At 38.4% G+C, this 72089-nt stretch overlaps 1 protein-coding gene across 1 annotated transcript; it reads left to right on the top strand.

Moving 5' to 3' along the window:
- Positions 1-18337: 18337 nt before the first annotated feature.
- On the top strand, positions 18338-70613 carry LOC150079177 (neuromedin-U receptor 2-like). Its single transcript, XM_090382848.1, has 4 exons — positions 18338-18964; positions 63817-64365; positions 64967-65101; positions 69942-70613. Exons 1-4 carry the CDS (start codon positions 18676-18678, stop codon positions 70586-70588), a joined length of 1620 nt encoding a protein of 539 aa, XP_090238974.1. The 5' UTR covers positions 18338-18675; the 3' UTR covers positions 70589-70613.
- The last annotated feature ends 1476 nt before the right edge of the window (positions 70614-72089 follow it).

The following is a 72089-nucleotide window of genomic DNA, read 5'->3' as shown; positions in this document are numbered from 1 at the left end:
GTGCGTTTGAGGGGGGAAAAAAGCTGCACCGGATTAACTAACTCCAGGTAGGACGCGACGAAAAAAAAAAATAAAAAATAATAAGAAAAGAGAGAAAAAAAAAGTTTTTCACTATGGACTTTCAGTTCGCTGCATGAGTATTTCTAGTGCGTCTTGCTTCAGCATGGATTTCACCTTCTACGCTCGAAGACTTGTGCAGCATAAGTCTGGTGTTCGGAGTAGGAGATCCGGTTGATGCTCAGTGATGTTTGGTACTGCCTGTGTAACAGTTCTTCTGATGTCTTCATACAGCGGACATTCAAGTAGGAGATGCTTCCAGTTCTTCTTTTCTACGCAGAAACAGCTATCTGTTGTAGACAGTCCCAGCTGAAAAAGCTTCTCGTTGAGGGAGCCATGTCCAGTGACAAAGGAGGATTCCAAGGTCAGCGTTTACTGCAACGAAAACGTAACAGTTTTCGTTGCAGTAAACGAGACCTCTGGAAGGAATTTTCTAGTGACAGCGCCTGTTACAGAGGTATCCCATCTTGTCTACCAAATGCTTATTAGTTCATTGTAGCACCTGAGTCTGTCGGCTTTGGAGTTGCTGTTTAGATCCAGTTCAATTTCAAGGATTTTAGTTGAAATTTTCTTCTTGATCCTGAAGTTTAGACCTCGATAGAAGACGTACAAATCCAGTGGTAATGTTCCAGTAATCACTTTAATGGCAGCTGTGGCACTGTCCGGCAAATTCTATGAGCAGACAAAAGCATGCTTCGCTGGATGGAGTTATGTTTGTCTCTCATTTTGACTAGCTTCACTCTATGAAACCACGCTCCAGCTGCATATGTCACAATAGGCAAAAAGACAGCTCTGTAGTATTCCTTGCAACCAGTCTACAATGGTTGGAGAACTTAGTCTGACCGTATCGTAACACCCAAGTCCTTTTCCTCTACTACCGGGTTTAGTTCAACTCCGCCAAGTGTGTAAGTTATTTTGGGATTACTGTTCCCCAGGTGCAATACCTTACACTTTGCTGGATGACCTAGATAGACTTCAGGTATGGTCAGAAAAATGGCAGCTATGCTTTAATCCAGCAAAGTGTAAGGAAATTAATGGAAATTAAAAACAACAGTAGTCCTAATACTTCCTATCAAATTGTTTTTCCATACTTTGGTGAACGCATTTGCACTCCGTGCTGGGTATTCGCTCAAATGGGTTGGAGGCTAGCTGGTCGGACGTGTTTGCCTTAGCTCTGCAGGCTGTTGATTGCTGTGCTAATTTAATGAGTTTAATCCAATCGTCATCGTTTATTTTGTGTTCAATTGTGTTTTCAAAGTTATATTAATATTTGATCAGAGTTATTTACTAATCAAATTGTTAATTCCTTAACCTGGCGAAATTGCGATCTAATTACAGTGAAAAAAGCAATAACGCAGTATTACTGACGACTGATTTGTAGGTAGTGTTTATTGCTAAAGTTGATAAGTTAATAGAATTGATCTTCTTGCCTACATTATATGCGATTACTTCGGATATTATTTTCCCCTACACTGCAGCATGGAGGGGAAATCGACGAGAAAATCATTACAATGTGGGGGGATGAGGCTTTGGAGTTCCCACGTTGAATTCAGAACAAATTAAGAACTTAGAAGGTAAATATCTCAAGGAAAAAAGTACTAAAGTTGTGAATACAGTGTCAAATTTGGATGGTTTGCAAGGAACAAGTGATGTTGCCCAGCAAAATACTGTTCAGGTAGATGTAGTTGGAGAAATTACAAGTGTGACAACTGAACAGGGGGTGCAAATAAGTGATGAACTAGATGTTGATATTCAAGGTTTGGCCGAGGTTGGGTTTGATGATTTTACAGATCTTAATGTAGATGGTGATTTTGATAGCTTATATGGAGATATTGCGAGAAGAAGTACCGGAACCAATGTTCGTGAAAGTGACATCATTGTGTCAAACATTCAAGAACAGAGGTTATGTTATGACGTGTCAACTGTGTATGAGTTAATCACTAAGTTAAAGAAGCAAGTAGTAAACTTTGTTATTTTGCTCGATTCACTACAAGTGAGTCGAGCAAAATAACAAAGACGGCATCAAACTTTATATTAGATAAGTGGGTTGACATTGAAGTTATTGCAACAGCTGTGCTGATTGATAATGAAAGACTAAAAGCAAAATTAGAAGAGATGGAAGTTAGAGTTGCTCTTTTTGATGAAATTGTGAGGGGCCAACCATTTCCTCCTGCTCAGGAAGAACAGCAAATTTGCATTGATAAGGTTAAAACATACAGTAGTGTAGTTAAGGAAAATATAAGTGATGGTAATAAGACAGTAAAATTGGTAATAGATGTGGGGGGAGGAAGTAATAAGCAGAAATAGGTGAACACTTTAATATTAAGGGCAGATGTTAATGCACAGTAATCAGGAGGTCAAAGAAGTGGTATTAAATGATTTTAAGGAAATTAAAGTGAGAAACCTGCGAACAATACGAAATAAAGGTGTTTTTATAGAAACAGACAATAAAGACGATTTGAACAAAATAATGGGTTCAGAGACTTTAGTTAGTAAGGGTATTAATTATGATAAGTTGAAAACAAATAATCCTTCCATACTGGTGTATGATATACCCAAGGATATTACGAGGGATGAAATAGTTGAGGACTTATATGTAAAGAATTTGAAGGACTATGGTTACGATCTCGAAGAGGTAAAGAATGGAGTTGTATTTAGATTTAATAGCGGAAACAAGTACTGTAGTCATAAAACTATGTCATGTGGTCATTGCGCTGAGGGGGGCCATGTTTATGCTGACTGTCAGCGCAGAGACCAACATCCAAATTGTGTTAACTATAAGCGTAGAGGTCGTGACTATGAACACTCTGTAAAAGATGTAAAATGTCCAGAATATGTGAAAGCCCTTGAATTAGCAAGTACGCGCATAAATTATGCATAATGATAATAACGATTGTATTAAACAGTTTTGGTTAGCACATAATAGTGATAATAATCAGATATTAAACATAGTTCAGTTGAATAGACAAAAAGTCTCGCATGTTAATGAATGAAATTAGAATATATGCAATGGAAAACCGATGTGACATACTTTGTTTGCAGGAGCCATATGCATTACAGCATGAGCAGAGTTATAGATTTATAGGTTTTCCTGTAACTGCTAAGTCAGTTTATGTTATTAGAGTGAGGCCAAGAGTAGCAATAGTTATTTTTAATAGGAATTTAAACATAACTGTGGTATCAGGGTTGTACAATCAAGACATTGTTTGCATTCATGTTGTTATGCCTGACTTTTCATTTCATATATGGAAGGTGCATTGGCACAAATAGGTTATGGCAATGTGCTATTGGCTTTTGACATAAATGCTAAATCCAATATGTGGTTCAGTGGTAGGACTGATAACAGGGGAATATGTATGGAGTATTTTATAATATCAAATAATTTAGCAGCACTTAATGAATCACAACAACCGTATACTTTTAGCAATGTACATTGATTTGACACCGGCTTCACCAGATTTTGTAAAGAGGGTGTGTCACTGGGTTGTTGATGAGAATGCAACAAACAGTGACCATCGGGCTATATTATTTCATGTAAATGTGGGGATATATAGTAAGACTTATTATATTAAAATCATTGAGCAGATGAGGTTTGCATATAAAAAGATAAATTCGGAAAAATTTAATGATTCCTTGCAATTGGTTTTTGGTAATGATAAATATCTGGCTCTGAACACTATGAATGCCACAGAATATGCATTTTATATTCAAAGTGTACTTTTTGAAGCTTTGAAGTATGCAGCTAGGCGTAGGAAAGCTACAGATAAGCAAGTACCATGGTGGTCTGAACAACTGAATATTTTAAGGCGAGATGTTTTTTCGGCCAGGAAGCAATTTCAAAGATATAGAAGAGGCTAACTATTATAAGCAAATATATAGGTGTAAAGGGAGGGAATATTATTGCGCTATTATCAGCATAAGTTAAGATCATGGCAGAATTTGGTAAGAACTGCAGGGAACAGTAACCCTTGGGGACTACTGCATAAGTTGACCATTACTAAAAAGATAGAGCAGGATGTATTTCACACAGTAATAGTAGATGGTAAGGAAACAGTTAGTTGGGAGACAACTATTAAAGTTGTCATAGACAATCTGTTTCCCGAGGATTGTGTAAGTAACGATACTCTTGAACAGTGTGAGATAAGAGCAGATAATACAGATTATGTCTACGATGAGAATATCTCTTTTTTTACAGCAGAGGAGTTACTTGTAGTCAGTAAACAGATAGATGTTGATAAGACTCCGGGGGTTGATTTAATTGAGAACAACAGTATCAGTAGGTTATTAGAGATATACCCTCCAGTTCTGCTTAATATGTATAACAAATGTCTATTGGAAGGCACATTTCGTGTTTTCTGGAAATGTGCCCTTCTGAAATTGTTGCAAAAATCCAGGTAAAGAAAAAACAAGCCCCAGGAGCTTTCGACTAATATCGCTGTTACCTAACCTAGGCAAGTTGTTTGAGAGATTGATTTTCCAGCGATTAAGTGAATTCATGAATTTACACCACATCGAGTTGCCATTTCAGTATGGTTTTAGAAAATCCAAATCTACTGAGGACGCGATTAATGATTAAGTGCTTTATGTTAAAAACGCAGACAGTAAATATGTTCTTCCTCTGTTCATTGACTTTGCAGGAGTTGTTGATTCAATCTGGCACGAGAGTATTCTTTGCTCATTAAGACAGCTCCATTATCCAGAGAAAATATACCGGGTTGTAACAAGCTATTTAACTTCAAGGCAGATAATTGTAAGGGCACAGCATTTAACTTATAGGAAATTAGTGTCTAGGGGATGCCCACAGGGATCTGTGTTGGGTCCCCTATTTTGGAATTTGCTTCTGAACCAATGGCTTAAATTGGAACAAACAGTTTGCCATAAAATAGCATTTGCGGATGATCTGCTTATCTGTGTGACTGGTAACTCAAGAAGGGTTTTTTTAGGGCATTAGCAACTAAGGCCATATTGCTCCGGGAATATGCGGTGGTCATTCCCTGACCTTTCCGCATCCTCCATATTTGGTGGTCACGGGTACGAACCCCGGTCTAATCAAGAACCGTGTGCTACGCACTGCTGCTCCTGCCCAACTGGCTATGGAGGCGTCCTCAAGAAGGGATATTGTAGAGAAGGCTGCAATGGTTCTTCAGAGTCTAACATCATGGGCTACTGTAAATAAATTAACAGTTTCAGAAAAACAAATAGTCACCTTAAAGGTCACCTTGATATCAATCGACCACCAAAAATTTTGTTAAATTGTAAGCAAATTAAATTTGTTACCCAAACTAAGTATCTAGGTGTTTTATTAGATGCTAGGTTAACTTTAGTTCCACATCTGAATTATTTGATGAACAAAATTAAGCGTTTTAGTGCAGCAGTAATACGGATTTCTAGATCAGAGTGGGGGTTAAGTAGATCGGTTTTAAATCTTTATTGTACAGTTTTTCTGCCAATAGTGATTTATGTATCATCAGTGTTGGTAACTTGTGTGATTTAAAGTCAAGTTAAATTCTGTGCAAAGAACAATGCTGTTGGCTATTCAGAGGGCTTGCAGAACAGTGTCAACAAATGCCCTGCAGGTATTAGCGGGCCACATGCCGTTAGATCTTTTTATAATATATAGAGCTTTCTGTTACCATATTAGGAAGCATAATAATTTCACGTGCTTAAACATTGTGTGTGACCTTAACATGCACCCTAAGGTTGAAAAGAAAAGAATATATGTGAAGTTAATGGAAATCTGGCAAGCCAGATGGACAGATAGTATTACTGGTGCAGTCACCAGACTTTTTATTCCAAATGTTTCTTCTGCATGTTTTAAACTGAATAGGTGGGTTTTTTCCTAGTATGGAGACTTCGTTTTTATTAACAGGCCATGGGTCTTTGAATAGTAAATTATATTAAAGTCAAACCCTTACTGTGTATGTGGTGTTGAAGAAACTTGGTGCCATGTATTGTATGCTTGTTTGTTATATGAGAATTACAGAGCTCAATTAAAGAATGAAATTAGTGATTTGAGATATAAAAATAACTACTTATCAGATTATAATAAGTTTGTTACTTTTCAAAGGAGGCGCCTCCGTAGCCAGGTGGGCAGGAGCAGCAGTGCGCAGCACACTCTTCTTGATTAGACCGGGGTTCGGGTCCGTCACCACCAAATACGGAGGATGCGGAAAGGTCAGGGAATGACCACCGCATATCCCGGAGAAATATGGCCTTAGTTGCTAATACTCCTAAAAAAAAAAAAAAACTTTTCAAAAGTTTGGTATTTCTAAAAAGAAGACAGTTATCAAGCTGGATATTTTAAACTAATAGCTGTTTACTGTATAGTTTTTTTTTTCTCTCCCCCCCATCCTATTTTTATCCTGTTTTTTTTTATTTTATTTATTTGGTTTATTATTACTTTTTTTTTTTTTGTTTGCTGGCACTGTGGAAATTAACATAGTGCGGGTGAGATTTGGGTGAGGGGGGGGGGGGGGGTAGAGGTCTTTTTTTTCTACCACTCTGGTCTTCTTTTTTTTTTTTTTTTTTTTTTGTTGTGTTTGCTGGTACTATGTAAGTAAGTAAGTGCGGACCAGAAAGGCGTTTATTTATTTTTTCTCTCTGCCCATAGGAGTAGGAAGCTTTGATTCCTGAATACCTGTGCGGGGAAGAGAGATTTATTAGTTTATTTTATTAATATATATATATATATATATATATATATATATATATATATATTTTTTTTTTTTTTTTTTTGTAAATGTTATTTTTTATTAGTATTTTTTTTTTTTTTTTTTTCTGGCTCCCAGGATTGGGCGGTTTTGGGTGGGATTGCTGGCGACCTCTGGCCTAGCACTTCTACCAGAAGGTGCGGGAATTTTGTGCGGTCACCACAGACAGTACAGTAGACCTAGGCCCAGCTCCACGTAACAGTTATCCTAGGTGATGACTGCTCTCTGGTGGCTGGGTATCCTGTATAAGGATAATAAAATCAGGGATATTAGGTGGATTTGAACAAATGTCTATTAGGGGCCACCAAAGACAATAATAATAGTCCTAATACTGATCCTTGGGAAACCCCACTTCTTACATCAGTGTAAGATTTTATCTCATCCCTTCCGGTCGATATTATGAAACCATCCATCTAAGGATTTTCCCTGTGATTGCAACCTGTTCCAGCTTATAAATTAACCGCTCATGTGGGACTGAGTCAAATAAACAATGTCGAAATTATTCCCAAAGTACAGCTCTTGAGAGACCCTGTCAAAATAGTTAACCAGATTAGTTAAACATGACTTTGCCTTTACAAAACCATGCTGAGTATGCTTCAGAATTCATCTTCTATATAAATGAATCTGAATTCCAACTTTGATCACTGTCTCCATGATTTTCCCTACTATTGAACTTAGACTGACTGGCAGGTAATTTTCCACTTCACTCTTATAACCGCCCTTATGTATTGGAGACACATTGGCACTTATTCAATCCAATGAAATCACTCCCTAGTCTAGTAATGCTCGCATAATTAGCTTCAATTGGTCAATGCACTCACTTGAAGCCTCCCTTAAGATTATAGGGTATATGCCATCAATCTCTGGAGCCTTACTGGCTTGTAGGCTCGAAAGTTTTTTTTCATTAAATAAACGTGTGAAATTTCAACGTCATTAATTATATATTTTTTGAAACTTCACTCCCATAATTTCTCATTGACGTAAAGGGTTTTCTTCTGTAAATATCGATGAAAAGTGCCTGTTGAGTTCGCCTGCAACTGGCAAGATGGCTTGCTTTGTTCACTTGTCGTGGCACTGATAAGTTTTATGAATACCATACTGCCAAAAATATTTCGTGAAATTCTACCAAATCTTTGCTGGAAGAATATTATCATGATTCCATTGCAAAATACCTTTGTTCTTTTGATATGGTAGATAATCTCGTGATTACCATGAGATGATCTACGAGAATCGAGGGACCCGTCCTGCACAATGCGGTCATTTAATATATCACTCCAGATACTCTCGCGACAAGCCCTCATGTTGTTTATAAGGCGTTCTTGTATCAAAATTTATTCCTCTACGAGAACAGATCTTAGTGCATGGAGGGGGAGGGTCGCGAAAAATGTCGATGCACTCCACTTCGTCCCTCTAAAGCAGAATTTTTAAACCGCTCTTCAAAAACGGAACATCGCGCACACAACTTTTTTATATCTAAACTCTGTTTCGTTCATTCACTTTTAGTACAAGAAAGAACCTTTGTATTCGCGACTAGAAACAAAGTGATTACATGTCAATAATTTGTTTTTAGCATAGGTGCACAGAGTATATTTTTGGTGGAATTGGCTTGGGCATAATTGAACTGTGAATTTGACACATATTTCATCAAAGAGGGAAAACGCTAGTGTTGGAACGTCCACCGTACTCGCTGATCCAGAAATGAAAAGTTTCACGTAAGGATTTTATTTTGAATCAAATGAAGAGAAATGTGACGTCACCAACTGGGAAGGCGAGAAAACATCGTTACAAGAGGAGTATTTCGAAATGACTACATTCACTTGCCTTGTTAATAATAAATACCTTTATTTTTTTAAACATAGAATTGGACTAGTTACTTTGTACGCTACTTTTTTTTTGACAGTCTAAGATTTTACCTCTTCCGTTCCGGTCGATATTATCCTTTCGTGTCTTTCAAAGTTTGGTTTATATATTTTATCGTTCCTTGCAAATATTTCTTTTCTTTATTAGAAACAATTTCAAAATAATAGGAGGAAAAATACATTGCTCCGAAAAGAAGACTCTTGGAATGGATTATTTGAAAATAGGCTTAAATAAGCGCAGGGCTGATATTAAGATCTGAGTGGGAGAACGGCTGCCAGATTAAGGAATCATTGTAGCAGGAGGAAGGCAGGCCGGCCCTGACGCACATAAATCACGGGATCAACTTGGTCTCAACCTAAGAAGAAGCAGATGCTGCTGGTAGGCTAGACGTTTGCTTTTATAAATACTGCATCGTATGATTTTTATATGGCATATTTTTGAATCTTTCGGGATTCTAAAAATTGGAAAGTTATTCAAATTGCTATCTCATGAATATGCAAGAATATATGGGTGCCGATTCTGCATTGCCAAGTGTAATTTCGACTGGTTACTAATACGAGTACGACACGATTGAAGTAAATAAAAAAATCTTTTTACAGTTATTAATTTCAGTGCCTAGTTTATATTAATATTTTCAGTTTCGATCTCATCTTTTAATTAAAAAAAGAATGTGTTTATTGTTTTTTTTTTTAAATATAAAAAAACAACAATGGTGCCGATTGTTGAAATTTAGATGTTCTTAATGATAATTATGAATTGTGCCAAAGAAAATTAATTATTATTTCGTGATTAGCAATATTTACCATTACACCTTAGAAAATATTTTTACTCGGAATTCTCCAAGTTGCGTAAAATCGCATGTATTTAGATAACTCGGCAGTGTTTGTTATTTTGGAGAGGCCCTGCCTCTCCAAAATAAAAATGTTTTCTACCCTCCTACATATAGGTCTGCGCAGTGCAAAAGGCCGAGGTTCGAACCACGTCAATGACGAGAGGAACTTTTATGGGCTGAGTTAGTCGGTCTCGGGCATAGATATCAAGGCTTTTCGTCCAGTAAAACAAGCAAATCGACCAGAGAACACCAATTTACAGTCACAATACACACACACACACACACACACACACACACACACGGGTAGTTGAAGTGACTTTCTAGGTGACCCTAATATAATAATAGTTACCATTCCAAATACAGACAAATTTTAGTTTGCACGGTACTGTTCAAAGTTTCAAATTTCACAAGTGGCATTTGTTTGCTTCCTTTTCCTCTCCCATAAATATATGCAGTTTTATAAGAATAATTTGTTATTATTTTTGGGAAACACAATATTCACTTACCCAATGTGTTCCGTGATAGTATACCGGGTTCATCATTTGTTACTCATTCTAAGTTCGGATCCCGTTGCTGACGAGGAATTTCTAAAGGCATTTTCGGTCGATCTCGGGCAGGGGAGCAGGGGTTTTTCCCGTGAACACAAAGTGATTTAACTTTCGTCCGCTTCACTGCGAGTCAGTTTGAAATTAAATCTGAAAATGGAATTAAAATAGTACAAAATATGTATACGCGTTTGATTAATGTTCTAAAGAAATATTTATATATATAATAGTCAGAAATATGACTGAATGTTTTTTTTTAAATAAAAGGTATAAAAACACAACATATTTTTATGAAAATAAAAAGTTACAATAAGTATTGTAATCCATTCCAAAAAGATGAAATATTGGTAATATCCAAGCAAAATTAACAAAAAAAACCAAAAAAAAAAAAAACCGAAGAAAACGTTTTCCAGAAATTAAGAAGGAAATTAGCACCTGTGACTTTCTGTGGTATGCCCCCGGGCTAAGCTTACGTCGTTCTGAAAATATAAATTTTTTTTTGTAAAATAAAGCTGGATATCGATTATTTTGTAGTTCAGTTTTTGTGCATTAAGTAAAGTTCTTTATGATTTACAAAAATTCGTTTCTTTCTTTTGCAATTTTAATGCTTCAGTTGTTGGACTTGAAATAATACTAATGGGGGGGCTCATAAGTTGTCCTCCGTGAGAGTAGGTTACCGCTCGTTTTGAGAAGTCTTGGTTCGAATCCTATTGGAGACTCTCTTTAATCGAAGCTGTAGTTAGCCGCATAAAGTAAATGGGTCCAGCCCATAATTTGAAGGTTCCATTAAGGTATTTATTTGTTAATTACTCTGCATTTCTTTCGAAAACCAGTTTACCATTGCAACAGCATCAGTTTTATTATTTCTTTCCTATAGACTACAAAAAACTAAGTATAGATCAGTAGTTATTCTCTGTTCAGAAAGCGCTAAACTGATGATTATTATTATTAGCCATATAGTGCAAGGAAGCCTGAGGCTTATGCTGCACCAGTCAAAACAAAAGAAAATTCCGAATTACCCTAAGAGAGAGAGAGAGAGAGAGAGAGAGAGAGAGAGAGAGAGAGAGAGAAGTAGAAAGGAATCACCAAGAAAGAGAAGAATGACGATATCCAGCTCAGGACCCTTGGTGTGCAATCCCGTACTCATCGGAAGTGAATCCCTGGGGATTATAAATGATATCTGAAGAAATATTTCACAGAATTTGTTCCATTCCCGAACTGAGGAGGTGGTTTTTGAGTTAGGTGATGAAGAAGGCAAATTAATTAAAGGGATTTCATTGTCTTTTTTTTTTATAGGAGATGATTTTTGCCAATTCGATTTCCTTGATTAATTCATACCAGATCGTTCTAGGACCAGGAGTTTGTGTTAATTTATTTATTCCACCCTCTCTTCCAAATCAGAAATAATTAATGGCGCAAAGTCAATCCACCAGCATGCATGCTTTGTGTTTATTGATTTAAGCGATGTAGAGCAGCAATCGAAGGATGCGCATTTAGTGGAAGACCTTTTGCGTGTTTATTCCTTCTGTTATTGAATCTTCAAGGGTGAAATATTTCCCAGTGATTTCTTTTCGCACCGAAAAACAAGCAAACTGATTTCGAGAACATACTACATATATCGCATAATGATGTGACATCGCCGTAGCGGGGGGAGGGGAGCAAAGAAGTATACGCGCTTGAGTGACCGCGATTTAAGCCTACGTGACTTCAAAATACGGTGATGTTATTTCCCCTTACCTTATGCTACTCATCGAAGAGTATAAGGAGAAATTTTATTATTAATTCCCCAAATGTTTTCGACTGCATATAAGAAAATTCTCTTTTTGGCCAATGAGTTGTTACAGAATTAAGTAGTAGTACGAGACTCGATGGTAATCTCTGGACAACTTATTTCCACAGACAATACCAAATGGATTTATTCACGTGACACTATCCCAGTTTCCTGATTGGGACAGTGTCAAGAGACTTCAATCTGCGATGGATTCTTTTTTCAATTATAAGCAAATCTCCCCGCATCAATGGAAGGAATATTTCAGCAGATCTACTACGGAAAATCGAGCAGGAAACGTGGCAATCGTATCATTCAAACATTTACAGCTGGGATTACAGTATCCACGCTTTTTTATACTCTATCGTCGCTATGCAATACTAGAAACGATATTACTCATGACGGGCCAAAAGTATTACATTTAGAAATTTGTAAATAGGATTAAAAATACATATAATGTATCACTAAAAAGTAAAACACAAATAGAACATCAAATTTACATAGCTATAAGCTGCAAATGGTGCGCATACAAAGTATTTCAATTATAAGTCACCGGGTTCTATCTCGCTTATTTCTGGCTTTAGGCTACTTTTACTTCTGAAACGAACATAAACCAATTTTAGTTTAAGGTAAAAAAATAATAATAATAACACATCAAATGTATATATATGATATTAATGCGCATTTGGCTATATGAAACAGCTAATCACAGAGGGAAATTTGTGTCGCGTCCCCCGCTATATATATTTCTTCAAGTAAAATAGGTTACATTCTTTTATTTAGACTAAACCGAGGACGGAAAAACCAATTAATTAATAAAATTTTAATTTAGAAATCGCAAAATCTAAACTATAGTACTTAAGAACAATTTTAACATCAAAACTCTTCAGTCCCACTGCGTCAAATAGACAGCCTAAACCTAGAAATAAGCCAATTAAAAAGCATCTGGATCGATATCCAGGTTCTTTTTAATTGAAAGATGCAATATTTACATCGTTATAATTGGGAATAAAGAAGTCCAACCTCAAAAGATGTTATTTCATAACAAGAATATTGATTCGCACCTCATCAGGTAGTAGACAATTGATGCTTGGGTTACTTAATTACCAGACAACTCTTAGATGCAGTTTTGAAGGACATTGTGGACTGGCCGACTTCTTCTGTACTGAGCCAATCAAAGAGTATACGACGGTATTTATTTTCAGTAATCCTCTGCAGGAGTGCCTGTATTTTTGGCAAGTAATAAACACAGTTTTTTGCCTGTTAGAATAAGCGTACCGTTTAATACAAAGGATGGCGGAGGGTTGTGTCACTGACAGATATTACAAATGTTTAGGGTGTCTATCGTACCCGTGAGCATGCAGTAATAATTAAACGTCTGATGTCGATTAACTTTGGGAACCTGGATACGTTTAGCATATTTATAGGCAGAGTTACTACAAAAATTACAGGTTTCAAAATTATTATATACACACTCTTTCAACATTTACTATAAAATGCGATATAGAAACATTGTCCCCTACAAATTTAGTGGACCCATTGGGACTCCATGGGTCACTCTGCTGCTATCCACACGATCCTTAAGTACCTCTCATCTTAAATAGTGTTTCCTATGAAAAATGCAGGAATGTGATGCATGCAGTTATTGAGATCATCTGCTACATTTCTTCATAAAAGGTGGCATAAACATGGTGTCTAATGATGGATACCCACCCTAGAAGAATATAGTGCCTCAGTTCTCTTCAACGTGTGGTATACTATATATTTATTTCTCTAACATAACAGACTACCCTTAGTTCCTGGAGTGACGTCGGAAGAGGATTTTGTTCATTGTTGGGTGTATAAGATATATGGTATTCGCGATTCCCTCCAGTGGTACAAAAAGCATGCCATTAAAACATGCTTCACACTAGCATATCAAAATCATTAATTACACCGCTATCAGAGACAACTCACGAATTTATCTGCTTTAGGCAGCAATGGTAGCAGTAACCCAAGACAAACGTACAAACTGTGTACTACACTCGGGGAAGTGGAAGATGAAAAAGAACTGGGGGTAATTGTGCAGACGGGCTGCCAGAGCAGGCAATGGAGTTTTGTCAATGATATATAGGAATTTTGCTAGCATAGACAAGGAGGTGATTATCCCCTTGTATAAGGCAATGGGCAGGCCACGCCTTGAGTACTGCGAACAGGTTTGGAGGTCTCATTTTAGGAAGGATGTAGAATTGCTAGAAATAGTATAGAGAAGGGCAACAAGATTGGTGAGAGGAACAAAGGGGAGACTTGGCACCTGCGAAGTGATCTGATTGAGGTGTATAAGGCCTTGAATGGTTTGAGCAGGCTAAATGCTGATGGGATTCTTCCGCTCAAATTAAGAACCTGAGGGGCATAGATTCAAATTGAGGAAAGACAGTTGTAGAACAGATGGGCCGAAGTTTGTCTTTAACCAGCGGGTAGTTGAATGTTGGAACAGACTTCCATCTGTTGTTGTGGAAGTAGATAGGTTAAATAAATTTAAACCTGAACTAGAGAAACATTTGGAGTGACCGGATGGGCAAAATAGGAAGAGGTTTTTTTTTTTTTTTTTTTGGCTGATGCTGTATAAGCTTTCTTTCTTACATCATGTGCCTCAACTAATGGTAATGCTAGTGTTGTAAGACTCCACCAGATGCAACGTTGAATTCTCCAATTCAACTTTGCAACTTGTAATAACTGCGCTCAACAGCAAAGAACCTAGAAGAAATCCTCGACATGCTTAACAAATTCGATAATGTATTCATTGTGTTATACTTCGGGCAGGTTCGAATATCAAATAACGTACATCAAGGGTTGTAAACACTTTTAACGTATTGAAGAGCAAATCTTCAACTTCGTGAGGTAGGAAGGCGTAAGTCTTTAATAACGAGGGATGCACATGGAAGAAGTATTAACTTATCAACATTGAAATGTGGTATTAAGTATTATTATTTTTCTCAATACTTTTCTACCTTTAATGCAATTTCTACTCATTGTGCTACTTAGAACTTAAATTTTGACGAGACATTCACATTCCAAGCATTTAATGTTATTTTGACTTTCTTCGCTGATGGTAGCATGCAATCCCAACATAGTTCTGTATAATGCAACGTGAAGTTATAAAAGGACTGGTATTACGAAGAAAATCCGATAATCTTTTCTGGGTAGCAGTAAACATGGCTTAGGAAAGTTACCATCATCGCGTAGAGAAACAACGGGCGTAATTTTTGTATCGCTTCATTTCAATCAAATTTATTATTTGTTCGATATGAATTAGTTCAAAACTTAATCTCTGTTTTTGCCGCATGTCGCCTGATGAGTCTGCAAAAAGCATCAACGTCCTTTGCATTAAATCCATTAACTACCATAATTTTTACTGATGAAGTTTAATGCACCATATAATATTCACCGAAAACATGTGTTCTTGGAATGCTTCCACCTATTTATTCCAACATCTGCTGCAGATAGATTTTAATAACAACAAGACGGTCATGTAAGCTTCTGCATTCTATTTCAGACAGATGCTTGGATCAACGCGTCCTACAGTAATAGTTGATCATTAACTGACACACGGGAAGTACAGCACAGCATAAATTCATTCCGGAGAATCACATATACCTGCGTGCATTCTGATTGAAGTCAAAATAACACACCTTGATAACGACATTTTGAAGGCAAAATTTCACAGCCATCGTTTGAAGTCACGAAGAACTGTCTTTCTGGAAGTCAGAGCGATGTTTCCATGCCATGAGTTTCTTCCTGGTTCTGAGAAACACATTTGCCAATGCCTGATCGATAAATGTCAGCATTTTAAATGTAAACAATCTCCGTGGAGGGGAAAGGGGTCATGCTGCAGCAAAACATCCCACCCACCACATCCTCGCCATCATAATCCTTAACAAGGGCACCAGACAATCGCTCGAGAGACGCCACCCCCGCACAGACACACGGCCATCTGGTGAAAGCGGTTCTCATTACGCTACGAAATGCAGCCCCGCCGATCAATGGTTCATTCACTCTTTCGATGTATCAGACTAGACGTTCTTGAATGGCTTCTGCTTCGCTCGTTCATATTAGCGTCGTTTATGGCACGTATTAATGCATACCGAAGAGGCTAACATCGCACATGGGAATTTTATTTTGTATTACAACATTTATTTTACTTTCTGTTCTTGGATTCACAGCTTCTTGTTATATTTTGGCTCGTGTTCGCTGAATTTAGTATTAATATCAACAAAGATAAATTGATGTAAGAAAGCCAGGCCTGTTCAGCATCCTCTCAAATAAATATTCTCGAGGTATTTGTCCAATTCTTTCTTAAAATTTACTTACTTTCCCTTGTTGAACAAGATTAAGTAAGAATTTGCTTCAACACAGCACGACCTTACGGCTAAAAGAGAATTGCCTTCTAGTCAATGTGAAACTAATCTTCTTTAGTTTATTCAGTATCCACTAGTTGGTGGCACGTGCGAAAAACAAAACCTCCAGAGAAACCCTAGGAAAAAATATGATACATTGACTGGGCTGGCCATTCCTTTAGAATTCTTCGAAGTTCAAGTATATAACACGATGATTTTGTACTATGCCAGTGACACAAATCGTAGATCGCGATCAATTAACCGATCGCAGTGGATAGAAATAAAAAATATAATCCAATTTGTGGAGAATGCCAAAATTTTCGTTAGTTAATTGCTTAATTTAGTTTTAATTTGCGTTTTTTTTATAATTAAAATTATTAAAACTGGTGCATTTTATTTAAGACAGAAGTATACTTATAAAAAAAATGTGATAGGATAGATCGATCTGAAAATTAAATAAACAACGAACTTGTATGGTGGAAAAGGTTGCAGCCTTTGTGGTAGACCATCCGAAGGGTACCAATTACAGGTCATGATTTACTTTAAAGGTGCTACAACATGAACGCACTGATTTATGACAAGTGCATCCCTTCAACCCAGCATATCAATTTGATTTTCAAAGATCAATGATATTTTCATATCACTAATATTTTGTCGAGGAAAACCCCCTACTTTTTAAAGATAGTAGTAACAGTATGAAGTCTCTCTCAGTTTCCCAACGTCAACTAATGTTGGAGTACCTCGGTTTTTGCCTACATTTTTTTCGCTTGTATATCAAATTACCATCTTTCATTAAATTAAAATTATATCCATATTATTCCACGTATGTATATTCTGCTTTCCAGTTCAACAAAGCCTATCTTGCATAAACAATTAGAACCCGTGGTGGAATTATTTGACATCCACCACAAAGTTTTGGAATTGATCTTCGGGTCACAATCCTGTGGGAGGCAAAGAACGCTGGCATAATAATATTCCATGGATATAAGACCATTCCATGGTCTCATATCCATGGAATATTATTATGAAATTAGGGAGTTATCCCGAGAACCTCAATTATATTCAGAACAGAACAATCAGAGTAATCAATAACCCTCTCTCTCTCTTACAAAGCCTCGCGGTTGGGACTTGTCTTTCTACATATATTTATAATAACGTTATTCTTCTGAATTGGCATCTCCAATTTCACCCCTTTCTTCCAAACTCGTTGGCTAATCCACCAGAATCCTTTCACAATTCAATTCTAGCCTCCTTAACTTTTTCTTCTTCATATATTCTCTCTATGTCTGTTTTCTTTGCAGTTCGAATTTCCAGAAAATCACACGTCAGTACTTAAATGTTTTTCCGTCTTCCCAATGCATAATGTTAAAGCAATACGTTAAATGTTTGACTAAAAGACAGCGCGAAAATTAGGTTTTCTACACGTGCCAATTTAAAAATAGATTTTAATCAGGATATCGCTATTATTATTAAAAATAGGAAACTAAATGGGCAGGTACAAAGAATCTGTTAATTAAACAGCGCATTTTTACATATATGCACATAGAACTCTCTTACCAAAAAATGCTTCCAAGACGTAATTAATCAGACGGAGTTAATTGAGAGATTGTTATTTGTGACCATTTGCTGTAATCGGTGAACAGTAACTGCTCTTTTATTGGGGTAGTTTAGCAAAGATAAACCGGAATAAAGTTGCTTTCAATTCCTGGAATGAAAACAAAATGGAAATTGAAAAAAATAAAAAATAAAATAACGAGCTCAGATATCGATGGAAGAGGGCGTGACGTAACGCCTAACAACAGCGGCAACCATGGCAATAACCAACCGTAGTTGGTCCAGTACTTGTCTCAAGAACTGCAGTAGGCTACGAGAGTTATTGCAGCAGATACGCAAGAATCCTCTGATCGTTAATATCTTCTGTTTTTCCGTTCTTCCTCGGGTTTACTTTTCTCACCCAAACGAGATTTCTTCCCCAGATATCGGAGCGCGTTCCGCACGTACTCACGATGCGTGATTCCACGTCTACCTGAGTGCCTGTACACTGTTATCGACTGCCCAGTTTCCACCAATCGTGGCCCGCCCATCCCATTCATGCTCGCAGCACGAGCGGCTGTTATTCCCCCCTCTCCGCTCGTATCTGTGGGCGTAGTGCGCTCAAGGGTAACCGAACAGTACCTCTACGCCTTCATTGTTAAACTGTGCGCGTTTCTCACGTGGCAGAGCGGTCTTCTGTAATCACGATTGCCTTAATCAACCCCCGGCGTTAATGTGCTATGGTTCGGCCGATCTTCTCGTCTGGTTCCTTCGTGTATGGTAATGTCCCATAATTATCCGTCGAAGCTCCTCGAAATTGCGCAGGTATGGTAATATCGCCAGTTAAGTGCGGTCGTGCCGATCAAACGTTTCGAGAACCATTTCGGCTGGAGGTCTCGCGCTGGGAGAAGCGAGCGAGGAAAGCTCTTTCGTAACTCGGTTTTCGCCACCGTAGGTGTATCTTCCGAGTTATCCGTAGCGTGGACTGCGTGCGATGGATATCCTCTACATATCCGACTACCCCAACGTCACCCAGGAAGTTCTGGTCCACCCTCGTCCAACCACAAATTTGGAACTGTACGTGGCCACCATACTCGGTCCCAAACGGCTTCCGCTCAACTGGTTGATTCCTCTGACAGCGATGTATGGAATTATTTTCCTCACTGGACTGGTGGGCAATGCCTGCACCTGCCTGGTAATAGCGAGGAACCAATACATGCAGACTGCCACCAACTGTTACCTCTTTAACCTGTCCGTGGCCGATGTGCTCACCTTGCTGTGCGGTGAGTAGTGATGATGTTTATTACTTTTAAATCGGATGGTGGCAAAATTTAGGATTATTTGTTAACGTAACGCCACTACTTGATTCATTTTATTATTGTTCTGCCTGTATATTGATTGGAAAGTTTTCTATAGCTCAAGGGGCAAACAGTACTGTGGGTTTGGTTGAATTTTCAAGATCTGAACAAAGCAATCCACAATGAAACAGATAAATTTTTTTTTACAGTTCTGTGTGATGTAGTCGTCAAAGAAAGTAACCGTGGATGGACGACTGTATTTCAGATTAATTTCGTTTGAAAAAGAACCCGGTGTTTATATTTTAAATACAAAATTAATCATTGGATTACAAATTTTGTATTGCTTCAAGTTTTCTTAGGTTTTTGACTCTGAGAAAATTAGGTTACAAAGCAGAGAATAAGAAAGGCTTAACCTAATGTGATAGAATGATATTTATAAATACAATAACAATTTGTTCATCATCTTTTTAGGAAAAAGAGTGCTTAACTTTCGCCACGCGAAGTGTGCTCAGTTTCTTTAAATCTGTAATATTGATAGCCATACAGTGCAAGTAAGCCACAGGCTTTTGCTGTGTTTCTGGTAAAAGAGAAAAAAAACGAGTACATAAGAAAATACAAATTATTTGCTTCCCTTCAAAATGTCACCTTAACTACCTGTTCCAGCAATCAACGACTCGCTGGCTAAAAGAACACTTCCTACAATCTAATCTAAACCTCGATCCCTGAAATTTCAATTTATGTCCCCTAGTTCTAGAATTTTTCCCTTCAACAGGGAAACTTCAGCCGCCTTTCATTTTACTAACCCCTCTCAGAGGCTTGTAAACCTCAATCAGGTTGCCAAACTCTGTAGTCCAGATAATCAGAGTCTTTCCTCATACATCCTTCATCCGCTCTCATCATTCAAGTTACCCATCTTTGGTCCCTTTCAAGAAACTCGTCTTTTTTCAGATGAGGTCTCCATACTTGAACACAGTATTCCAAATGTGGTCTTACGATTGCCTTATACAGTGAGACTATGACCGCCATATTTATGCAGGATAATGTTAGATAAATCATCGATAGGACAAGATGGGCTTTCCTAGTTGCCTGTTTACACTGCTCAGAAAACTTCATATCTGCCCGTATTATAAGTCCCAGATCCCTTTATTCCTCTACTGTTTTTCATTCAACCCCACTAAGTGTATAATTTATTTTGGGGTTGCTATTCCTTAATTGTAAGACCTTGCATTTTACTGCATTAAAACATAGCTTTTCTGATTATTCTTGTAGCCTGTTCAAGTCTTCCTGAAGTAGCGCTGCTTGGTACTGATCATTAGCGACTCTACCAATCTTTACGTCATCTCTAAATTTTGATATCAAACCTTCTCTCCCATCGTCAATTCATTTATGAAAATGGGAAACAACACTAATTCAAGAACCGTTCCTTGGGGAACCCCACTGCCGACTTTACACCAATCTGAAGAATGTCCATTAATCTCAATCCTCTGCCTCCACCCAGCAATTCTTCTTAGAATTATTCCAGCTTATACAATAACCTCTCATGAGGGACTTAGTTTATTTGTGTATTAGCAAGGCATTTGACTAAGTCGAAATTGTTCCCTACATCCAGCTCATGAATAACTGTGATTTACCCTTAACAAAACCCCGTTGTATGTTATTCAGATTGCACTCTTAATTATTCATTATAAGAAATTCCCTACCACTTAAGTCAGGCTAACCAGTCTGTAGTTACCAGCTTCACTCTAAAACAGCCTTTATGTATTGGTGATAGGCTGTCACTTCTCCAGTGCAAAGGAATCCCTCCCAAATCCAAAGATGCCCTCATAATTAACTTCAATATTATAATACACTCCCTGGCCGCCATCCTCAAAATTACTGGGTATATGCCATCATCTCCTGGATCCTTACTTGCCTTTACGCTCGAATGTTTTTCTATTCAACAGTCATTTATAATTTCGAAATCACTAATTTCATACTCCACAACATTGCTCTCTTAGCCAGTGATTTCTTTTACGCAGCCTTGGCCTCTAACCTTATCTGTGGTACTATTACAAATCAACTTGTAGCTGTTGTAGGCTTCAGTACTATTCATCCCTCGGTAACTGTCCTATGTACGCTATCTTTTTCTGCTCTCTTTGACTGGCCAGCTCTGCATTCGTCATCCTGAAATATTTTTTTAATGGAATGTAGGCGTTCATGGCTTCTGTGATTTTCGCTTTAAAAGGTATTCGCCTTCACTCTGCAATCCGCCCAATTAAGGGATGCCATATAGCGCCTTAAATTATCAAAGTCTCCTCTTCTGAAATTTAAAACCCGTGCCTTTAACTTTACATTTAACTACTGCAACATCTTTCTTCATCTTCCAACTGATGGCTGCATGATTACTTCCTGACAGTGATTCTTGTATTTTAAGCTCTGTGATGTCATGTAATTCGTGAGTAATGATGAGACAAAGAATATTCTCATCCCCAGTGTTATCTCTGACATGTTGGTACAAATAATAATCATCTAGTTTATTTAGAAAAAAAATTTCCTCAAGGTTTAGTTTCCCACCCACTTATTCCAATCAATCTTGGGCAGATTAAAGTCACCCATAATAAGACATTCGCGCTTGCTTACCATTTTTACAATTTTATTCTGGTCTTGCTTACAATTTTATTCTGGTCTGTAGATTACTCTCACTCTCATTGTTCCTTTGCTTACAACTAACTTACATCACACAGATTCTATGCTGGCAGACGTAACTTCAGATCCGCAAAAGACCCACCACCCCTTCAAATTTCACTAAATACATTATACATACCATAGTTAAACTCTTCATCCCCAATTCCAAGTTGGCACCACCTCGTTAGTCCTATTATATCAGCATTACTTTTCCTAACCGGGAGTTCAAATTCAGCCATTTTATTGAGTTAATGTAGACACAAGTTAAGCCTAAATATTCTCTATACTTTACTATTCCTATCTTTCACATCGCACTCATTTGTGACATCCTTGGACTGTATTGTACGTGGATTTTTTAGTAACCATTATTAAGGAAAATTTGAACTTTAGAAATATTACAAAACTTAGATTTGCAATATTACAGAAATGAAACTGTTGACAAACTTTAACGGCTAGAGAAGTTTCATTTAAGCTTTGGAACGAAAGTTAAGAAGTTCACACCAAAATATCGATAACAAGGGCTGTCTGAATATTAGCTATATTCAAAAACTTGACTAAACAAAAAAAATAAACTAACCTGTGTGACTATATGGATTCAATTTATTATATTAAATACAAAAAAACTCAAAATTATCCCAAACACTAACCTGCTATGAAGTTTCCAAATGCACAGCCAAAATATACAATGATGTACAGCAATGTGCTACACGTGTGCGCTGGTTAACGTCCACCTAATAGTAATATTGGGGATGGTTAACATGTTCAAACTTGTCTGTCTGCCTTCCACCTCTCTCTCTCTTTCAGAAATGCACAGTTAGTGTTCGTGCATATTGTTTGTTTCTTCTGTGCTTTGCTTAACATTGTATTATTAAAATGTTTAAACAGAAGGCAAAGGAAGAATCTGAATTACTCTGACTAAACGTGGATATTCTTTGTACTTTGGCTGCAAGTGTGATCGGGAAAGATTTGAGTTCCACATATGTGCTGTATTACCCAGACCACAAAAACTGAGAATGTGTGATTAACTGGAATAATTAAAATATGCTTTAAATATCAGATACGTCCAGTAAAAGCAAGCACAGCATCACCTGCAATAAGGCCTTTTCTACGTAATGAAGACTTAGCGAAACTGGACCCATAAAATCATGCATAAAGAAAGCAGTGATGAATATAGTGAGGATTCTTGTGTTGCAGACTTTTGTGTACTGTCCTCTTCAAAAGATTAGAAAGTTATGACATTCACACTTAATTAAGCAAAACGAGTTGACTGACTTAGGTCATTATTTAAACTAAACTTATCTAAAGAGCAAGGAGACTTGGTTCTAGGTTACAATACTGAAAGTTTTCCAAGATCTTCAGTTCAATAAAGTAGCATGACTTTGCTTCGAATGTCGGTGATGCTCTAAAGGTTCAAAACACTGTGGTTTTCTTTGTTAGTTCGCCAGTCGTGCAGCAGTTTAAAAAAGGGAGGAATAATTTTTATCATGGGGAAGTAATATAAAACGTTTCATTGGTCGAGCCAAGAAATGTTCATGTTCCATTTTTGCATATAAATCTTGATTAATAAAGAAGGAAAAAGACGTCGCTATCTAAGGGAAGTTGTTTCTAATTTAACAGGAGCAAAGTTGAAAGGAGGAATTGTCACTGGGTCTCAAATAAAGAAACTCCTTAAAGATTATCTGTTCGAAACAAATCTACAAGATAGTGAACTAGCAACTGTGCGGGGATTTCTTGAAAGAAGATAATTACGAATCCCTAGCGTCAAGTTCATTGCAATGTTATAAAGATATGGGCTACTTGAATATCTTTGAAAATTCATTTCTTCTTCTCCATATCAGTTTTTTAACTAAACGTTTGGGAAATGTAAGTAATGACCAAGGGGGAAGGGACCCTTCCATCAAGACATATCTACGATGGAAAAGCAGTACCAAAGTAACTGAGATAATGCTATGATGGAAGAGTACGGCCGGTTTCTTAAGAGAGAAACAAAATGGACTGTGAGAGAACTCTCTGAGCGGTAAGCATTTATAAAGAAATAGAATATATGATATTCTATTTTTATGTGTTTTATGTTTGATTAAAGACAGCATCATGTATTATTGTATGATATTTGAAATTTATTGTTCATTAAGTTATCAAAATATTAGTATATCTTTAAATGGAGAAGTGATGGAGACGTATTTTTGGAATAAGAAGTTCACGAAAAATGAAGACCTGATCGCCAAGTGATCAACGAAGAGATAGAGTAATACCCGCGTTTGAGCTGACCTTAGTCTGACACTGTCCAAGGGTCTCCTACATACATGAATGAAACCGAAACCAAAATTGCCCTTTATGAAATTAGATGGTTGGCACGCTTCGCTCAATTCTCTGCCAATCGAGACAAAGGGCTATCAAATAAAATTCTGACTAATTTTGGCTGATCCTGCCACTCTCAGCGAGTGAAAATATTAATTTTCAATCATCGATCTCATTTAAATTTGAACTCTTTCGTCCAGAATGTATATGAAGGTTCTCAAGAAGAAGTAAGATTCGTTTTTCGATTCTGTGTAAACAAACAAATGAAATAAACATTAGAGTGTGGAACCGATCGCAGTTTTACTCTGGTACATTAGCTAAATGCCAGAAGTTTAAAAATATATATATATATATAGAATAGCAATAAGTAACAGTAAGTAATTTCGAGACAAAAGTGGCATTTTCATAATGACAAAGGATTAATGTCACTCCCTCAGCCCAAGCTATAACATAAGTTATCAAAACTGTTCTTCAGTACGTTTATTCGGGATATTGGCCTCAAGTTTACCACCTACAAAGATGAATCATATTATATCATTCGAAAAGTCTCAATCTTTTATTAACCAGAATTTAAAGAGTTATTTGTAAGATTACGTAATTGAGCTTTTGCACAAATGACAAATTTACATCGTAAATCAGGATATTATAAGCACAGATGAACAAGTAGTGTAATGGATTTTAAAAAGAAGTTTGTGTTTTTATTACTTCAGGTATACGTTATCAGATCCTGAAGCTATCATTTTGTTACTGAATGAGGTGATAAAATAAGAAAGCATGTTACCAGGAAGAGAGTTTATTTAATTAGTAAACTAGTTGAGCAACAAATGGCGACAAGTAGACCTGATTACTCATGTCTTCAATTTGGCAATAAAATATTTTTAAAATTTTGATTTATTGAAAGATATTTGAAACAGTTTGTTATTTGTTATTTGGTTTTTAGGAGCATTGGCTACTAAGGCCATATTGCTCCGGGATATGCGGTGGTCATTCCCTGTCCTTTCCACATCCTCCGTATTTGGTGGTGACGGGTTCGAACCCCGGTCTAATCAAGAAGCGTGTGCTACGCACTGCTGCTCCTTCCCACCTGGCTACGTTTGAAACAGTGCGATAATCAATGGCGTGTATCTTTCAGCAGTCCCAGTGATCTCCCACAAAGCTGTAAAAAAAGAAAAATCTGCCAAGGTCAGATGAAGGTGTGAGTAGTGTAGGTGTTGTTGTTTGTCTGGTCACTTAGTTACTGGAAGGAGCATCCCAGCATCCATCCACCGCACGAGGAGCCGCGCCACATCATTGGAGGGACGTCTGTCGGAATGAATGCCTTTTGCTAGGAAGGAAGGAGAGGACCACAAAGACGGGGTCCCTCAAGCCACTAGTGGGAGAACATCCAAAGACAGGTGACTGAGGACATCAAGAGTACGTGATAGAGGAGATAGGAATGAGTTCCCCCGCGTTAGGCCAACTTGTGCAATCCATTCCTTCCTCCCCTGTGATAATCCTGTTTTTCGGATAAACATTTTACAGCAATTTTTAGACTGTTCATCCTTTATTAGCGTATTGATGAAACTATTTATAAAAAGGTATCACCCAAAAGAATGTGCACATTATTTGCAACATTCTGTTTTAATAATTGAAAACATTAGTTTGGGGTGTAACTATTATCTGCCATCGTATGAGTTAAAAGATAAATGAAAGCGTGAAGGTTTATTTAATGGAGACAGGAGCTTGTTCGAATGAACATATTTCAAATTGAGGAAAAGGAAAATGCGGTCGAGGCGTCATCCCATGGAAATTTCTAACGGAATGCAAACTTTAAATAATGTGAGATTTAAATTCTTAAATCATAAAACCTTTAATACTACCCGTAAGTTGAAGTGCTCATTATTTTACCAAAGTTAATAATCTGCCTTTAATTTCTTAAAGAATTACAGGTAATTCACAGACCTTTCGTGGTACTTCCTGTACCACTTCTTCAGTGACTGTAAAGATAGAAAAACTGGAAAAGCACTAGAACTTTACTAGTTCTGCAATCTTTACCGTCACTGAAGACGTGGCACAGGTTTTTAATGTAAGGTTATTTGCAAAGGAAACAGAAATCCAGAGTTACTTATAACTTAGGGAGAGGAGCTGAAAGCAGTTGAGGAAGAAAAAGACTTCAAGATTATGATAGAATAAGATGTGAAATTGGGCATACAGTGCAAAGAGGTGGCTTGGAAGACATGTAGTTATTACGACTTTCGGGTGGGGGAGAAAGATGATCTTGTCTTAGGTGAGTCGGAAAAATTGCTAGCTTGGGGGGATACAAGGATTAATTGATTAACAGTAGCCACTGGCAGAGATTAAAGTGATTCTTGCACTGCTTCTATTGGAATGAGCAGAAGCCTGAAAAACAAGATGCAGGGTATTTCAGAGACTGCTGGGAATCATTTGGGTACAAGTAAACACATGGGTTGTGTTAGGGTAGCTAAGAAAAATAACAGGTGCATGTATACTTGCGTGTACACCAATGCTAGGAGTTTGGTAAATAAATTTGATGAGTTTCGATACTGTTGATGAATTTGAGGTATTGCTCAAAGCATCAAAGGCAGATATTGTTGGGATATCAGAGACGTGGTGTCACACAGATATAAGGAATGCTGAACTGGAATTTGGGGAGTTTGTACAATGTGTACAGAAAGGATAGGACGGGAGGAGGGGTTATGCTATTAGTTAAGAGAAACATAAAATCCCAAGGAAGTGAAGCCAGTCGACATCGGTGGACAGTGCAGGGTCGAGTCAGTTTGGTGTGACATAAGCATTGGGAGATTTGCTGTACAAAATTGAGAGTAGCAGTGTGCTATAGGCCTAATGACTCTGATGAGTATAATAAGAAACTGTACAGGGAAACAGTGGGCCAGTACATCAGAGAGTCTTATAATGGGGGATTTTAATTTCCCAGATATTGACTGGAATTTGTGGGTTGGTCACTCACACACTAGCAAGACTTTTGTGGATTTATTGGATGATTGTTTTCTACATCAGCATGTTCGGCAGGCAATTAGAGGGAGGGAGGGAGGAAGGGAGTAATACTCTTGATCTGATTATCAGTAGTGATTCCTCATGCATTAAGAATCTGCAGATAAAGGAACCACTAGGTGGCAGTGATCACAGTGTGCTGAAGTGGGATTTACTCAAAGTGGTAACTACCATCAGGGGTAAAGGAAAGGGTTATTGCTTTCGTAAAGGCGACTACGATGGTCTAAGACAGTATTTAAATCCTATACAGTGGGACCAACTGATGATGTTACCAACAGCAAATTCAAAATGGGAACCATTCAAAGAACTTATCTTGGAAGCTACTAGGCTTTACATACCAACTAAGAAATATTGTTCAAGGTTTAGGCCTAAATGGGTGTCAGATGAACTAATGAGACATATGGCAGAGAAGAAAAATGCATGGGATACATATAAATTAACACGTGATACAGAAGCCTATGATAGATATAAGCTGGTCTGTAACCAAGTTACAAAGTAGGTTAGGCAGGCGAAGGCAGATTATGAGAAGTTCTTGGCAAAGGATGCAAAGAAAAACAGAGAAGAGTTCTTTACCTATGTAAAATATAGAAGGAAAGGGATGAATCAGATTTGGTCCACTGGATATTAATGGTTCAACAGTTGAGGATCCTGCTCAGGTTGCTAACAAACTAAACGAGTATTTTGCATCTACATTCACATATGAGGAGTTATTCAGGAAGGAGAATGCCAGAGGTGAAGTAAACTCTGGCAGTGAGCTAGATGATTTTGTAATAACTGAGAGGAAAGTGGCAGAGGAATTGTTGAGGATAAACATAAAAGCTTGCAACAGTATCAAAAGCTTTCCTGAAATCCAAGTATATGATATCAAAATTATTTTTGACATTCAGTTCCTTTGTGGCCACATCATAGTATCCAATCAAATTTGTCAGACAAGACTTTCCCTTAACAAACCCACGCTGTGTCTTAACTATTACTGCAGTCTTGTCTAGATGATCCAGGGGCTCACATATGGTGAGTATGGGCTTGGCACACCCAATTCCTGAGCTGGATATTATCATTCTTCTCTTTCTTGGTGATTTCCTTCTACTTATCTATCTCTCTCTCTCTCTCTCTCTCTCTCTCTCTCTCTCTCTCTCTCTCTCTCTCTCTCTCTCTCTCTCTCTCTCTCTCTCTCAGGGTAACTCGGGAATTTTTTTTCCTCTGGTGCAGCATAAGCCACAGGCTTCCTTGCATCATATAGCTGTTAATAATAATAATAATAATGATGATGCAATGCTTCTTTAACCAGTGACAACATTATTTTCTCAGGAACACAAGTCAAACTAATAGGTCTATAGTTACTTATGTACACCTTTTGAACCCCCCCATTGCGAATTGGGGATACATTTTCTAACTCCAGTCCATGGGGACCTCCCCTGAGTCCAAGGAAGCTTTCATGATTATGACTAAGGGTTTGCTTACTTCCTTTGCTGCCTCCTTTAATATAACTGGATAGATCCCGTCCAGCCCTGGTGCCTTCCGTATGTTTAACTTCAACAATTTCCCCTCCACTTTGCTCTGAGTTATTACAAAATCACTTAGCTCCCTGTTAGCGTTTGATAAACATCTGGCATTCCCCTCATTGAATATCTCCTCATCTTTGAATGTAGATGCAAAATACTCATTCAGCCTATCAGCTACCTGAGCATGATCATCAATAGTCAACCCATATATGTTAAGTGGTCCAATCTGATTCATCACTTTCCTTCTAGAGTTCACATAAATAAAGAAGTCTTTGCTGTTTTCCTTTGCCAAAGATTTCTCGTAATCTGCCTTCGCCTGCCTAACGTCGTTTGTGACTTGATTACAGACAAGCTTATATCTGTCATAGGCTTCTGTGTCACTTGATAATTTATATGCATCCCATACATTTTTCGTCTCTGCCACGAGCCTCATTAATTCATCTGACATCCATTTACAACCCCATTAGATAGGAAGTTCACTAAAATGCTATCAGTCCATCAAATTATAAAAAAGTGCACATTGGTAAAGTTCAGACTTAACGAAGATGCCACCAATCCACGAAGTGAGGGCTCGCCAAAGATGTGCTCTCCACAAGTTACATCTCGGCAGACTGTAACATTGTCAGTAGCAAGTCCACATAAACTAAACTAAGTCCATCAAGTATATATGATCGCTAAATCAGAATGTAGTGTGAAAGTCTTGGCACCCCAAAATTCAACAGAGGAGATAACTAGCCGAATAGCAGACATTGAGAGTTGATTAAGGAAGGGGAGGAGAGCAGAGTCCCACCAATAATCAGAACAGTGCCCACATCCTATGTCTACTCTGCTAGTAAATATTAATGTTCTGATGCACAGATTTATAAGCCAGTGTGCTGCTCTAATTGAAGCCTTTTTGTACTAGGCGATTTCTGCCAAATTCAGGATAGCTAAATGATGCGAGGAAGCTTCGCATCTACTAGGATAAAAAAGTTTCATCACTCAAACTTTCCCCATCGCCAAAAATTGATAACTGAGTCAGAGACTAGGACTAGGCACCTGGAGACTAGGTGCCTAGTCTCCAGGCACTGTAATTTGTAAAACCTAAGCCTTTCTTTGTAAGAGCAACCCTTTGTTCCATTCACTAATCTTGTTGTCCTTCTCTGTACTCGTTCCAGCAGCTCTACATCCTTCTTCAAATGAGGCCTCCAGACCTGTAGTACTCAAGGTGTGGCCTAACCATTGCCTTATAAAAGGGAATAATCACCTCCTTATCTCAGTTAGAAAAATTCCTGTATATCAAGTATGTCATTCCTGTATTGACAAGACACCATGAGCTACTCTTGCAGCCTGTCTGCACTGCTCAGAGAACTTCATATCTGCCTGCACAATTACCCCCAGGTCCTTTTCATTCTCTACCACTGTCAGTGTAGTACCAATGTTCCTACCTGTTATCACCTATGGGGCCGGTGCGTGGCTCATCTGCTCGGCCATAGTAAGAAATAGGAATAAATTAGAATCGATACAAAGGACAATACTACTCACTATTACCAGAGCATGTCGCACAGTAAGCACACCTGCACTACAGTTGCTGGCCGGAACTCTCCCACTTTACCTGGAAGTAGCCAAAAGAGGCTTATATTATAGATTTAAAAAGGGCATACCCACAGAATTTCTGGGGATAGCACTTGACACAGCCAACACCTTCAATGATGAAAGAAAAAGAATAGCCACAAAGCTCCATGAGCTATGGCAAACAAAGTGGGAGCAGGAAACCAGAGGTCTGGTTACCAAACGGTTTCTGCCACGGGTGTCAATGGTTAGCCCAAAGCCACCTAACTGGTATGCCCCTGGACTTTTTACAACATTTATATTGACAGGTCACGGCTCCCTAAAGGCGAAACTAACCTCCTTAGGCCTGACCGATGACCCAAACTGCACCTGTGGCGAAAGTGAAGACTGGGCACACATTCTATATGAATGTATAATATATGACATCCCCAGAACAGAGCTAATAGCACAGATTGGTCCCCTTCCCAGGGGAGAAGAACATCTCTTCATCATAGAAGAGCAAAACTATAAAGCTTTTACTTCTTTCACACAGAAAGTATTCGAAATGCGCAGAGCAATGCAAAGAATGGCAATTCAGCCCCCCCCCCAGCAATTAAACAATAATTAATACTAAAATTGCCCAAGTTTCCCACTACGCCCAGACGATGACTTAAAAACTGTCAGGATAGCAGTATTCTGCAACCTGACATGACAAACCTTCCCAGGACTACCCTGCCATGTGTAGGAACCTGGGGCCAAATAAGTAACCACGTAGGGGAGGGAGATGTACAGGCAGCCAGGGGAGCAGATTAGCTGAAAAATATCAGTAGGCTAGTAACAAAGGGATGCAATGTAGAATGAAGGAATGAGAATGAAAGACAATGAATAGGCTGGGAACCGAGTGAACTAGGAATTATGGTAAAAGGGAATAAATGGCAGTTTTGGTGAAAGAAAGAGTGACCTAGCATGAGGGAAAGAGAGAGTGAATGGGAATGAGTGGAAGAGCAAATGTAATTGGCTGAAAGAATACAAAGTTAAAAATAACTTACATTACCTTATATATACTGTACCAACAAACATTTACTAACCACATCAACACTATCACTGCATTCTCCCCTGGCCTACAAAAAAAAAAAAAAAAAAAAAAACTTGCGGCTAGGCCTGCACCACAACTGAAGAATAACAGTAAGTTGAGGTGCCCAGAGAGTGCAGTGCAGAAAGTAAGAGTCGAATAAATGAGATGAGAGCTAGAAGAATGAATAAAAGTGTAAGCGTGTGAGAAAAAGAACACAAACCATAAATGCTACAGTTAAGTACACACTAACCGTAGTTTTAATTAGTATTTAAATTTACACTACACATCATTGCATCCCCTCCTGGTGTGTGAGAAAAAATTGAATGAGTTGAGTGAAAAAATATATATATATATAAAAAACATGGAAAAAAATTACAAAATAAAAAAAATTACAAAAAAATTACAAAAAAAAAAAAAAAAAGAATGCAATTAGAGTGAGAATGCAGATTATGAATGAAGTAATTGTGTGTCTCTCCCACCCCCTCGCCTGGTGGGTTCCCCACTGCCAGCTGACATATCCCACCCCCGGATATGGGGGTGGGATATGTTAGCTTAACCTTCATACCGGATTTGACACTCCTTGGACATGACACCGACGAAGACATTCTGTGGCTTTGCTACCAACGCGCCATCGGCTTGTGAGAGTTTGTGCAAAACACCTTATGTTTGATAAGTATGTTAACAGGGGATGTCCACAGGGTTCTGTCCTTGGGCCGATATTCTGGAACTCGGTTCTTGATCAATGGCTAAACAGATTGCAGGTTCCTCAGTGTTTGCAGGTGGCTTATGCGGATGACTTGGTTCTGGGAGTTGCTGGGGATTCTAGAGCCATATTGGAGCTGAAAATTCAGGAAATTTTAAACAATCTCTCAGAGTGGGCTGTGTTGAACAAATTAAAGATTTCATCTAAGAAAACCAGGATGATGGTATTTAAAAAGCACTTTGATTACAAGCGCCCGCCCAGAGTACTGTTGAATGGAAGGCAGGTTCCTTTTGTGTCTAGTATTAAGCATTTGGGTTTGATTTTGGATGACCGGCTGGGTTTTCATCTGCACGTGTCACATTTGAGGGATAAACTAAAGAAATTTACTTCTTTCGTGATGCGTATTTCCAGGAAAGAGTGGGGTCTTAATAAACGCACGATGCTATTATACTACAAGACCATTTTCTTGCCGATTGTCGCATATGCTGCGGGAGTTTGGATGAATGCTGTGATCAAGGTCAAAATTAAAAATCAACTTATGTCGCTGCAGAGATCTATGTTGCTAGCATTGCTGTATGCTCCTCGGACTGTCTCGACGGTTGCACTGCAGGTGATCGCAGGTGCTCTTCCAGTTGATTTATATGTATTGTACCGTGGTATGTTATATGCACTAAGAAAAGGAATTTCGGCTCAGTGCCTGGGCATCTCTATTGACCTGACTGCCAACATTAAGGAGGAAAAAGTCAGAATTTGGAACTCCCTCATTGCCATGTGGAGGATTCGATGGAGCTCTTCTGCATTTGGCGAGACAACAAGAAGAATTATTCCAGCGGCGGATTTTGCTATGTCAAAGACAGTGTCTTCTTGGTTTTGTCCTACGATGTTTACAAGTTATATATTGACCGGACACGGATCTTTTCGTGACAAACTATTTTCAAAAGGATTGGAGCCTGATCCGTGGTGTTCTTGTGGTGATGCAGAAACTTGGACGCACGTGTTGTTTGTTTGTCCTTTTTATGGATCAGAGCGTCGTCGACTTTTCGACGAGGTTTCTCCCTTTACTGAGGATAACGTGGAGATCCTTTTACAAGATGCATCTAGCTTCCGGGCTCTGCAGAGATTTGCTGCCGCTGTGTTTGCCAGAAGAACAATCATAAGGAACTTTTCAGATCTAGAGTTGGCAGCATATGTGAATCATGCATGATTGCATCTGGGTTCGGGTGCTTCAGTCTGGGAAGCTATTTGTCCGGTCTGTGGCTCCTGAACATGTACCACTACGGTGGTTTTTTTTTTTTTTTTTTTTTTTCTTGGTTCTCGGGTTTGGGCGGCCTGAGACCAGGGATGTTGGCACCCAACAGTATTGCACTTCCTCTGTTGGGTGCAGGTTAGTGCCTTGCACTTCAGTATACAATAGTAGAGACAGGTCCGGCTCCACGTGCCCAGGGTCGGGCATCAGCCTACAGCTGAAGATATCAGCTGTTTCCTGATGGCAGAGTGACCTGACATAAACAACATACTAAGTTCATAAACATTTCTTTAATACAAGTTTAACCTTTCCTATACAAAATTTGACTATTTTTCTTTAGATATAATTAGTGTAATTTATATCTAAAAATGCTCTTGTTTTGAATATTCAATTTCTTAGCTATGTTTCAGGCCCACTTTACAGTTATCTGTTTTATTTAAAGAATTAGGTGGAGATGGGCATATGCCTGGGAACCACCCCGACACAGTATACACACACACACACACACACACCTCCCTGCCTACCCCCCATACTTCACCTGGTGGGGCTCGTCTCCACTGACCTCTTTAGGGATGCCTACTCTATCGTCCCTATTCTTCTATCTGTTTTCCCCCCAGTCTTCAGTCTCCCTCCCTCTCTCACTAAATCGACCGAGTACACCCTTAACAATGCTGCCAAATTCTAATCAACGTCTAAATTCTATCGGTTTCCTGTAAATCTCTAAGATAACAAATACTATTAGCTTTTATCTAGCATATAGCCTCACATGTCTAAATTTAATAACATCAAAATTTTGCCCGACCTATTTGGCCTTTAACACATCTCTTTAGCGTTCAACCCCAACCAACGATTTCCTAATAGCAATCCCATTAAGCATTAATGTCAATCGCAATTTTTTTTTTTTTTAAATAGGTCCTAGCCACTGAAATCCCAGGAAACTAGGTGGCAGGACCTGCCAGAGCAATTTGTTGTGATACTGGATACACCCGGCTAGCCTCCACGTGGCAGGGTATGGGCAACGTAGGGCCCCACTAGGGGCCTGGCGGCCAATAAGCCGGATAAACAACGGGCACAACAAATCACACTGCACAGACACGGCCCACACACTTTCAAGTCTCTGGCTTGACAGTGTACTGTCCTCGATACAGTGAAACACACGCGGAGATGGGAGAAATCCCAGGTGCCGTCTGACACGAACATACCTTATACCTTGTCAGTGTAGTACCACAGAGTTGATACGTTGCTCTAGGGTTACTGTTTCCCATATGTAGTACTTTACATTTATCAATGTTAAACTTCATTTGCCACCTCTCAGCCCATCTGCTCAACCTTTTCAGATCCTGTTGCAGCAACATAGCGTCAGTAGTGTCCTTAACAACCCTGCCAACCTTTGTATTGTTTGCAAACTTCGACATCAAGCTTGATATACCATTATCAATATCATTTATAAATACAGAAAGCAATAATGGACCCAACGCTGAACCCTGAGGGACTCCACTTTAAGACTGCTGTACAAATTGGAGAGGTATAGCATTAAGGGTAAGTTGCTACAATGGATAAAGGGACGGTTGAGTGGGAGACGACAGAGAGTGGTAATCAACGGACACTGCTCTTCGTGGAGTTTCCCAGGGTTCGGTGCTGGGCCCATTGTTGTTTTGTGTATTCATCAATGATATTGATGAAGGTATATCACGATTAATGTCCAAGTTTGCAGATGATACAAAGGTTGGTAGGACTGTTAACTGCAGTAAAGACAGTGTGCTACTCCAACTGGATCCAGATAAGTTGAGCAAATGGGCTGAGAAGTGGCGACTGAAGTTTAACATTGAAAAATGCAAAGTACTGCATATGAGTAGCAACAACCGAAGAGAAACGTATCAACTGTGTGGTATTACACTAAGGGAAGTGGAAACGAAAAAAAGACCTGGGGGTAATTCTGCAGTCAAATATGAAGTTCGCTGAGTAGTGCAGAGGGGCTGCCAGGGCAGTTCATGGAGTCTTGTCAATGATATATAGGAATTTTGCTGGGAGGGACAAGGAGGTGATTATCCCGTTGTATAAGGCAATGGTCAGCCAATACCTGCAGTACTGTGTACAGGTCTGGAGGCCTCATTTTAGGAAGGATGTAGAGTTGCTAGAACGAGTACAGAGAAGGGGAACGAAGGAGTGCTCTTACGAAGAAGACTTAAGTTCTGCAAATTGCAGCGCCTGGAGGGTAGGCACTAGTGAGGTGATCTGATTGAGGTGTATAAGGCCTTGAATGGGTTGAGAAAGCTGATGGGATTCTTCCTCTTGCTCAGATTAAGAACCTGAGGGGCATAGATTCGAAATGAGGAAAGATAGTTGTAGAATAGATGTGCGGAAATTTGCCTTTAGCCAGCGGGTGGTTGATTGGTGGAGCAGACTTCCATCTTTTGTTGTGGAAGTTAATAGCTTAAATAAATTTAAGGCTGAGCTGGACAGAAATTTGAATGAATGGAGGGGTGAAGTGGAAGAGTTTTTTTTTTTTTTTTTTTTTTTTTTTTTGGCTGATGCTGCATAAGCTTGCTTTGTTTCATAGTATGCCTCTACTAATGCTAATTCCTGAGCATCTTTGAGACTCATTGGAATATCATTAACTACATTACCTACATACTAAATATCGATGTTTTGGTAGCGAACGCTTACTATAATAAATAAAAAAATATATTAAAGTTGAAGTTCAGAATAACTTCCACGAGTGTTTACCTCACTAAAAACAGTTATTATTTAACCAACGTTTATTTTATTTGGAGGTTCTTAACGTGCGCAAATTCTGCATCCAGTGTATCAGAATGTTTCTTATTTTTCCATTCCTTGACCACCACTTTTAATTCATCAGAATTATTAAACAAACTCCTCATCCCTCTCCCCCCCTTTTTTTTTATCAATCTATACATTTGCATTTTTTTTTTTTTTTTTGTTTCGTTTCTGAACACTACTGTAAAAATCTGAATTGGTCGTCTGGGAAAGGTGGTGTTACTCTAAACTACTTGGCATTTAATTTATAAGAGTATATAGGAAATTAAAAAACTAACGCAATACCTAGGAATTTTGCTACTTTAATATGTTTTGATTTTCGTAGTGAAAGAATTGTTTCCTGATTGGATGATGCTATGAAGCAGACATTGCTGCATCATTAGCAAAAATGAAATGCACTTTTCTGTTATGGTCAGTTTTAACTCACAGACCCGAAAGGTGAATGAATAGAGTAGGATCACTCATCTTCAGATTAATTATATACTCGAACTTTGGAATCAGGTGATCCTACGTTACATCTTTAACTGAAGGCTCAATAATCTTCTCTGGCATAGAAGTCAAACTTACAAGTCTGTAGATATTTTTAGCTACTGTTTGCTCCGACATTCTCTTTCGAAGTTACTTTGGAATATCTCTTTGTTATTTAAATTTATCAAAGCTCGAAATATCTTCGCGCTTGCGAACTACTGACAGGATCTTGATACTTCAAATTTGAAAGATCTACTTGCTGGTCCACGAATCGTGAGCAGTCGCCCAATCTACTCATTACTCCCACTGAAGTACAATGATTACACTGCCCAAAATGTTAATATGATGGAGTTAATCAACAATCTGGAACTAGAACCTGAGGAACTCAGATCTCTGAGAAGCATTAGCATTAGTAGAGGCACATGATGCAATAAAGCAAACTTATACAGCATCAGTCAAAAAAAAAAATTCCCAATTCACACAACCATTCGCTCTAAAATTTTGTCCAGTTCTTCTTTGAACTTATTTAAGCTATGTATTTCTACAACGACAGATGGAAGTTTACTCCAGCAATCAACTACCCGCTGGCTAAAGGGAAAATTTCTAACATCTTTTCTACTTCTACAACTGTCCTTCCTCAATTTCAATTTATGCCACCTCAGGTTAGCAATCTGAGAAAGAGGAAGAATCCCATCGGCCTTATTCACCTCAATCAGATCATCTCGCCTCGCAGGTGCTGCAAATTGCAGAATTTAAGCCTTTCTTGGTAGGAACACCGCTTCGTTCCCCTTCTCTGTATTCGTTCTAGCAACTATACATCCTTCCTAAAATGAGGCCACCATACCTGTACGCAGTACTCAAGGCCACTCTATTCGTGTCACCCTTCGATCATTGCCTTTTACAAAGGAATAATTAGTTACTCTGGCAGCCTGTCTGCACTGTCTGAAACCTTCATATCTGACTGCACAATTACCCCCAGGTCTTTTTCATTCTCTACCACCCCGAGTATAGTACCGCACAGTTGGTACGTTTCTCTGGGGTTACTTCTACTCATATGCAGTACTTTGGATTTGTCAATGTGAAACTTCAGTTGCCACTTCTCAGCCCGTTTGCCCAACTTTTCTAGATCCTGTTTCAGTAGCATATTGTCATTAACAACCCTGCCAACCTTTGCATCATCTGAAAATTTTGTTTATTAAGCCTGATGTACTTTCATGAATATCATTGATAAATATACAAAACAACAATGGGCCCAACACGGAACCCTGAGGAACTCCACTAATGACATTAGTCCACGAAGTGCAGTGTCCGTTGATTACCACTCTCTGTCTTCTCCCACTGACCTACCCTTTTATCTATTGTAACAACTTGCCCTTAATGCCATACTGCTTCAATTTGTGCAACAGTAATAAAAGCTTTCCTGAAATCCAAGTATACGATATCAAAATTATTTTTAGCATCCATTTCCCTTGTAACCACATCATAGTATCTAATCAAATTGGTTAGACAAGACTTTCCCTTAACAAACCCATGCTGTGTCTGAATTATTGCTGCAGTCTTGTCTAGGTGATCCTACAATGCATCTTTAACAAGTGACTCCATTATTTTCCCCGGAACAAAAGTTAAACTGACAGGTCTGTAATTATTCGTGTCACCCTTCGATCCCCCTTTGTGAATTGGGGATAAATTTACACATTTCAGTCCGTGGTTACCTCCATTGAGTCCAAGGACGCTCTCATAATTACAACCAAGGGTTTTCTTACTTCCTTTTCCACCTCCTTTAATATAAGTGGATAGATCCCATCCACCGCAGGTTCCTTTCTTATGTTTAACTTCAACAATTTCTCCTCCATCTTGCTCTCAGTTATTACAAAATCATTAAGCACCTTGTTAGAGTTTAATAAGCTTCTGCCCTCCATGCAAAATACTCATTCAGTTTGTCAGCTATCTGAGCAGGATCATCAACAGTGAACCATCAATATCAAGTGAACCAATGTGATTCATCCTCTTCCTTCTAGAGTTTATATAAGTAAAGAAGGCTTTCTGTTTTTCTTCGCATTTTTTGTGAAAGGTTTCTCGTAATCTGCCTTCACTTGCCTAACATTCTTTGTGACTTGATTACAGATTAGCTTGTATCTACCATAAGCATCTGTGTCTAGTGATAATTTATATGCATTTTTCTTCTCTGCCGCGAGTCTCATTAGTTCATCTGACATTCATTTTGGTCTAAACCTTTAAAAGTATTTCTTAGTTGGTATGAAAAGCCTAGTAGCTTCCCATACTAAATCCTTGAATGCATATATATATTCGACATTTTTCATAGTTTTAGCGAGTGAAACGTAGGTCTCTTAGCGATTAGAATAAAGTAAACCAACAAGTGTGGCCATCCGCATAACACACCACAGACATGAAGGAAACGTCAAATGACCTCTACACGGATCATAATTCCCATGGCGAAATAGACTGTCACACGGTTAAAGTTTAACAAAATTTGAAACCTATCAGTTTTGAAATTTGTGTTGTTATATTCACTCAAATAGAATCTACCTATAAAACAAATAGTATTGCTCCTTAGCAACGTTAAGAAACTAGTAAAGCTTATTCAATTTAATAATGTAAGATAAAATAACTATCCGCATTCTGACTCGAATCTTTCAGGAATTGAATATTAGCGAATTATATGTCTTGGTGAATATCAACTGAATTTTTAATATAACAGTAAAGGGGGGGGTGACCTTTATAAGACTCGTGGGGATAACAGAACAGACGGCAGTTAACGCGTATTTGATATTAACGACGTGTATGACGACCCACAATGGTGTTTCTCTCCTTTCCGAGTCCTAGTGATGATAACGATAGACAGAACTATCCGCACTCTACATAAAATAAGGTTCCGATTTAACGTCCAGTTGTTAGTTTATTTAATCACTAAATTCCTTTCCGTGTACCACTTTTTTCAATTTTTCTGTCAAAAGATAAAGGGAGAAGGGGGAAAGAAAAAACGGCTGAATTTAATCATATGCCTTAGGTATAAGGAGTAATGGATAAGAGAGCTTCATGTACATGAAGCTCTCTTATCCATTACTCTACTGGTTCAACTTTATTTTTGTGCTTATAATATCCTCATTTACTTCGATAATTAGCCACGTGAAATACATATTTTATTGACTTAAGAATTGCAAAAGCGAAAGAAGCACTTAGTAAAAAAAAGAAAAGAGAAAGATTCGTGAAAATCTATATATGGAGTATACTGCTGTATGAATGTGAAACATGGTCAATAACAGCAAAAGACTGGAGGAGAATTGAAGAATTTGAGATGATTTACTGGAGAACATTGATGAAAATCAACTGGAGAGACAAAAAGACGAATGAATAGGTCCTCACAGTAGATGAGGAACAAAGAGCAATCAAGAAAACCATAATAAAAAGGAAGATGCGATTCCTAGGACATCTCTGGGGACAATGATTGGATAGTAAACATAACAGAAGGATTGCTTGAAGGGAAAAGAAGCAGAAGATGACCAAGAATCACACCATTTGATGACGTGCGCCAACTCTCAAGAAATGAACAAAAGTGAAGCAAAGCAAAAAACCCAAATTCCGGATAAGTGGAGAAAAAAGATCTCTATGGCGACAGGGCTTGGCCCTTAGAATGATCATGGTAGCGTTGCCAGGGTCGAAGCCCATATGGCGTGTGAATATGTAAAACACTTTGAATGATAGATGAATGTTATTAAATACAAGGTCCACTCAACCGACTGCCAAATGAGCCGATGCGGTCTGTATACTGCCTCTAGAGCGCGCTATGAGCATCTGATAAAGTATCCATGTACCTCTGCTTGTTCTTGATAAAACAAGGGCAAATTACAACCGGATAAACGTATTTAATAATAATGAAGCTGTCCTATATTAGTGATTGATGTTTCGGTGTATTTGACTTTGTTGCACCTATTAATGGGCCAGTTAGCATTTTTGCTGATACTAGAAGTGGCATTCTATGAATTCGACTGAAAAGTTTAGCTAACAGACAGTTCTTTGCTGAGTTTGCTGGTCTCGGGATTGCGGACGGTTGCTTTCCCAGAACACACGCAATATATAACACCGGTAAGTCATGGTAATTTGCATTATATAGCTATGATTAGCTTAAGATTATTCTTCCTTACCACCCAACAAGGATCTCAGTTTACAATCAGATCTAGAATGAAGTCTTGAACGTTACTCGAGCAATTAGAAACACAGGATTTCAATACGATACTGTTCATAATAACTTTGTATGTACTACTCGTAGTAGAGCAAGAACAAAATTTTTAAAAACATTTAAATGTTTTTAAAAATTTTGCCATGCTACAAACAGGTGGTTTACTATGTATTTTATTGGTCCTCTGGAGCAGAATTTTTCTTTTGTTTGTTTTCCCACACTTTTATCTTTATTTTTTTTTTAATTTAAAAAAAAAAATCTTTCCCTTTATACTAAGGGGTTTAGTACAAAGGAATCCACAAAAATATTACAGTATTTGAAAGAGCAGAATACGTGACATGATTAACTCTATATACTTGACTCTGACCACTCAGCTATGGTGCCGATCGGGCTAGCCGGGTGGGCAAAGTGCCTGCCTAGCAACCCAAAGGTCGCGGGTTCGAATCCCGCTTTGGGCTTGGATCAAAGTACTGCAAAAACCTTGGGAGGTGCAATATGGCCACAGAAGCCGATGCGTCAACAACTACCAAATAAAAAAAAAATAAAAAAAATCAGCTATGGTCTCGATGATAATTCCCACAATTCTGTAGTGTCGTGGATAGCCTGAGAGTTCTAACTCTCAGTCGGAAGAAACTGGTTTATACTGGGATTAACTTCTGTGGGTTTTAATTTTCAGGGAATGCGTGTGGAGAGAGATAAGAATGAAGTTCACTTATACTGCTTCGAACGAAAGCATCGTGCCCAAAGTAAAAACTAAGCATTTCGTTGCAAATACTGCAGTGGTTCAGTTTCGTAGAGTTACAACAACTTGGAAAAGCTTACGTACATTCCCATATTTTTACGAGACTGTGCTTTTTGGCTCTGATAATAGCTGACGCGCTTATATTTCATACGCGTGCCTGATATACAGGTTTCAGGGATGAAGCAATCCATGTCAATCTTCCGCCACTTTATTAAAATGAAGAAACACTCCCAGAGTCCCAGATCTCTATCGGATAAATCAGAATTCAGCGTCTGTTCATCCGAATGTGGGCATCATCGAAGTATTCTGCAGCAAAACGCTTCTAGGGGTAATTATCCATCTCGAAATGTTCCGGGGTTAACTTGCAGGAACGAAGGCAAGAGCTATAACGTAAGAATCTTTATAACCAGTTTATTAATGAGAATAGTACTTCGTAAGCCCGCTCGCTGAACGCGGCGAAAAGTGTAGTTTGTGATGAGCTTGGATAAACCGAGCGAAATTCTTTCATTGCAGTAAGTCCGGAAGTGCAAGAAACAGACGAGGAATCCATAAAATTATGCAATGGTGAAAATGCATTTAAAACTTTGTTTAAGCTTCCTGTTGCTTATTTGGTAACAGTTCTTAGATTAATGAAGCGTTAATATACGCTGAATTGTATACATTGATAGAACAAATCCCAAAGGACCGAAAATTTCAATATTGGAAAATGTCTCGATATTCAATTGAAACTGCTAAATCCTCAACTATTTTGGAAAGACGATTTCGTCTTCCCAAAATAGATGAAGAATTGTAAAACGAGAAAATGTGTCAAGAATCATAAAGAGTAATGAATTAAAAATAATACGATCGAACTTGATTAATATCAATCTTGTGTTAGCACCTTTCTTTCAGGCGACATTGAGAAATTAAAATATAACCTCGTAGCTTTGCCACCACACTTCAAAATGTGCGCAGTTCTTTTACTCGTTTTTTTTCTAAAGGGCAACCGGTCCCCAGATGCTTTCGTTGTAGTATTAAATATCTGGAGGGTTTTTATTCCATCATTTCTTCACGTTTTTGGTTTGTTTGACTTTTTTTTCGCTGCAATAATTTTTATCGACATTTTTCAAGCGACTTTAGATCCGTTCGCGTCTTCTTTCGTATTTGTGGCCCTCTCCTTGGAGAATACCGCAGACATAAGACGCCTCGACCAGCCGATGATCGATTCTCTGGAGTATGAAGTATTCGCCGATGCGAAAGGTTATTTCATAAACTACAGGAAGTAACACGCTATTGCGTTCATGCCTCAGGATCGACGCCAGTATTTTAAAACACTACTTGTTATCTTCAAAGTACGAAGACACATCTCGAACGTGATGCTCCGTGGAACGAAGTAATATTTCACATCAGACATTTTCCCCTACTACTTCTCCCTTCCTGAGAAATTTGAAGCAAATTAAGGAATGTGGCTGTTTTTTCACATGCATTGGACTGTTTTTGAGTGTAAATTACACTGTAGTAGTAATTCTTCACTTAATTGATAAGAAATACGTTATGTTATCGATTGCTTGTGTATTTATGCGCAGAGAACAATTTTCATAAAATACAACGACTCTTGGCAATCGAATCCAGTACTCGACTAACACGATAGAAAATCCTGTTTAATGTTGACAGCTTGGCCAATTCTTGAATTGAATCCGAAACTAATTATGGATTTTGTGCCTCTATAAAGATATCTGATAAGGATCCTGTCATAACGCATGACACAGAGAAGACATTAAAACGCTAGTTTTCGATATTATCACATTCAGACACTTGTCCCTAGGGCAGTCATACTTCTGCCATAAAAATCAGGGACATTCCTAGTCAACCAGTTTCCAACGCAAGTTTAATTTCATCGGGATCAATGATTCGGTTCCCTGCCAGATCTTTCTTCAGACACGAAATGAAAGGATGGGACTGCGTACTAAGCAAGTAAGTATTTTCCATCCATAACTCTGTAACCAAAGGATCCATGCAGAGCTAGTTGAATTTCTGTGATCTTGATCCTTGTGCAGGCGTACATTCGCCCACTCGTTTCAAGTAAGGTATTTTAGTTTAGTGAAAAAATGTGTACGGTGTCATTTGGAGAAACAATCTGTCAATTGTTTATTTTGTACTGCCAAAATGAAAACTGGCAGTTCGATAAATAGCTTTAAGCATAAACAAGTGGAAGTATCACACAATAATATGTATGTAATCTTAAAAATGAGTCTTATTCATTTTAAAATACTTTAATGAAACATATTTCTTTTTTATTTAATTCATTCTCACTCAGAGAGGATTTTCATATAGTCTATTGCCCTCCCTTAAGAAACCAGCAGCAATCTCCCATTGTGTATCGGTCCTGATAAAAGCTCAGCCTTTGTCCATTACTTATATCTCCCAACATTTGAGGATGAGATGGGAATGAAGAAACGAATTTTCAAAGACATTCGGCACCTCCACCATACCATTGCAGTAAAGTTGACACTAAAGATTCATAGCTAACTTCTTTACTTTTTCCAAGAAATTCCTGCACAACTGCTTTGAATGATCATCAAGCTGCAAGATTCAAAATTGGTTCAAATCCTGCAGCTTTGCTTCAAATACACCATCATTGAGAAGTTTTTGTTTGAGACCCAATGAATTTCCTCCTTCAGTTTAGGAAACACTTCCTCTTTGCCAGATCCCTAAAATTTCCTCAATAATCTAAGCTTTATATGTTAAAGGCTGAAGGAGGACCTTTTTTTGGCTCAACTAGTGAACATATTTTATATCATGTTCCATGGTAAAAATCCTCCCACTGCTGCAGGAGTGGCCCAAAAAACCCAGTATTTTGTGAAACCTCCCTGTAGACCAGAGAGCAATTCAATTACCCTTAAGATCACCACAGACATTTCAAGCAAAATTACATATTATTGCACTCAGGACATGTTTTGTTATGTTTCTTCCAAGCCAACAGTATGAAGTAGAAGAACTGATTGGAAAGCGTTTCCACTGTGTAGAAAACGGTTTTTAAATTAAGTTTTGAGGCACCAGTAAATATACGCCATTCATTAGGGTTGGTCCGTACGTTGTTTTATGGCACAAGGGCTACTAAGACCATATTTTGGCTGATTCTATTCAGTACAGCAGTTTCAAGTTAAAATCAGTTAAATAATCGTGTATAATTCAAGAACAGAAAGAATTAGAATTCAGCTAGATTTGCATTGTCTCCAATCAGATTAGATAATGTTAAAGGTTCTTGCAGATATGAAAGTTATATTAAGAACATTAATATAATGGCTACAGTTTATTAGAATATGCTTCACTGTAAATATGGACAAACAGGGGGACCATCTCCCATGAGCAGTTAGATGTGTGTACCCAATACGCATCTTGGCTAAGACCACCTCCTCTTGTCTATTTAATATCATGCTTGATGCCCGCAACTGAGGTTCCCCTTTAAATTGCAGCAGCTTATTTCCACCCTGAGCCTGCCAGATTTGCAATCATTATTCTTCGCACACGTTTTGTAATAACTGATTTGTAATCTGTATGCTGCACTTGGTAGGTAAAAGAGCATGCTGTGGTCGGATGTTTAGCGTCTTGATCTGCATATTCATTTCCTTCGATGTCTACATGCCCTGGTATCCAACAGAAAGTGACTGATTGGCTTCCAGCATGTAACGCAATTATCTGTGATGATCTAATTTGTTTCAAGACAGAGTGGATTGGCTTGGATGAATTTTTTAATGCTCTTATTGCACTCAAAGGGTAGGAAGAGATCATTGTTTGATTACTGGACAGCTTAATAACGTGATTTACAGCTATTTTAATCGCAGAATAGACACTGCATTCCTTCGGAAGGAGACAGAACTAGAAGAAACTGCTGCTGCGCCTACTGTCATACTTGTTTTTGAACCAAAATGCTGAGAATTTGTACGTTGTCTAATTCTCTCGCAGCCTGATGCTTAAGCTCTTAAAGTGTTTCAGTCTAAACTCACTTTATACACCATCAGGCATCTCTCATATTGTAGAGTTATATCTCATAACTGCTTTGTCATCACTGCATCACCAGGGTACCTACCCACGCACCGACAAAGGGCCAAATCGCCCTAAAACGGCACCAGGGGGAGCCTGATAATGTCCGGAGTTTCCAAGAATAGGTAACAATAGTCTTCCCCACTGGAGAAGCGTTGCCTATTCGAGAAGTTTGAGTTTTTGAGTGGTGTGAGTTACTGTCCCTTTCATTCTTCTACACCGTTTCTTTTCCTCTACATTTTTGCTTTTCTAAGTCTAATAGGGATAAGTGGATAGTCGAGTTATTATCCCACACATATACAAATCGCCCCGAAACGATGCCTTCTGGGTGGTGGCGGTATCCGCTGAGAATAAGTAACAATAGTCTTCTCCTTTGGTGAAGCGTTACTTATTCGAAGTAGTGCAATATCATGGCAACTCGTTGTGAAGGCATTCACAATATGAGATTTAACTAAAACGATGCCGTTTTTGCTAATTCAGAGTTTGAATTAGCGTACTAATATGATGTGCTTGCACATTATTCAATAAGTTTAATCAAATAGAAATACTGAAGTTGCAATAGTTTTTTAAGAAATCTGGGGGATCAGAGCTGTAGTGGTTTAGGGGGATGATACAGAATCTGCTACTTTCACAAGATTCTCTCGTTAATCTGGCAAGCCTATGGATGATCGTTTAACTTATTTTTATTTTTTAATAAATAACGAATATTATTCTTAAAAACAATTTAAATTCGAAAATTTAATTATCGAATTTACTATCCTGCAAGCAGCAGTATTTAGAGATTTAAAGAGAAAAGATTTCACCTCAGAGCTATTTTTACCACACTCCAGCGAGATCGTAAAATTTGTTAGGCCATGGATTGTTTGTTTGCTATTCGTGAACAAGATTAGCAGCTCATTAATAATAAGGGACGGATTATTCAGGTTTTGAGTTGCACGATTCGTACACGAAGGCATTAGAGACCGAGATAAAAATTCACATTTACTGTTCGGAAAATGTTTTAGCACTTTTAGATGGTCTTTGGAAACAACATCAATTTTCATCCCTTAGTAATTGTTCACATGCCACCTAAAAGAAAAGTAAGAGGCTCAGAGAAAAAAAGACAAAGATATTATTGAAAAGGTTGTATTCAAAGACTTCGGTAAAGCAAGGTATGAGACTCTTCACTTTTCTTCTTCCAAGATGTACAGTGTAGTTTAAAGGTGAAGTACAATTATCTTTCTCTCTCGAATGCGATCTAAGATGCGAGTTCGCATCTTAGATCTTTAATTTTGCACCTACTGAAATTGCTGACAACGCTTCGACACTGGAAGTGAAGTATCTCTGTATACAGAGTTTAAAAGTCATAGATTGTCCTGGGCATTTTCGAAGAAGGAAGCCATGACTTGTGTTTTATATAAGGAAAGTTGATCCTAAGAGCAGGGAGATGCGAGCATCATTACGGATATAGAAGACAGCTATGGACTCCTCAGAGTGGTGGGTGGGAGAAAAATGCTAGGCACGAAAGTAAGATTCCGAGAAATTTCCAATAAGAAGCAGAACAGAAGGGCGGGTGAGCAGATGCCGCAGCAAGCATCGTGAATTTCAATTAGATGAACAGAATTTGACAGATCACACGTCACCTATTACGAAGAGTGGGTTTAATAATTTTTAAGGGGAAAATATTAGAAGATGCCTTATAGCACGAGGATATGTACTTGATCAGTGGAACTTTTCCGAGTCATTTACAGCTACGGAAATTGATAAAAGATTTAGTCAGTGTTATAAGCTTAATTTTGTTTTGTCTAGCAGGTCATTTAGGGAGCACTTGGGACATGTGCTACATAGATCATTTTTCTGCGACATGCATGTTTCAGTACATCCATTTAATAATTTGTAAATAGAGCGCCAAGAGCGGGAGTTAACGAACAGTAAAGTCCATATTTAGCTGCTGTCAGTGTTCTGTTCTCATTAAATGGAATAAAATACACGAACATAAATAATTCATTATAATTACATATAATCTATGTAGTCGTACATAATTCTGTAATGTCCGTCCATCACGCTTTCCGGTCCTGTAATAGATAATGGGAACGGGGAGACAACTGATTTCAGGGATCCTATTACCTGTATTCAAAATTATTATATACTCAGGAGAAGCCATTTCCAAGAGAGAAACCTGATAAACTTCTTAATTTAAGCATATAAATATTCCTCCTTCCTCATGGTTAGCAGAGTAGCTACAACTGCTGTTCTTCCATCCACATGGAAAAGGATCAGTTTCATTTCGGCCCAGGCTGGAGGAACTCTTTTGTGGACTTTTTTTCAAGGACACCGTTCATCTGAGTTGATATTTCATTTTCTCAACTATTGTAATATGAATATTGTAATGACCAGCCAGCTGGAGTTGAATCCATTCAATTCGGACCTCAGAGATTACACTATTCTTTACTCTTTCTTCTCCTCTCAGTGATGTATTCTTTTTCTCTATTATTAATTAGAGAGATTAATAGAAGTGAAAAGGAAATATAGTTATCTCATTGTCAGTTAATTACTGGCTTTATTAAGTGTTCTATATACAACTTTAAGCTCTCTAAACTTAACCATTCAGTTTACTTAAAAGTATATGATATTTATTTCTCTTCACCAGTATACTGTCTTTTTTTCTCTGTCTGTACATCTGTATTTTCATAAATGACACCACATTAACGAGTCTTGCATAAATGATACACGCGAAGCGTGCACAGACTGTCTAAAGCTAATAATACTGCATCGAAACTACATTTAATCACTGGATTTCTGTTTGTCCGATTGGAATGGAACGACAAAACGTATTTGGATGAAAAATCCTGAATTAGTGTCCTTAAAGGTACTTATATATTTGTCGTGTATCCTTCTTTCCAGAAAGGAAAATTGTGTTACCTTACCTAACTCAGCGAGAAGCAGTCTGTAAAAATTTCTTCTACGATTTTCTTATGGGGGAAAGAAAAAAAACAGTCGTAGTTTTAGCAATAACTAAAACCAGCATAACCAATGTCTCATTTCGTCCTTAGATATTACTGACCCCACGAATTGTAAACGTCATTCATTCTGAAACCTGGAAGAAATCTAAAGTCGGTCCCATAACTCTTTCACGGCGTGTTTCTTTCTAAAAAGAGATGAATATTTAAAAACATGAAATGCACAGAAATATTCTCTCCAATGGCTGTGAAATTTACAAGGATAAATAAAGGAAACTTCTCTAGATCTTGATTCTCCATCTGATCTATAAAGAAAGACTTAAAATACATATAAAGTTCACTTTAGACACACACCCTATATGAGAGGGATCACCGTGATGGATATGTGTATTTTGAATGTTCAATACACTTTTAACTATAAATTAAGTGAATTTAACTTTTATGTATTCAATTAAAGATTGGCGCACTCATATTATGCAACTCATTTTCATCGATTAATAATGGGGGTCTTTTAATAACTGCAGATATGAAAAAGGTTATTTTTTGCTGGGGAGGGCGATGACGACGCTTTGAGTGGCCCAATCGCGTATCAGTATTCTGTAGAGTACAGTCTTTCATATTGGTTGAAAATTACGTAAGATTCCTTTGATGTCTGTCGCATCATTATAAATAATGCGAAGAATCGCTTATCGCCTTTACTTGAATTTCCATCGAGTTTAATGTAAAATCCAAATGTCCCTACCGCAAAGCAAGAGTGTCGTGCAGAGAAGAGACATTTACAGGCAATTGGAGTGATTCAGTACATTTTGTTGATTGATATTTGTTGATTGATGTTTAATATCGAATAGCGATCAAACAAAATGTTTTTGTTAAATATAAAAACCACAGCGACTCTCACCTGTTGCAGAAATCGTGTAACGGTCTCAGTAATAGACGACTTAGTCAATTAAAAAAAAATGAAGCGTCCGGTGACAGTTCTATTTAGCATTCAAGTCAGCTTACGGTATGTTAACTAAAAGCATTTGTTTTGCTCTTTTACATTAATTTTTTCGTGGGAGTTTGGGTAGTCCTCTATGATTATTGTTAAAATGTCTTCCAGACTCCTATTTTATTTTAAGTTTGTTTGCTTAATTCACTTGTTGGCGTTGTGCAATGGATGGCATATCGCTAACTAAACACCATGGTGGTTGAAAACTGAAGGTTTAACTGTAAGTTTGGTTTTTATCGAACTATAAGCACATGTTCTAAATGGGTGCTCTTTATAAATTGAGTGAATCGCTGTTTTGAAACGAGATAGTGGATTAATAAAAATCGCCTCGTTAGAATACCCTTTCTCTCACATGTATTTTAAATTTGATTTGGATCGGACTTGAGAGCAAAAAAGTGGATGGGACAGGTGTCCTCATAATTTATAACGGATTATAATCTGAATTTTGGATTCTTTTGGTAATTTCTGTATCAGACAATTAAGTAGCGGCTTCAAGCGATTTGCTAACATTATCTCTCAAATGCTGTGAATGGAGTCGAAGTGATTAAAATACATTGCAACTAGGTTTTTCCATAATTTCACAGATCTGTGAGAGCAACTACACTCTTTTCTAGTTCGAATATCAGGATACTAAGTATCCTGATATTTGAGCAGGGGGCTACTTAAATTCAAACTGGAGAGGGGGAAAAAGAAATTGGGACGAGAAATTTAGGTTGAACAGAGTTTAAGGCTAATCAGAGAAATTGCGTATTTTGTTTTTTCACCAACGATGGCAAAATTGTTCTGTGAAATGTTTGATAAGCCGAGCGGGACTGACTTCTTCCTCTTCGCCATTAGCCAAAAGAATGATGATCGTCAATATAAGGAGGTAACGCCCCCGAAATTCCCAAGATTCGTACGTTTAGTGGAAGTTTATTTACCGATGCAAATTTCCTTCGTGATGACTTCAGCGTTTTTAAATTACTGGGTGTATTAAAGTAGTTGGTCTTTGCGATGATTATGGCTCCCAAAAGCGAAAAACATATATCTCCAATACAGTCATATTTGAGTCTGTGTGCGGTTTAAATCTCTTACAAATTCAAAGAAATCCATATCACTAATATTAGTGTTGCTCCAAACAATAGCATAACTATCTTACCACAATATCTGGAGATCTCTATTTGAAGGAATCGAAATTGCACTCCCAAAAATTGGAGTTCCACCTCAGTCGTCGCAATTTAAATCGAAAGGAATCCGAAATAAAGTTAAAATAAATTAATTCAAAGTACAATGGATAATATCTCAAACAAGTTAACTAACATTTAAATTTCTGTAAAAGCACATATAATTGTATGCTCGATTCTATACATACCGGGTTTCAAACCTGGTGTATATAGGATTGACGATCTAATAATTCCAAAAGCCACGCAGTGTTATCGTTGCATTTCAGAGAACTACCATGCAAATCAAAGTTTTAATTGAAACACTTTGATACTTAAAAATGTAAAAACAACTACACCACAAAATAGATGAAAATCTTACATTAGAGAAGTGCTATCTTATGATAATGATGGAGAAAAATAGGCTGTACTTTTCTATTATTTCCTTACGTTCAAAAGTAGTCTTATTATAAAGAGTCATACTCAACGGTAAATTGTGGACAAAGTTGCTAATGCTCCTAAAAACAAAGAATTCTCCCTCCCCTCTCCGCCCAATAAAGTAACTTATAGATATACCAGATATTTTTAATTTTATGTTATCCTATCCTATTCCTACACAACTTCATAATTTCGCTAATTCAAGCCAACATAATCTGACCCTTCTTGTTTCGCAATTTGCGAGTGACCCCTTTACTCCCCCCCCCCGTTGATTTCAGAGAGGGTTTCGCTTGTTCGCTTGTTATGGTCCATACATCAAAATACATGTATAGTTCGTGCTACTTTTATCTGCAGATTATGTTTGTATAACCATAAAGATATACGGTTATAAAAACGGCGAGATTGACGTCACTAATGGTGATAAGCCTGCAGTTACCATAGAAACGAATGATTAGCAGATTTTTTGTTTTCCTTTAAGAGAGCTGAAACGAGTTACTGCGCTCTCATAATGCGTAATATCTGCCTAATAATTCATAATTTTGTGCGTAACTGATATTCGGAAATGAAAGAGAATTTCAATTTATTTGTTTAATTCTTGGGATGGAACAGACAGCATTTTTCCTACTTTACGAACTGAAATGAGAAACTTCTTTCATAAATTGATGGTGAATTATCAGAAACTTGCTTCTTATGGTGTATTCATAGCGATAACCTTGATTACAGCATAAACAGAACTTTCTGGAAGATGCTGATTAAGTAAGGGCCACTTTTCAGTTTGGCCATCTGAGGCCCAGTCCTTTATGATCACAGGTGTACAATAGTTTGCGCTGGTTCAAGAATTGCATCCATTTTTCCCCAGAAAACGTTATTCTATGCTTGCTTGCTTCTTTAAAATATATATATATATCTATACAAAAATTACATTATATTTTTATTAGTACTAGTTTACCACGGAGAACAGAGAACCCTCCAGAAGAGATGAAATTGGCAGGAAAAGATGTTAAAGTGGCAACAGACCGCTAGAAAGCACCATTCTCTGTACTGTTTTGGTTAGAACTGAACACTACAAGAAAAACATTTAGAATATTGTGTTCAGGTCTGCAGGCCAAACTTGAAGAAGGACAGAGCTTCTAGAAACAGTTCAAAGAAGGTCAAGCAGATCGGTGTTCATATAGAGAACGGCTTAGAAGGTGTTGAGTGCAAACTTGGAAAGTAGACATCTATGGGGGGGGATTTTTTAAAGGAACTAAACTACAACACTAACATAGATTGTTAAATCTATTATATTATATTGGGAGGGTTCTTGAATTTGAAAACTCGCGTTACTTATATGAATTTCAGCTACTGTTTAATTCGCAGTATTTTCTCTTCAATTTTGACTGTTATACATTAGACTGAATGGTGTATTCTGATTTCGCCACCACATTTTGTAGCATAGTGATGCGGTCATCGTTAAGGGTGCAGATTTATAAGGATCCCCCTGTAGCAGTAGTACCTAATGTCATTTATGTTCACTTATTCTTTGCCCAAAAGCCCTGTTTCTTGAACTCGTCATACTCTCCGTATTTGATTTTTCTTTTTCTAGAGGCTGTGCACTGGATGATGTTTTTCTTTAATTTCCGTTATCGCATCTTTTACTGCGACCTAACGCATTTAAACATTTTCCTTGCCCTTGTGCAGCGTTATCGTTCCTCCTCACAATAAAGACGCTCACTTCTTGTTTCACGCTTCGGCTCCCGATATTAGCTCTCTTGTTTGACAATGGCAACGCGGTATGGAAGAGCGAACTCAGAGCCCTGCGGACCTCTCGCATCGTCCATGTTGTTTTTGCTCGTTTCAACGAAAACAACTGCTGCGGATTCGCAAGATGTACTCCGATACGTCATCCTTTGCAGACAGCGCGAGAAGATGAACCTAGAGGTATCGTTGGAATAAAAGCGTCGACTTCCTGAGAGGTAGTTTGGATGCACGAGCACTCATTTGAATCCCAACTAGTTTCTTTATATATATATATATATATATATATATATATATATATATATATATATATATATATATAAATTCAATCGCGTGCCCATTTGTATATTTGTAAGTTTAGCCCCAATCAAATTCTATAGAATTGACTTAATATACTTTTATTGCGCAATTTCAGAATTAAATTTGACCCATTCGTTCAGTAAACGTTTCCAGTCTACCATCCCACTCGCTCACGACTTTTGTAGCTTTAAGTTAACGAAGAGAAACCGGATAAATTCAAAAATATCCCGATGCTCTTCCATTGTGATGAGGAAAATCCTTCGAGTGAGTCGTAGGTGTGAGACAAAAGTGTGCAGATTTAACAACTTGGGCTGACATTGATGCAAGTCATCAGCACAAACTTTTCTTCGAATGTACAATAGTTGTGGAGATGTTTTGTTGTACGAATACGAGTTATCAGTGAACATACGCGTCTAAAGAGATCGCCACAGGAAAACAGACTCCGAACAGTAATAAAAGTTGTTTGTGTAGTTAGGTAAGAGAGTCTTTGATCTTACGAAATGGATTCTGCTTCCAATGGCGAGTTTCTCATTCTTGAGAAGCTGTTGTTTTCACAGTACTTGGGATGAGCATGCGATGTACCTTTACTTACAAGGCAAGGTTTCTTCTATAGATAATTCAGTGATTATTGAGCTAATCTGAATTATGTCCCAAACAATTCTCTGCTGTTTCGTGCTTCACACAAGACGCTGTACTAACACTATATGATAAAAGAACCCACTACAATAATCTGTCTGAAGTATAAGATATTCGAGTGTACGTACACAGATCGATATTATGGAAACTAATCACAAAACGGGAGGATAGTGCCATCGAGATGAGCTATTCGTATATCGATTTGTTTCCATCAGTTGAAATTTCACTCGCAGTATTCGGATGATTTTACTGGATTTATTTTAGCGATATTACATGGCAGAACTGAAACGTAAAGTGTTTTTATTCTCTGCGAAGACGGTTTTTGCTTTCGTAAAAAAGACTACAGTGGTCTCAACCAATGAAGTTACCAATCGCAAATTCTAAATGGGAAGCATTCAGGGATATAATCGTCGAAGGCACTAGGCTTGTTAATACCAAGTAACAGATAGTGTTCAAGGCTAAGACCGAAATGGATGTTCAGATGAACTGATGAGACTCGTGGCAACAAAGAAGGATGCATATAAATTATCAGGTGATATCGATGCCTAGAGCGGCAAATACTTCTTTGCTTGTATTAACAGTAGAAGGAAGAGGTTGAATCAAATTGGTCCACTAGATATGAATAGATTAATTGTTGATGATCCTGCTCAGATAGCTGACAAACCAAATGAGTATCTTTAATATGATGAATTTTTAGGGGTGGAAATGCAAGAAATGAACCAAATGCTAAGAAGGGCATCAGAATTTGACTTATTTCTGGCATCCTCAATGCTTTTGCGATAACTGAGAGGAAAGTGGAGGAGAAATTGTTGAAACTAAAACTTAAAAACATAGAATTTATGCAGTTATATTAAAGGAGGCAGCAAACGTTTAGACATGAGTAGGAGAGCATTTCTTGAATCAGGGGAGTTTCCTATGGTCTGGAGATGTGCAAATGTAACCCTAATTCACAAAAGGGGATGAAAGGGAGACCTGATAGTTTGACTACCGTTACTGGGGAAATAATGGAGTCACTGATTAAATAAGTAATGCAGGACCATCTAGACAGGAATGCAGTTATATTGCAGTCACAGCGTGTATTTTTTAAGGGACGAAATTATTTGGATCTTTGATTGGATATTATGATGCAGAAAACAATATTGACATCATATGCTTGAATTTAATTTTCAGAAAAACTCTGATACGGTTGCGCGTAAAAGACTACTACACAAATTGGAGCAGCGTTGCATTAATGTTAAGTTGCTATTATTGATAAAGAGATCATTACGTTAAGTGGGAGAAGACAAAGAGTAGCTATTAATGGACAGTGCTCTTTTTTGGACTAATATTATTAGCGGAGTAACCTAGAGTACAATGATGGTCTCATTGTCATTTTCTATATTTTTAATGAAGGCAAATCAAGGCTTAATACGAGTACCTAAGTTTGCTGATGATACGAAAATGGGCCGAGTAGTTAATACTAATTAGGATATGCTACTGCAATAAGATCTAGAAAAATTAGGCAGATAGGCTGAGGAGTGGCGATTGGAGCCTAATATTGAGAGATGTAAGGTACTTCGTATGGCGAGCGGTATCCTGGACTAACGTACCAGTTGTGTGGTACCACATTCAGAGCAATGGAGAACGAAAAAGACATGAGGTAATTGTGCAGTCAGCTTATGGGGTTCTGTGAATGATATACAAGACCTTTTGCCAGTAGGAACGAGGTAATTATTCCATTGTATACGGCAATGGTTAGGCTACATCTTGAGTACTTTATACAGGTCTGGAAGTCTCATTTTAAGAAAGAAGTGGATGTCCTGGAAGATCCACCTCACAGAAGAGCAACAAGATTGGTAAAGGGAGCGAAAGGAAAGTATTCTGTTTTGCAAACTGTAGCGTTTACTCTGATTAAGTAAACTCATTGGAAATATAAGCCTTCCTTTTCTCAGACCACACACATGAGAGGCATAAATTCAAGTTGGAAGAACGATGGTGCAGAAATTTGCATTCAACCAAAGGGTGGTTCATTTATTGTTGGAATAAACTCCCATCTGGTATTGTGGAGGTGGGTAACTTGAATAAATTCAAGGAAGAATTAGATAAACTGTTAGGGGGGGGGATATAGACAGATGAAATGGGAAGTGTTGGTTGTTTGTCTTATATTGTATAAGCTTGCTTTTTTTTGCATCATCTTCCACTACTACAATTCATAGATAACATGCATACTGTTGCTTTTCCTTTCTATTTTTAAAGGAAAAGCAATACTCCAGGATCACCATTAGGCTTGGCGACTGGCAAAAAAAATAAAACCTTTGTTCAATATCTAGTAATCCCACCTTTTGACTGTACACTTCGTGGCATTGATTCCGCTAGATGTCCGAGGGGTGGTCTAACTCCAGATTCCATCATTCCTTCCATATTTTTGAACTGTTGTATTCGATCGGTAGAGAACTATGGAGCCAACCTCCCTTTTTAATGCATCTCGGACATTTTTAATTCGATTTAGAACTGGAGAATGAGAAGGCCAGAGTAAATTATTCATTCATTCCATACAATATACAGTCTCAAGATTATGTACATCAAAGTATATACGAGATATATTTAGATGCTCTGTACATATCATTAAACACTCATGTGTGTGTTTGTTTTCTTTAATCAGGGTGGCTCCCGGGCATAAGCCCAACTCCATCTTGAAAACTTGTGAAATGTGTAGAGTCTCTACAAAGCGGACCTGGAAAAGTATGTTGAATTAGCATTAGTAGAGGCATATGATGCAAGAAAGGAAGCTTATGCAGCATCAGCCAAAAAAAAAAAAAAAAAAAAACGCTCCATTTCTCCCCTCCGTTCGTTCCAAATACCAGTCCACCTCAACCTTAAATTTATTTAGGCTATCAACTTCCACAACAAGGGGTGGAAGTGTACTCCACCAACCAACCACCCGCTGGCTAAACGCAAACTTCCGCACATCTATCTTTCCTCAATTTGAATTTATGCCCTCTCAGGTGATTATTCTGAGCAAGAGGCAGAATCCCATCAGCATTGAGCATGCTCAAACCATTCAAGGCTTTATACACCTCAATCAGATCACCTCGCAGGTGCCTAGTCTCCAGACACTGTAATTTGCAAAACTTAAGCCTTTCTTTGTAAGAGCAACCCTTGGTTCCATTTACTAATCTTGTTACCCTTCTCTGTACTCGTTCCAAGATCCAAATATATAATATCAAAGTTATTCCCTGCATCCAGTTCCTTTGTGGCCACATCATAGTATCCAATCAAATTGGTCAGGCAAGACTTCCCCTTAACAAAACCATGCTGTCCGAGCTATAACTGAAGTCTTGTCTAGATGATCCTGTAGTGCTTCTTTAACCAGTGCCTCCATTAATTTTCCTGGAACAGAAGTTAAACTCACAGGTCTATAATTACTTGTGTCAGCCTTTGACCTTCCTTTGTGAATTGGGGTCACATTTGCACATCTCCAGTCCATGGGAATCTCCCGTGAGTCCAAAGAAGCTCTCATAATTATGGCTAAGAGTTTGCTTACTTCCTTTGCTGCCTCCTTTAATATAACTGGATAGATCCCATCCACCCCGGGTGCCTTTTTTATGTTTATCTTCAACAATTTCTTCTCCACTTTGCTCTCAGTTATTATAAAATCATCCTTTCACTGCCAGAGTTTAATTTCCCTCTGGCATACTCCTCATGTGCGAATGTAGAATTGCCTGGGTCTTGGTGTAAGATCCCAAATCTTATAAATATAAATACAATGAATAATTTTATATTAATTAATTAGAAAAAAATTTCAAATTCTTCTTTGTAGTTAGCTACAAAGAATCTAAGATAGGGCAGGCTAAGTGCTCTTTCATCTAAATCTGCACAGATATTCATCTGAAGCAGGTTGCTGATTAATTATGTCAATGTGAGCAAGTACAGAACAATTGGAATGTGACGATGGATGGCAAGTTTGATTTCTAAAAATAATGGTTCGGAATGCAGGAAAGATATGTTGGAGTAGCAATAAAGTCACCGCCCCAAATTATCCATTAATCGTGGTATGTGAACCTAGTGGTGGAAGATAACTTAAGTTTCAGGTACATACAATGAAACTGACCCTGGAATGCATTTGGGAAACAGAAGGGCGTCTGTTTCTGACTACCAGCGGAACAAACCAGATTAAGGGAAAGTACAGTTAGGGGAAGGTTCCAGAAGGAAGTGGTCTGCAACCTTTGTACTTAGGGGAGAAAGATGCCCAGCCATACAGCACACAGAGGAAACAAAGATTTTAGATGAAGGACTGATTACAGTAGGAATGCTGGAAGAGAAGAAGGACAAAAGCAGGAACACGAGGCAGAAAGGTGTCGTCGGAAAAAAAAATTTGGTTTGTGAATGTCCGAAAAAAGTGTTGTAACGTCGTGTCGGAAAGAATGGTCAAGCAGAAGTGCCTGTGTTTGATGTAAAGGTTGGAGGGTGAAGGTAGTCGGCTAAAATGAGATGTGTGTCTGAAGAATGGCCTGCTGAATGCTCAAGGAATACCTCGTCATAATAAGAAAGTAAATGGATTCAAACCGTCGCCATCGATTCCTCTAAAGGAGAATCCAGGAAAGGAATGCCTGTAGAACTCGTAAGCCAAGAACAAGGAAGACGGCCACAGAGGAAAACCAGAAATGGAGGATCAATCTACCAGTGGCTGCGAGATAAAGAAAGGTTAGGGAAAAGTAAGTCCCCAGCAATTATAAAGATTAATTGTTAGAATCCTCTGAGGACTGATAATTGTTAACTTTTTCGACGGATAGCTTGAGTTAGGCCTAGAACACTAATAAATAGCGAGAAACTGGGTTAGGTGGGGGGGGGAGAGAAAGGCAAAATACTATCTATCTCCGATATAATGGCATTGTGTAGAATATATGTTATATGCTCAGGATTATGTTGCATAAGTGGTCTAGGGAGAATATATGTATCCCTAAGTTGTATACGTTTGTGAAAGAAAACAAACAAAGGGGTAGATATTTGATTGATAATTGGCTAGTGCAGTAGTATTTTGTGAGGGTAAAAGGATTGTTTTTAGAGAGTTTTATAGTCTGAGATTGTTAAAGGAAAGGTGTTGTGTGCACAAAACGATTTGGAGAAAATGTACGAAGGAGGTAGAAGGAAAGTTTTTATTGTTCCTGTAGTTAACTTTAATTAAAAGTAGGAGGTACGATTTCAGAAGGAAGGTGGAGATAATACTGTGTAAATTTTGATATGGAAATAAAACTTTGTTATGTTTAGAAATTTAAATAAGTGCTTCATTATTCTAAGAGAAATATACATTCCCCTCAAAAAAAACCTTTTGCGCTAAGTCTAAACCTATACAGGGGAAATAAAAATATCCTCAGTGCCCAACGTCTTCTGTGACAAAGAATAAATAAAGCAGTCAGGTAGCTTGTGAGATTTGGAGGAGTGAGGAGCCAGTTGTGTTTTAATTGAGATAATACAAAACTATCTAAATTGGGTTCCACAGCACGGGGTAAAAAGACACTTAACCATATAAATAAAATAAATAGAAAAACCCCGGTTCTTACACTGGTTTTACTGTATCGCAATTCGCGCATGAAATCCCGGTTGCCCAAAAACTAATAATCAATAGTCTGGATGGGCACAACTTTAAAAATCACAGTTCAAACTGAATATTTCTTCATTTGCTCTTCCACAAGCACTGAAACCTCAAAATCCACTAAACACTGTCCAGCAATTATTCAATTGCCCGCCATTGACGCGCCAGACCCGACGCAATTAATCAAGTTCAGCACCCCAGAATTATTCCTGATCTCAGCAGAAAATAAAGGCCAGAGTAAATAAATAAGATCTTTATTATAAAGTTCACCGGTACACGCAGGTACCACGACCCTACAATACCCTTCATGGCACCATGCCAAGGATTAACAAGCGGCAGAGATAAACTCGCCGGGATTATAAAGATTAATTATAGGCAGATTATAAAAAAAAGTACTCATAGCAGATAACACTGACTTGGAAGGAAAACTAATACAAATTACGATAACAAAGGATATTTTCCTCGAGTCCAGTTTTCTGAGAGTTTCTTGCCCAGCCATAACGATCTGAGATCAGTTGGTAGTTGTGGAGACCACGTGCAGATCTAGGATGAGCCGTCTATACTTTTTATCATCTATGATTTTAAATAAGTCAGCATCCAGGGATTGAACCAGATGGAGCTACTGATAAGGGAGGAACCGATCTTTAAAATGTAGCCTCGAAGGAAGAGCAAGAAGCTTGGGAGTGGAGCGAAGAGCTGGTTGGGGAATCCGCCAGCACACGGTGTCCCAAACGTTGGGTGCTGAGACTCTCCCGGCAATCATTTTTACGGTGAAGATGAGTCTTCTCTCGTGCATTAATGCTGAAAACCTGGTTAAATTCAGCGCTTTGGCCATCGGTGTTTTGCGCTGCTGTGGTGGGAGATGACACTTCCAGGTTGCCCACTTCAGGAGCCAATATTCAGCGGCTTTTAATGGTTTAATTGTGGTGTCTGCAGCTGAGCCCACAACTCTACTCCATAAAGTACACCTCCGAAAATCATCATCCTGATATACAGGAAATGTTGGGAATATCCCTCGAACCATTCGGATACACCTTTTTTCGGTAGATAGTTGCGTTGTAGCCTTTAAAAAATCGCTGCAATCAATCTGGTAAAAATGAAGAACTGCATGATAGAAAGATATTCATTGGAGATGGCACAACACCTAACAGTATGAGCTGATGTAAGAACAAAATTCTTACACTTATCCTAGAGAATGTTATGTTATAAATATTATAACATAACAAGGAAAAAATATGTATATATTAAATAATATTATTTACATGGGATGATTTTTCAGCTTAGATTGCGATCGCTCTGTACCATACAGTCAAGTATGGGAGGATTAACGTAACAACGGGGGGTAGCAGGACGGTACACAAGACAATAGGAGCTCTGGAACACTAGTACAAAGGGAGCACCATAAGGCCAGTTCATGGTCGCATAAACAGAAAGTGAGCAGCTCTTTGGAAGGAAAGAACAAGGGGAACCGACTCCCCCTTGTGGAGAGAAAGATTTTAAGAACTAAGAGGGTGAAGGAGACCCTGGATGTGGCATACACCTGTGGTAATGGCTAGCCGCTAGATGAAACAGACCGACTTCTTGAGCACTTATTAATTTCAAGGAGCGGTAGAGAAAAAACAGAATGGACTAAAAGGGGTAAGTGCCTCGGAAAGATCACAAGGAAATATCTAGAAATTTCTAGACGCCCAGTAGTTCATCGAAGTTGATGGAAATTTTGTAAACAGGAAGTTACCCCAGGAGAGGGAAGGGCCAAGAAAAACGGAAGAAGTGGGAGAGAGCGAATGAGAATAATGAGATGATGGAGAACGAACGACGATTGGATCAAAATAGAATGAGCGGCTGAAACAAAGAGGAGATGCAAGACAGGGAAAAAAGGAGGTTTTTTTTTTGGGAGAGTTGTGAGTTTTTGGCAGTGTGGAAGTTTAGAGAGTTCCCGGGGAGATGCCTGAGTGATGTGCGGCTGGAAAGAAATCCCGAGAAGTGCCGGGAGAATCGCCAGAAAGTAACGGACAGAGTAATGAGTTGTGGGAGTTGCTGTTTAAGAGTTGTTGGAATAGGAAGGAGATAACCGTTGAACGATGGAAACACCTATGCTGGAGCTGAGAAAAAAGGATCGAAAAGCCTCACCATAGAACGATAAGGAAGAGCTACATAGCCAAGCTTCCTGATAAAGCAGTAAGAAGAGTCCTGATAATTCTATTATGCTTCCCAGTTTCATCGAACTGATCAGACGCCCAATAAGCAGGCCGGAGCAACTTATTTAATAGCCGTATGGAAAGAAGAGCGAGTGCCTGAACGTAGGAGAATCCTTGTAGATGAACAGCAGTACTTTGCCGATGAAAAATTCCAGTTGGAGCCTGATGATGCCCTATGCTGTTGATGATGAGTCGCCCCTGAACTGAGAAAAGGTAGTGTAAAGAGTGATTCCCTAAGTTAATATGTAAGTACGAGATAATAATTTTAAGCTAGATTTGAAGAGAAGGACTTTAGAAAAATGTTTATTTAGTTGATAGTAGATTTGAAGAGAAGGACTTTAGAAAAATGTTTATTTAGTTGATAGTAGATTTGGTATTGATTAGTATAAAAGGAAGAAAAGGGTTCATAAATGTATGTAATTCATCTCAAGGATAAGTTAAAGCAAGGAAGATTTAGATACATGTACTTGAGACTGGTATGTTCTAAGTTAAGAAGTAAAGGTGTTCTATGTACTTGAAACGTTACAAGATATTAAGATTGAATTATTTTGGAAGGGATAAATTAATGAAAGATTATAGCGGGGATTTATAAATCTAGGACAATATCCATAGAGGTGTTAAGCCCACTGAGGTAATTCCAGTTGGGAAGTTTAACTGTTAGAAAGAAAAAATAATGTTATGAGATGTAACCTAAACCAGAAGGAGAAAAGGCAGAAAGACACGAAGAGACATTATATCATTTGCTATTAATTTTACATCTTAACACACACATATAATGCCAGTTATTAACATTATACCAATTGATGTTGTATGATGCAATTCTTTAATGTATATATGTGAAATAAACAAATTTGTATATGTTTATCATGTGTAGTATTGAGTCATTCTGAATACTCAGCCAGTCCAGAGGAGACATACACGAACTATTATTTCCCCAGAATCTGTGATCTTCTGTGCAGTATACAAGTCAGGTGTTAACGTGGAGGGTGGTAAATTAAGGGGGAAATTTAAGTGAGAAATACAAAGTTAAAAGAGGTGGGTCTGGAAGGTTAACGTGATTTATTATTAAAGAAAGTAATATTAAATAAAGAAAAAAAATAATAAAAGTTAAAAGAATAATTATACCCCCAGAATCTAACTCTTAAACCACCCCCCCACACTGACCCAGTCTGTACAAGCAGAACCTATCCCATACAATGATACTACCTCAGGCCATTTGAGTGGTGGATACGAGACAGTCTCGATGCATGGCTTCAGAAGGTACAGGCCACACTTTCTTTGGCCCTACCATTGGTGCAAAAAAGTGTAAATCGAGACCCATCAGGCCAATTGGCATTGGCGGCGCCACTTCCGTCGAATCTTTCGATTTCTTACAGAAAGAAGTGACGAATTCGAAATGTCAAATTCATCAACTCTCTTCCACATAGTTCGGTTGGAAATGGTATTGGTTTTCTGCTAATTGTTTTTTACTTTTAGAGTTCCTTTCGTCTTTAACTCATTGTGTACTTTGAGATGATTTCTGTACACCAGTAATTTCTCAATTGTGGCTCTTGCTAAACATGATCCAACAATAGCAGCTTTCGGAAATATCACCCGTCTTCCCCATGGCAGGATCGACTAAGAGACCTCAGGAAAAGTGTACGCTACGTGTTTATTTGATATAAGGAACTGGTTATTGTACCATGTAGCAACTTACATTTATCTGTTTACTCCAGTTGGTGTTTTTGTTTTTTTTTTGGCCAGTGGGTGTATATATGAATACTGCGTGATTACTGACTTCAAAGCAGGAAGCAGCAACAACAAAGCCTCTGAAAGTTAAAGCAAACATTTGTCGTAAACACTCGAATATTTCTCTTTTGGATTTGTTATACTCGTAAATTACTTAGCAACGTCGTTGCATTTGAGGATGAAGCTAACCGTACTTCTCTCAAAAATATTCGTTTAAAATACCCCCTCATTTGTAATTCCACATCGGAGGAGACTTCGTGGCTCGTTGCACTCTCTAATACAATATCACGCGTGGCTGTATCTCATGCCAAGCTCTCTTTCTCTTCCCCGCAGGCAATATTATAAAAATTGCCTGTTACGGAACCTTCTGTGACCCACCACTACAATTTACGGTTGATGCTTTACATTCTGTAAATATTTATTGTGGAGCGCAATCTTGCTCGACTGAGTTCAGTCACGATTATTATACTTTATGGGGCAGTTTCACCTCAAGGTCGCCATCTTAAAAGGACCCAGTAATACGATAAACGCAACCTTCCAAACTCAAAATTGCGATAAAAAATTAATCATACCGCCACGCTACACTAGCATATCGCGTGAGATTTACTGCAAAATTAAATCGGCTTCTACTGGTCTCCTGTACGGACCGAAGGACACTGACTCATTTCAATTCAAAAACAAAGAAAGCGTAACTTTTTTTTTTGACCCACTGTGGTAAAAAAGAAATTATGCTTCTGCTCAGAGTAAAACATCGGACAGTCAAATTTTCATTATTTTTAAATGGTTTCAGATTTTTACCTTACCCTCCCTCAGAAAGGAGTTTATTATGGTGAACTAATATATCTATAGTTTTGTAATTTTTTTTTCGTTTCATTAATCGTGTTTTATAGAGATCCATTCTGATTTTCGCTTTTTTCTTCAAGCTATGCCTCTGGAGCTGTATACCTTGTGGCAGCAGTACCCCTGGATTCTTGGGAACATCGTATGTGAGTTGAGAGCCATCATTTCGGAAGCCACAGCTTACGCCTCCATTTTAACCATCATGACGTTTAGCACGGAGCAGTACATTGCCGTCTGCCACCCGCTTCGCCAAGCAAAGTCAAAGTTCTCGAAGGCGATAAGAAACATCGTCGTTATTTGGCTGCTTTCCTTAGTAGCCGCCACACCCTACGGCATCTTCACGAGAGTCAACTATCTGAACGATGAGAGAGGGGAGCCTATTGGGGAGTCTGCCTGGTGTGGCTTCCCTTTCAATGACCCCGACAGGAGCTGGGAAACCTTGATCCTCTGCTCCACGTTCATGTTTTTCGTGGTTCCTTTCACAGTTATCACCATCCTCTACGTAAGGATTGCGCTCGTTCTCCATCACGCTCGAAACCTACAAAAGCCAAATGCAGAAGTGGAAGACGTCCCCGCTGACTGTCGTCATCGCTCCAATTTCCAGTCGAGACGGATCGTCGTCAGGATGTTGAGTGAGTGTTTTTATTCTTAGCTATAAAGTATAAATTAGCACATTTATTTTCCAGATGAGGAGTTAGACGTTGCACATTCATTTACAACTTCTTAAAAGAAAAAAATTTCTCTTCCATCATGAGAGAGAAGGGTATTCCTATTTCCGTTCAAGGTGGTGATGCCTTTCCTTGAAAATTGAAAAACATTTTGGCTCCATCCCATCGTTGATGGAACATACTGCAAAGTTTTTCAAGCAGCGTTTCAATTCCGAAAGGTGGCAAATCGTGCCTTGGAAAACAGACTCGTATACATTATTTTGAGCGCTCTGAAGGTCAATTTTTGTGTTACTTTAAATTGAGTTGCCCAACGATTTCATTTATTAAACTCATCACCACCATTTATGAGCATTGTATTTGGCAATGCTAAATTAAGAAATTTGTCCATCTCCTCTATTTGCCTAAACTTTCTTTAAATGTATTAAAACTACCCACTTCCACAATACCATATAAAAATTTGTGCCTGTTGATGCTTGATTACTTAAAATATTAAGGTCCATCTGTAAACTATCAATGCAGCCACTCTCCATTCACGAGTGTTTTAAATATCCCTTTTGTCTTTCAGTTTCTGTGGTCATTGCATTCTTTGTGTGCTGGGCACCATTTCACACTCAAAGACTTCTGTTTCTCTACGTTTCGCTTTACGGAAACTGGACAGAAACACTGAGGAAAGTCAATCAGGACCTTTTTTCCCTGGCTGGTAAGTAATTTTGGAAATAGCTGTATTGGAGTGTCATGAATGAAATATAAAAACGAAAAATACGCTGCATGCATGACTGTATACTACATTCGCTTTACCACTGAAGAATTCTAATGGGTTTCCATAGCAGTTAGGACCAAAGTGATCTGGTAATAAATCACTATTTGTGTTAGCACAGTGATATAAATTATCGTATTCTATGGTTGATTTTATTGTTTAAAAAAACAATGAACCCCTTCGAGTGACTAACTCAGTTACCATGTGAAAAAGTCCTCCTGGTCTCGGTGGAATTCGATTCCAGCATTTTGCATTAAATGAATGATATGAAAGGACAGCGTACTAGTCACGAAGGCTTCATATTGTGAAACAAATAACTACTAGTTGCGTCAGTCTTACGCTATAAACAAACAAAAAGGTATAGCTATTTAAATAAATCATGTTTAAAGGCTGGAAGCATAAGAAAGCTATAAAACAAAGAACGGGGTGAATGGCTGTTACGCACCAGTGTAACTGAGTATATTCTTCAGTATTCTGTCTTGTTTTTTTTTAGCCTGAAACCAACTTGACAGCGTTGGGAAAAATGGCCATAGAAATTCGAATCCAGGCCTTTCTCTTGAAAGGCTTGGATTGATATCTTTCACGGGTGAGAAGATGGAGATTATGGACACTGTCCGCATTTTGGCTATATACAAAAGAAGCTTTTCCACTTCATATGTTACGCATAGCCTTGTAGTTAACGGGATGAAAGTAATATTGAACTTTACTTTATTTGAAGTCTTCGCACGTAGACGTGAAAACTAAACATTTCAAGGAAATCTGACGGAAGGCTTTAGCAGCCAAATAGAATCCCCTTGATCTTCGTTGTAATGTGTTAGTGTCATTATGAGGGTGCATTCGCACGATCACTTACCGAGATTTTAGAAAGAAGAGCATCTTAACACCAAGCTCTTTGAACTGTGGTGAAGGCATATAAAGTTCAACATTAAGGATTTCATGTATTCCCTTTTGGTCATTCACCTGTACCTTATTTTAAGGACCATTAACTAAATTAAAAGGTTCATGAATTGTGTAAGTAGATATGTAATTTACGGTATTGAAAGTATACTACAAAGCTGAAGGAGCCCTACTTAGCATCCTATCGCCCAGACAACTAGGAGCATTATAAACAATTCTCTTAGAACCTTTATTAAAGACTAGTTAGAATTTCCTCTCGTACGCTGATGATAGCTGACATCTCGTACGCTGATGATAGCTGACCATACTACAGTATCAGATGATCTGCCTTGAGCAATACTACATAACATTGTTCTGGAACTAAACTTAACCAAATCTAAAATCACGCTCACTAACGGGAAGATTGCGAGACAATAATATCAAAGTGGATTCTGTTCGATTTTATACTAGGCACCTGCTTCTAGAAGTGCTGCTCCATTAATGTCTGCACCACCGATCGATCCCCCTGAGGTCTCCATGGTCGATGTCGAGCCTACAGTAGAAGAAGTGAAAGCAGCCATACAATCCCTAAAGAATGGCAGGGCACCAGGAGTGGACCAAGTCACCACAGAAGCGATCAAAGCCGGGGGAGATGTACTGCTTCGCCGACTACACTCACTCCTCAAAACCATCTGGTGTACTGAACAAATTCCGCTAACATGGAGGAAAGCCATTATCGTGCCAATCCACAAGAAAGGTGATAATCGAGATTGTAAGAACTACCGTGGCATTAGTCTCCTTTCCATCATCGGAAAGGTCCTTATGAAGATCATTCAGTCAAGGCTGCAAAAACATCGCGAGCAAACCAGTCGAGAAGAACAGGCAGGATTTAGACCCGGGCGAGGATGCTGTGATCAAATCTTCGCCATCCCTCAACTTTTTTTTTTCCATTTATTTGTACACACAATTCTTTACAGATTATATACAAAAACTTACAGAGAAGATATATATACATTAGCATTCTCATTATACGTATAAAAAAAATATATATATATATATACTGTATTATATACGAACACGTGTGTGTGTGTGTGTGTGTGTGTGTGTGTGTGTGTGTGTGTGTGTGTGTGTGTGTGTGTTTTACCTATATCAAGGGTGGCTCCTAGGCCTTAGCCCATCTCCACCTTGCACGTCTGTGTTGGTGCAGAAACTCTGCAAAGCTTTTTATCGCTTGTGTACTTCCACCTTGCCACCAGGGGAGCAGCCAACACCTAGGCAGCCGCTGCCTGCCCCCAGGCACAAGCAGCCAAGCCTGGGTCTACTATTGCCTTTAGTGCCTTGGGCACAAATCCCCCACCCACCGGAGATAGTGCAATACCGATGGGTGCCAGCAATCCCGTCCCCAGGTTGCCCAAACCTGGAAACCAGCAAAAAAAAAAAAAAAAAAAAATCCAAGCCTCAGCAGATACAAGCCAATTTGAAAAACTCCAATAAACTTAGCGAAGTAAATATTTACATTTGTACAAAAAATAATAGAATTTTAACTCTAAATCCTAGCAATACAATTTACATATCTTACAAGTCATCCTATTTATATTTAATGGGATACAAACATATATTAACTTCTCAGCAGTCAGGTTTATATTCGATTTTGGATTTGAGTTCTTAGTTCAAATCTTTTCTTAAAGACCGATTCTGCAAAGGTCTGGAAAGTCTCAAAGTTTGTTTTTATTCTCAACTAGTATTTTCACTTTGTCCTCAGCTAGACCTGGAACCTGATTAAGTAGCAATACTCGATGGTCTGTATATTGCGGACAAAACAGTAAGACATGGATCCAGTCTTCCATTTGACCACAGGTGCAAAAAGGATCCGGCTCCAAACCTCTGTCGAATAGTTTGGCCCTCAGAGATCCATGGCCTGTTAATAAATACGTCGTAAACATGCTTGGTGCAAACCACGAAACAGAAGGTTGAGTAGAAGCAAACTCAACATTTTCAATATACTTCTTTGTGACTTCACCGTGCACAGACTCGGTGAAGTCACAAAGAAGTATATCAACTGATGGAGGAGAGGATCCGGTGTGGACAGCGAACCGTCATTGTTTTTATTGACTTTAAGTTTGCTTTCGACTGTGTCCACCGGCCCGCCTTATGGAAATTGCTAGAGATCGAACATGTACCTCGAAAAGTCATCACACTCCTCCAAACTGCATACAATGGTTTAACCAGCCAGGTGCGCATCCAGAACGATTTATCTGAGGATTTACCATCCAAACTGGAGTCCGCCAAGGAGACGTGGCCTCCCCGTTGCTTTTTAACATCGTGGTCGACGCCATTATGAGGCAAGCATTCAGGAACAGAGGGGGTATACAATATGGCAAGGATCACTATGTGACTGACTTGATGTTTGCCAACGATAGTGCTATCTTTGCCGGAAACGACGCTGCAGCCACCGACATCCTCTACGACATTGCCCGCATTGCCCGGCCATACGGGCTCAAGATCAATGCTGATAACACAAAGGCCCTGACAACAGATGGGTCGCAAGCCATCATCTATCTCGAAGGTGTCCAGATCGAGGAAGTGCAGTACTTTAAATACCTTGGGTCGCTGGTCCAGGAGAAGAAAGTTGCATCCACCGTGGAGATCCACAGCAGAATTGGACAGGCGGCCACTGCGTTCGCCTCGCTGAAATGGTGTCTGTGGAAGAGGACCAACATTTCCTCAAAGACTAAAATCCGACTCTTCCGGACTTTGATCCTGCCCATTCTCCTTTACGAATCGGAAACATGGATTTGTCTCAAGTTAGATTTAAACAAACTTGAGGTATTCCAAATGCGATGCCTGCGGCAGATCCTGGGCATCTCACTTCGCGACCACATCACTAATGATGTGGTCGCGAAGTGAGTCCAGATGCCAACAGCAACCAACCATCGCCGACCAAATCCAAAAGCAAAGACATAGATGGTTTGGCCACGTATGTAGAATGGGCGCGAATAGAATACCATCCACACTCCTTTGGAGACAACGACGCACCCAATGGAGCATTCAACGGACCGCGCCTAGGAAAACGTGGGCCAAGCAAGTGGAAAATGACTTGAAGAGCCGACGTCTCGACCTTAATCAGGCCAGGACTGATGCCATGGATCGTAACGCATGGAAGAATATCACAGAGCAAGTCCGAAACCCTGTGGAACCTACAGCAGCGTACTGGTTGCGTGGCTAACCGCCTCCTCCAGCCGCCAGCTAAGGACCAAAGAAGAAGAAGAAGTTGGTTATTAATACTATATGTGGGTTGACGACCACGACTGCCAATCTTATAAATTATGCAATGCTTGGCTGTTTCTTTGGGAATTGAGGTTACTATAAAATATATAAGTTTCATCCAAGGAAGCTTTGAAAATCGAACAACGCGTAGACTACATTAGTACCTGTTCTATGTAGAAAAGAGTGAATCACATTAGTGCAACCGGTGAACGATTTTAGATGTGGTCGTGGCCAGATTGAAGTTGTTTGAGTTATCCAATCAAATGTGAAGGTATGGTTCTGCTGCAAATATCATCACAGCGGTTGTTTTTCTGGAAATTTTTCAATTCACGACTAACAACTTGGCTGTTTGATTTCGGAGTATTGCTTCTTAATCGATATCGGAAACTGTTGAAAGGAACTTTTGTTAATTTCTATAAAGTATTCTTGATGATATATTTTTTAAAAGAAGAATATCAGGCTAAATCCTTTGACAGGTTACTGAAGCGCGCTTCCTGAAAAGGCATACCAGAGAGATCGTGGATGCACTTAGTTCTTGTGGTGCTATCCTTACTAACCACAATTATTTAATATTAATAATTAATCTTTCTGTTTCTATAAATGTCATAATCTCTAATGACACTATTTTGTTTCTTTTCAGGCTGCTTTTATTATCTGAACTCTACCATCAATCCAATCCTGTACAACGTCATGTCTCAGAGGTTTCGAGTTGCATTTCGGGACAAGTTTTGCTCTGGAACGCTTAATATGTGGTTTCTGTGCTGCTGTTTCTGTTGTAGACGCCAACAGGAAAAAAAGACACACGGGGCTTCTGGTTTCCGAAACTGTAACCATCAGTGTTTGCAAATGTACCACCTTACTCACTCTCTATCCAAGAACAATGGCAAGGAGTCTGTATCTTGTCCTGGAATTCATACAATTTCTGTTGACCGCGATCCAACTTTCAAATCAATGGTGTGGTTGACCAACCCCCAGTACACAGCTGTAAAAACTGGAGGGTATAATCGCTATTCTGACCTGCTGAAACCAATACGTGCCTTTAAACATCACCATAGTGATCCCGCTTTCGCTACCGCAGTGACGTCGAACAGGGCTACTAGCAGCGACATTAAGAGTGATGCTGAATATCACCTGAATGAGATCCAACCCTTTGAAGTGGACAACTCTAGACACTGCATGGATTGCAACATATGTTCTAGTGATGCTCCGGACCCTTGGAACAGACCTTTCACATCTGAAAAGAGCGATAGCGGACATTTTCCACTGAGTGTTGAGTCAAAATTCTGATGATGAAATCAACAAAACGAAAACCCATCTAGTCATTAAGGAAATGGTACTCTGAACGCTGTTTGTCCAAATGATTTGTGTTTATTATTATAGTAATCGTCCGTAAAAACTCTTCTGAGTGACCACAGCTCCATCCATCTGAATGGGACATGTCATCCTTGCCAAATCCAAGCCCAACATTGTGCTACTTTTTAAAGTGAATTGATGCACAAACCGAATTCACTGAAATTACTCCTGGTACTGTTTCACATATGTATACTACAAAAAAATTGTTTAAGGAGTTCGTCTGTTGCTAATATCTCTACTTTCCCTTTGTGATCACAAATAAACAAATGCTTACTGCTTTCTATTACAAAGCAAAACAATTTTACCTTCATAAAGAAAAAGCTTTTCCTGTATATGTAAGTGTTCTGAACGTAAATTTATAATAAGACTTGTATTAAGGAAGGTAGGGCTTTTAACTTTCTCGTAAATCTTTCACAAATATCCTCAACTTAAAAATTACAGATATCAACTTACAGGTGAAACGTAAAGTAATCTAATACTTACAGAGAACTTATATATACAGTAGAAAGCAAAAAAAAAAAATAATTTTCACACCGGTAGGCGGATGAAAAACTTCTGATTGAAAACACAACGTTCCAGCTGGCAGTGTTTCTTCTACTCAACGCTTTGCTGCGCGTTTAGATTCGATACATTTATTCACCACTCATCACAAAGTCACTAATTGAGGTTACCTGATGGAGTAATAGGTCCGAAACTGTTCACAAAAGTGCCTTCGAGTTTTTAATGAGAAACGGATTCGCCCACTGGGTGCTGTTATTCAATTAAAGACAATGGTAGTAACTTTAGGTCGACTCGTGGATAAACGTAGTCGTTTCTGAAGATCGGAAGCCCAAGCTCTGTCAGTGGAGGGACGAAAAGTGTCCCCAGACAGCCACAATTAAAAAGCATAAAGCAATGTAGCGTTATTTTCTTAAACACTCAAATTATACAAACTCCATATACTTATTTTACACACAAACTGTACAAATACAAACGTCCATATGATTAGTATACATTTGTAGATCCAGCATGCAGTATTGCGCTCAGAGTATCACTTTGTTGACAAAACCTCACGTAATGAAGGTACAGTACTTAGTATCGTGATGGATTTAAGGTTTAGTATTGAAAGAATTTGCTGATTACGGTTAATAATATATTTAGTTATACGGTTGATAATATATTTATTACTGCGCCATCTCATATATTGTGGATATCTTGACACTGGGTTCTTCAGTTGTACACAGATCCTGCTTTCGACTACATTCAAGGTCTAAAGCGTGGCGTATACTTCTCCATTGAAATTCGCATCTCGTGGAGAAGCACCACCATAATATGAGATCGATACACTAAGTGGTAAACCTATATACAGAAAGAGAATAGCCCAGACATGTAGGATCAGATCAATAGAAAGAAATGCTGGAAACCAAGGGTCCAGTATTAGTCTAAATTCCAGAGA

The sequence above is a fragment of the Mastigoproctus giganteus genome, chromosome 10, assembly GCF_048544385.1.
Source record: "Mastigoproctus giganteus isolate SK-2022 chromosome 10, ASM4854438v1, whole genome shotgun sequence".
Lineage (NCBI taxonomy): Eukaryota > Metazoa > Arthropoda > Arachnida > Uropygi > Thelyphonidae > Mastigoproctus > Mastigoproctus giganteus.
Note: the sequence above shows the minus strand (reverse complement) of the source record. Positions and strands in the feature narration are given on the sequence as shown.

Bases quoted from the DNA above. Each gene is read 5' to 3' on its own strand.
- LOC150079177 (XM_090382848.1), top strand. From the start codon at position 18,676: ATGGATATCCTCTACATATCCGACTACCCCAACGTCACCCAGGAAGTT. The intron at 64,366-64,966 runs GTGAGTGTTTTT...TTTGTCTTTCAG, and splicing joins GATCGTCGTCAGGATGTTGA to TTTCTGTGGTCATTGCATTC. The intron at 65,102-69,941 runs GTAAGTAATTTT...GTTTCTTTTCAG, and splicing joins GGACCTTTTTTCCCTGGCTG to GCTGCTTTTATTATCTGAAC.